The sequence below is a fragment of the Cyprinus carpio genome, chromosome B21 (genome assembly GCF_018340385.1).
Source record: "Cyprinus carpio isolate SPL01 chromosome B21, ASM1834038v1, whole genome shotgun sequence".
Classification (NCBI taxonomy): Eukaryota; Metazoa; Chordata; class Actinopteri; order Cypriniformes; family Cyprinidae; genus Cyprinus; species Cyprinus carpio.
In genome coordinates this window covers 3442494-3493279 of record NC_056617.1, presented here as the reverse complement: position 1 = coordinate 3493279, position 50786 = coordinate 3442494, and the positions used below count along the sequence as shown (strand labels likewise).

General features: G+C 34.1%; 6 protein-coding genes across 7 annotated transcripts in view; 2 read left to right on the top strand and 4 right to left on the bottom strand.

Moving 5' to 3' along the window:
• Positions 1–9403, bottom strand: part of dolpp1 (dolichyldiphosphatase 1) — a 13852-nt gene extending 4449 nt beyond the window's left edge. Inside the window, exons 1-7 of the mRNA XM_042747988.1 lie at positions 9249–9403; positions 6718–6822; positions 6527–6595; positions 4061–4160; positions 3405–3503; positions 3170–3298; positions 2983–3072 (exon numbers count right to left, since the gene is read on the bottom strand). Coding sequence (XP_042603922.1) covers positions 2983–3072; positions 3170–3298; positions 3405–3503; positions 4061–4160; positions 6527–6595; positions 6718–6822; positions 9249–9324 — 668 coding nt within the window. The 5' untranslated portion in view covers positions 9325–9403. The remainder of the gene's footprint in view (positions 1–2982; positions 3073–3169; positions 3299–3404; positions 3504–4060; positions 4161–6526; positions 6596–6717; positions 6823–9248) is intronic.
• Positions 9404–11552: 2149 nt separating this feature from the next.
• Positions 11553–25577, bottom strand: miga2 (mitoguardin 2). The gene is made up of 16 exons (XM_042747631.1): positions 25500–25577; positions 22911–23173; positions 20917–21124; positions 19778–19893; positions 19495–19615; positions 18550–18680; positions 17919–18036; positions 17738–17844; positions 17541–17653; positions 16364–16436; positions 16186–16272; positions 15480–15578; positions 15116–15250; positions 14717–14770; positions 14512–14628; positions 11553–13179 (listed from the first exon to the last, which is right to left on the bottom strand). The coding sequence occupies exons 2-16, from the start codon at positions 23004–23006 to the stop codon at positions 12973–12975; spliced, it is 1782 nt and encodes a 593-aa protein (XP_042603565.1). The 5' UTR covers positions 23007–23173; positions 25500–25577; the 3' UTR covers positions 11553–12972.
• A 720-nt stretch (positions 25578–26297) lies between these two features.
• Positions 26298–31609, top strand: st6galnac6 (ST6 (alpha-N-acetyl-neuraminyl-2,3-beta-galactosyl-1,3)-N-acetylgalactosaminide alpha-2,6-sialyltransferase 6). Its single transcript, XM_042747632.1, is given in 7 exon segments — positions 26298–26454; positions 27161–27222; positions 27932–28129; positions 29147–29422; positions 29424–29560; positions 30658–30765; positions 30925–31609. Coding segments are annotated over 6 exon segments (930 nt in total). The 5' UTR covers positions 26298–26454; positions 27161–27198; the 3' UTR covers positions 31112–31609.
• A 2169-nt stretch (positions 31610–33778) lies between these two features.
• On the bottom strand, positions 33779–40568 carry spout1 (SPOUT domain containing methyltransferase 1). Its single transcript, XM_042748444.1, has 12 exons — positions 40380–40568; positions 40196–40235; positions 39542–39661; positions 38439–38598; positions 38253–38342; positions 37917–37966; positions 36895–37025; positions 36743–36815; positions 36494–36592; positions 36282–36384; positions 35122–35269; positions 33779–34404 (listed from the first exon to the last, which is right to left on the bottom strand). The coding sequence occupies exons 1-12, from the start codon at positions 40434–40436 to the stop codon at positions 34330–34332; spliced, it is 1146 nt and encodes a 381-aa protein (XP_042604378.1). The 5' UTR covers positions 40437–40568; the 3' UTR covers positions 33779–34329.
• Positions 40569–40664: 96 nt separating this feature from the next.
• On the top strand, positions 40665–43941 carry nsa2 (NSA2 ribosome biogenesis homolog (S. cerevisiae)). The gene is made up of 6 exons (XM_019099679.2): positions 40665–40830; positions 41902–42089; positions 42180–42330; positions 42915–43094; positions 43401–43593; positions 43671–43941. Exons 1-6 carry the CDS (start codon positions 40828–40830, stop codon positions 43736–43738), a joined length of 783 nt encoding a protein of 260 aa, XP_018955224.1. The 5' UTR covers positions 40665–40827; the 3' UTR covers positions 43739–43941.
• Positions 43942–44821: 880 nt separating this feature from the next.
• LOC109090400 (torsin-1A-like) lies at positions 44822–49460 on the bottom strand. 2 transcript variants are annotated; one of them, XM_042748445.1, is made up of 5 exons: positions 49219–49460; positions 46882–47147; positions 46614–46789; positions 45536–45663; positions 44822–45427 (listed from the first exon to the last, which is right to left on the bottom strand). In XM_042748445.1, the coding sequence occupies exons 1-5, from the start codon at positions 49388–49390 to the stop codon at positions 45183–45185; spliced, it is 987 nt and encodes a 328-aa protein (XP_042604379.1). In that variant the 5' UTR covers positions 49391–49460; the 3' UTR covers positions 44822–45182. The 2 variants fall into 2 exon arrangements, with proteins under 2 accessions (XP_042604379.1, XP_018959759.1); XM_019104214.2 differs by lacking the exon at positions 49219–49460 and adding an exon at positions 48139–48464.
• Positions 49461–50786: the final 1326 nt, after the last annotated feature.

Sequence of the window (50786 nt, the reverse complement as noted above, 5' to 3'; positions counted from 1 at the left end):
TTTTCTGACATTTTCTGATTCTCAGCGTTATAATGAAATGAAAATAAAGAATTAAAAACTTAGCTTAATGAATAAAATAACTCATAAAAATAAACTTTGAGCATAATGAAAAATGACTCATTTTTCAGGGAGGTGTGTGTGTGAGAGAGAGAGAGAGAGAGAGAGAGAGTGAGAGAGCCCCCTTGCTCCTATAGTCTGAGCATGTGTCTGTGTGTGTGTGAGTGTCAGCATGAAAAAAAAAAAACAAGTGAACGTGACGTGACATACAGCCAAGTATCGTGACCCATACTCAGAAGCTCTAAGTTTATTCATTAAGCTAAGATTTTAATTCTTTATTTTCATTATAATGATTTGAATACAACCATCTGTGTGTGTGTGTGTGCTCTCATTTCACTGAGGAGGTGAAACTCTCTCAACATGAATTTTCTCTCATAAAATTGATATTATTTTACTTATTTTTCGAATTGTCCTTAAAACAATATCTCTTTCTCACAGCCGTGTAGGATGACCAAAACCTCTGCGCGAGCGTGACACCAGATAAGAGCACATGTGGACCCTACAGTCCGATTTAAACAGATGTTGCGTCACATACCGGAGGTCCGGCATCTGTATTACAAACAGGTGACCGTAACAAACAGACGACATAACCACTATCTTATTTCATGATATATCGCAAACGGATGTCATAGCGCAGTGTCTGCGACTTAAACCACCAGGCGTCTTATAGTTTACCTCAGTCAACATATTGACCAGGGTAAAATCTTAAAAGAGATCCCCTCTCAGTCTGCCTGTGTGTGTGTGAGTGTGTGTGTGTGCAGTGTTCGTGTGTGCATGCGTATGTGTGTGTATGCATGTTTGTCTGTGCTTGTGTGTGTGCGTGTGTATGCGTGTGTTTCTGTGTGTGTGTGTGTGTGTTTGTTTGTGCGAGCATGAGTGTGTGTGCTCTTCCGCTCCCTCGACTGCCTCCCATTTTCACTCTGTGAGGTAGACATGTAAAAAAGCTCTCTGTACTCTTGAGATTTAAAAATTTAGCTTCAGCTATTTGCAAACATTTATTCCACGCACCGCTGCAATTGTGTAAAGATGTCATTTGTCAACCTCCCTGAAAATTTTTCATTATGCTCAGTTTTTTTTTTTTTTTATTGATTTATTTATTAAGTTTTTAATTCTTTATTTTCATTTCATTATAACACTGAGAATCAGAAAACAGCCAGAATATGTCTCTCTTTGTGTGTGTGAGAGTGTTACTTTTATTTAATTGTATTTTTAAATTTATTTTCTCTCATTTATTGTCTCCTTTTTTACTTTGGTGGTGTAATTATATTCTGTATTTTACATATAGAGATATATATAGTTATATATTTATATATAATGCTTTGACAATACTGTAACACACATATCATGCCAATAAAGCACCTTGAACTTGAATTTGAGAGAAATATATACACAATATGCTTTGATCTCTTAAAATTGTTTATTCTTTTACTTATTTTGCATATTGTCCTTAAACCATTCTCTCTTTCTCACATCCATGTAGACAGACCAAAACCCCTGTGATGGACGGTGTGCCACCCGATTCCACGCACATGTGGTCCACAGATGTCCGGACGATTTCATTCAAAAACATACTTGAAATCTTCAGTTTTGAACTTTGACACTGCCAGTTTAAACAAAACTCACGTTTCTCTTATTTCATGCCGGAGGTCACATAATCCAGATAAATTACAAAACAGATGGCACAGCACATCTGGCAGACCTGCAAAAACATACTCACATTTACATCAAAATACACCGGTAAGATTTCAAACTCTAAACCAAAAAAAAATCTAGTGACGCCTCTGTCCACGCGCAGTATTTTTTTTGTGTGCTTGTTTTGTTTTGCATTTAAATAATTTCTGCGTTTTATTTCTCTCCTAGTAGCCTATAGTTTATAGTTTCAGTTCGAAGGCTGTGTGTGCGGCTGACAGAGACGCGCTGTTTAATGTGTTCGAGATGTGCTGTTTTCCTTAATGCATAAATTACAATTCATAGGTATATTCTCCATCTGTAAAAGTAAAAAAAAAGCCATGGAAATATTTCCATTTTGCTGTCAGAAGTGCATGAGTTTTGCTTTGCGATTCTCCGCTAAACTCCAGAGAACGAGCGCCGCCGCACACATGCGCACCAAACAGACAGAGCTCAATGAAATACGAGCGCATTAACTCTGACTTTTGCTGAAATATTTGTAGTTGCACAATAAATGTGACATGTCGAATTTTAAACCTACAAGTAAGTGTATTTGTATGACAGCACTAACTGTAAAGTTTAACGGGGTAAACAAAAAAGCCTTTTTACTCAATTAGTATGTGCTTTTTATTATTTTCATTTTTAGTTTAGTAACTTCTACTTTAAAAGGATTATTACTGTTTTTAGATTGCAATGTTGCACTGTTAGAATGTAATGTGATTTTAACCCTTTTTTGCACATAATATATGCCTACATGCTTAAATTCACTTTATTTGTTTAATCCAAAAACAAAATAACGAAAAAAATATACCACATAACACAAAAAATCAAAAAAAAAAAAAAAAAATAATAATTTCTCATAACACCAACAATACAAGAATCCTCCAGTATTTTTTTTTCTTTTTTTAAATAACAAAAAAAAAAACTAAACAGCAAAAATTAACTAAACAGTTACGGTAAACTGTTACAGTAATAAACAGTAAACTGTTTACCCCCACTCCCCATACCCTCAAAAAAAATTGCCAGGTCACCATCTGGAGATCATTAAAAGGTCATGAGGTTAATCCCTAAGGGAGGGGTTAAAGGTCAAAGTCATCAATCAAAACATTTGACATAATGTCCAGACCTAGTTACTACTCTGGTGAGTGACAAAAAGGACATGAAAGTAACATAAACTGACTATAAAAATAGCCCAGAAGACTCATGTGGAGCACCCTCGGGCTGATATGTAGCAGTAGATGCTGTAGGTGAGTTTACCTGGCTTCTGATCTGGTTACTGTGTATTCAAACCACAGGATGTTGGGAATGAGACTTGTATCTCTCACCAGAAAAAACTCTGAGATTGGCCTGAGACGAGAAAGAGAAACACAGATCATTAAAATAGAGCTGTGTGTGTGTAAGTGACTTTGTAAATGAACATCTGTGCATGTGCTTGCTTCATTACCAGGCTGCTATCTTGGGAAAGAGTGGCGTTAGCAACTCTTGGGTGATAAAAAACCAAACCACTCCCATCACCATCCCGGCCACGCCCCCATAAATCACCTGACTCCAGGTGTGGTACAAGAGGTAGACTCTGAGGACAAACATGAGCAATGCATCAGAAATACAGTAAGACTGAACTAATCACAAACACATTAAGAAAAAACCACATTACTTAAAGAAATAAAAACACTCATTACCTGCTGTATGAAATGGACAGAGCCACTGCCAGAAGAATGATGGACAGTATATGCCGCCATAACAGTTCAACACACCTGGCATTGTTTGTCTGATGCATTCTGGAGAAAAAGACAAAAATCAAATATATATTATATATTCCATTCATCAAAGAATCCTGAATCAGTTTCCACAAAAATATTGGGCAGCTCAACTGTTTTCAACACTAATAATAATCACAAATGTTTCTTGAACAGCAAAGCAGTATATTAGAATGATTTCTGAAGATCATGTGACACTGAAGACTGGAGTAATGATAATAATGTAAAGAAACTGGAGTAATGATGCTGAAAATACAGCTTTGATAACAGAAATAAATTACATTTTACAATATACTCCCATAGAAAACAGTTATATATATTTTTTTTAAAATAATTTTGCTGTTTTTACTTTATTTTTGATCAAATAAATACAGCCTTGAGACTTCTTTCTGATCCCAAACTTTTGAATGGCAATGTATTAATATATTAATGTAAATAAAGTTATGTTTTTCAAGTGGCTTTTCCAAGTACACAGTATTAAAACACAACTACGAGCAGCGAGAAGTTCTCCTTTTCTTGTCAATTCTGTTCTTTTAAACTTTAGTACAATGTTACAAATGAAAAAGAGAAAGTCTTACCTTAAATAAAGAAAAAGAAAAAAGTATACAACAAAAAACCAGATGAACTGAGAGTGACTGGAAGGCATCCCGTACTCTGTCGTGACTGAGCTGTGACCTCCTGTTCATGAGACACGACACACAATTCAGTGAGTTCACAAAATATCAGAGATGCGCACAGCGCTGTCAACTAGTCAGGTACTAGTTATGAACTAACTTGTGAAGTTATAAAGGGTTAGAGTCAACCATCCCAACAAACTAAGATCTGCTTTTTTAGTGAGATGCAAATCAGAACAGCTACAAGAAACTCAGTCACGGTCCAGCGTTATTATCATTAAGTAAAAGTTAACACATTAAATAATTCCATTAAATATATATACTTTGAAAAATCATTTTTTATAACTAAGTTGAATATTTTTTTGAAACATGTTTAAATAGTAAAAAAAAAAAAAAAAAAAAAAAAATTTTTTTATATATATTATATACAGTACAGACCAAAAGTTTGGAAAACATTACTATTTTTGATGTTTTTGAAGAAGTTTTCTTCTGCTCATCAAAGCCTGCATTTATTTTGATCAAAAATACAGAAAAAACATGGTAATATTGTGATATATTATTACAACTTAAAATAATTGTTTTTAAATGTATTATACTTTAAATTATCATTTATTTCTGTGAATGCAAAGCTGAATTTTTAGGATCATTATCACATGATCCTTTAGAAATCATTCTAAATATGATGATTCATTATCAAAGTTGGAAACAGTTCTGCTGCTTAATATTTTTTCAGAACATGTGATACTTTTTTAGGATACTTTGATGAATAAAAAGAAAAAAAAAAAAAGAAAAAAAAAAGAAGTTTTTTTAAAAGATGTTTTTAAAATATAAATATTTTGTAATAACAATATACACTACTGGTCAGTAATTTGGGGTCAGTAATTTTTTTTTCTTTCTTTTTTTTTAAATAAAATCAATACTTTTATTCAGCAAGGATGTGTTTAAATTGATAAAAAGTGATAGGAAAGAAAATATATTATTAGAATATATATTATTAGAATTTTTTATTTTTTATTTTGAATAAATGCAGTTCTTTTTAACCTTTTATTCATCAAATATATTAGACAGCAGAACTGTTTCCAACACTCATAATAAATCAGAATATTAGAATGATTTCTAAATGATCATGTGATAGACTGGATGTTACATGTGACACTGAAGGCTGGAGTAATGATGCTGAAAATTCAGCTTTGCATCACAGGAATAAATTATTTTTTAAAAGTATATTCAAATAGAAAACTATTATTTTAAGTTGTAATAATATTTCACAATATTACTGTTTTTTTCTGTATTTTTGATCAAATAAATGCAGGCTTGATGAGCAGAAGAAACTTCTTTCAAAAAACATTAAAAATAGTAATGTTTTCCAAACTTTTGACCTGTACTGTGTGTATATATATATATATATATATATATATATATATATATATATATATATATATATATATATATATATATATAAATAACTTTTTTTTTACACTATTTAGACATGTTGTAAATAAATATTCAACTTAGTTATAAAAAATGATTTTTCAAAGTCTGATTATTCAAGTGAAATTTACTATACACACACATTTAAGTTTTTCTACTACAAAATTACATATTTAAATCAAAGTATTACTAGTCATTTACTTGCAACTGTTTTCACATCATATGTAGTTGCAAAGGCAGCATTTTTATTTTTGTTTAGTTCAACTTGAAGTACTAAAGCATATCTACAACTAAATAAAGTAATAAATAAAATCTTATAAAAACTCTAAACCTTTAAAATTCAAGTAAAAACAGAACAAATAAAAATAAAAATTTCATACAAAATATTGGCAAGAAATATAATAGTATATAAATGATCCTAAAATAGCACCGTTGCAGTCACAACTGTAACCTAGATCATAACCTAGATTGTATTAATGTCTCTGAGCTAAATTAATAAAGTGTTTGAATGTGTCCTCTGAATTGAAGCAAGCGTGTACTGAGTGTGTTATATTCTTGTGTCTTCCGTTAGTTGTTTTTAACAGATTGCAGGTGCTTTTTGTAATCAGACTCCCAAGATATGAACCGCATGCAGCTGATCTCACTAAACCTCACTGAATGGCGCTGCAGCATAAAGCTTAACAATCTGTGCTGGTATCTTGACAGGTTGCAGGTCAAGCCCCAGGGTTAGCTCATGAACTACCCATTGTGTTTTTGAGCACGGTCTTGTATTGCCAGTATTGTGTCTATTGGCTTAAAGTCTGGTCCAGTTTTGCAGACTGTTCTGGCCAAGAACCGCCTACTCAAACCGACGTGTGAATCAATTAAGCACAGTTTGTTTTGTTTCTACATGCGTTTTGTGGCGGGAAAAAAACTCAGACACAGCGGTCTACATAAACTCTGATTCTCTTATAATGGTGTATTTGTTTAAACTAACGACACGCCAAAGTCGTTACTTACCTCCACACGGCCGAGGCTCCTGTAGAATGTGTTTGAGCAGCCAGTTTATGACCAACCCCCAAAAAAAACACCACAAAAAAAAAAAAATTAAACACAAAATGACCACATGGGATGAAAAGCGTGATGAGAACAAGGTAGTATGCGCTTTGGGATTTGACCCTAAACCCTGCTGGTTTGTGACGTCACGTGACTCACCGTATGTAGCTCTCGCTTAAAGACGATCAGAGTGACGAATCCGACGAGGATCGCGATGGGCAACAGGCTCATGCAGGCCAATACCTGCCCCGTCAGATCACCTGGACAAACAAACAGCGTAAGATTCAGCTATTTAGAGTCCTTCTTCTTTGCACACAGAGCCTGTCAAAACAAACAGCTACTCTGCAGCATGCAACTGACTCATTAAACCAAACCTCAGACATATTCACACAAACTTGGATTAAAATGTTTATTTCTGAGATTGCATGACAAATGGATACCATGAATTAAATAGTGCATTCACACCATGTCATAATTACTTTAATTACTAACAACCTGAGACATTCGACTTCCTTAAACTCTGAATTATGCATTAAAATAGTGGAAGCACTATTAAAGCTGGCATGAAAAATTCCCCCCATCTATTTTATAAATGGATGTTATTTATCCATGCATATGTAGTCCTATCTTTTTTTTTTTTAACATTATAATGTTTAATTAAAATCTGATTGGTGAAAACGATGTAAGCAGGACTTATCCAATCATTTCGTCTGCTTAAACTCCTCCCCCACAAGTCCACTATCATCTGCATCCATTTTTCTCGGCCACGCCCACATCTCAGCATCCAATCAACAAACAATGCATGGAAATAAATGCCTACATTTTTTTCTATTTTGATAATCTGTTACACTCGGATGTTATCTGTCACTACTTCTGTTTTTATCACAACTTAAAAGCCAAAATGTGTAATTTGAGTAATCAGTAGAAAAAACACAATACAAAAAGTAAAAATCATTACACAAATGTCTTAATAAATGTATAGTTTATGTAGAAAGACATAAGATTATTATTGTTATTATTTCTGTGCTCTGTTGTTATTTTCAAATATTATGAAAAAAAACCCCTGTTTAATTATATTTTACAGCGGTCAGATGGTACAAGTCGGAAAATTGCTTGGAAAAGTTGTGATTACAAGTTCTACAAGAACACGAATGCTTTTTACAAATATCATAATTGCGATATTTTTTGTTGTGAATGTAAGCACACAGCAAACAGGTCATGTGACAATAAAAGAATCATATTATGGAACTACGTTGTTTTTCACCTCAACTTTTTAATAATAAAGCAAGATAAAAATCCAGAATACGATAATAAATAAAATAAAATAAAATGTTCACTGTTTTTCTGATCAAATAAATTCAGATAAATAAAAAATTTGACTTCTTTATAAAAAAAAAAAAAAAATTTAAAATCTTGCTGATCCAAAATTGTTAAAAGGCATTAAAAAAAAAAAAAAAATTATATATATATATAAAATAATAAAAATAATAATAATAATAATAATAATAATAATATTATATATATATATATATATATATATATATATATATATATATATATATATATATATATAAAAGTTTTACATTTTTGTAGTGATGTTTTACATACTAAAAACACACTTGAGAGCAGTGAGTAGTTTTCAGGGAATTTAAAGTGGTATAAATAAAATGAGAAAAAAAAAATTCCTTAAACAGAGGAAAAAGCATAATAACTAAACACACACAAAAAATTAGGTCCTCCTGTAAATTGCAAATCAGCATCAATTCAAATCATGAGTAAATGGACAATGATCAGAGAAAGTGCATGAATTAGTAATGCTCTACACTAAAGATTAGTCCATGCATGGCAGAGAATTCCAGAAGAACTGTCTCGGATTGTATTTAAAACCTTCCCCTGAGCATAAAGCACCAAAAGTGGGCCGTTTCACAACCAACACAGAACCGTTTCTCACATATGCACATATAAAGCTTGATTGCATGTCAAGCCAACATTGCATTTGCCAAACTGCACATATACAGGCTTGCTTTATCTCGTGCATACATTATGCATGCATGTTTTACCATCTAATGCACGACAATTTAATATGCAGACATATCTAACTATGTGACAGTAGTTTAAACACGGAAGATGATCTTGGTTTTCTTCACACCCCGTAAGCGGTTCTGTGTTTGCCATTAGCGCAGTATATTTTAGACTGGCTTTGACATGTTCCAGGGTTTTGGGGTCAGTTTATATACTCCCAGATCCAGGGAGACCCTCACGAGCGACAGGACCCAGAAAGGGTGTGATGCAACCGGGATTGAACTGGATTAACCCTCAGAGCCACGAGTCTTGCTAGAAACTTACACGAGCAGTTGGGTCGCATGTGCTTGTATTGCATGTGCTCATGAGACTATCGATTCAACCTTCTATTAGATTAATGTTTTAACAATAAACCGTGAATATTCTGAGAAACTGTGTAAGGGTACTAGGGAGCGAACACCATCGCGCATGCGCACTACACAAGCGCACTATTTGGCAGCAGGCGTTCCGTTCCTTGCGGAACGAAGCGCACTATTTGGCAACCCAGCCCTGGCCGTGTCCATTCAGTTGCGCGATGTTCCACAGACGCCGCGGCGCGAATAAACTGTCGTGTGATGATACGAACGGCTTTGCGGGGAAAACAACGATTTAAAAATGCTCTTACCCGCCGGGTACTCTACGTGGGTTAAGGATATCGACCGCCATCGAGGTGGTGCCGAGCACTGCTCTTCCGACGCCATCTTACCCGGACACCGGGCATCGGTCGTCGTCCAATCAGAATGAAACGCCCCGACGATTTCGACCAATCAGATTGAAACGCCCCGACGCGTTCGACCAATGAGATTCGCCAGACGCTGCTTTGACGCGCAGCCATTCACCAAGCGCGTTCTCAAAGGAAAAAAATCTGCACGGGAACAGCCGGCCAATCAGAGGCGTGTGTTTAAGGGGATGGACCAATCAGAGGACGTTTGTCTGGACATATGAAAATTTGATTTATTCAAATAAAAGAAGAAAAATTAAGTGAATGGGGAGATCCACTTCAATTGAATTGATATCATCTACGTGAAGGCAGCCAGCGCCACACACTCACTCTGGTCTATTACATACTTTTTAAAACCTATTATAATTCAAAAATTCAGTAAAAATAAAATAAAATATGTGACCCTGGAAAACAAAACCAATCATAAGTAGCACTGGTGTATTTGTAGCATTAGCCAAAAATACATTGTATGGGTCAAAATGATAGATTTTATGCCAAAAATCATTAGGATATTAAGCAAAGATCATGTTCCATGAAGATATTTAGTAATTTTCCTACCATAAGGAATATAACTACCTACTTATTACAAATATCAATCTATTATGGTTAATTAAAATGTTAATATTGTGAAATGTAAGTGTGAGGGTCCATTAAACCTTTCAGCCATAAAGACTGAATTAAATGTAGCTACTAAAATGTGCCTAGGTTTAAAATTCTTTGGGTCAAAGTTAATATTCAGATGTTTTTTTTCCCCCCTAGTGGCCATTGTACCTTAGAAATTTGATGAGTAAATTATAATAATGACACGTTTTAAAGCCATATAGAAAAAAAAGACTTTATGTTGGCTAGGACAATACAGTTTTCAATAATAAACTAATACAATGATTGAAACGACATTAATCTGTAAGAACATTCAAGAAAAAAACACACACAAAGGCAAGTGAAGAACACAAATACACAAAAACAAGTGAATATTTCAAAGAAATAAAGACTTGATTTGCTTTGCACCACACGATTTATCCTCTTTGGCCATCATTAGACACCCAATTCTAGCTAACACATTTTAGACAAAGCATTGTTTTGTTTTTTAGTGAATTATCTGGGTGCAAAATACAACAGCTGTGGTGTAAAAAAACAAAAAAACAACCTTCTTCAATGAAAACATCTCATGCAATTCCATTCAGACCTCTACATTTGTCTTCAATTTGGTGCTTTGCTTTGAATCAGTTATTACATGAGAAATGGCACATCTATCAGAAACTGTACCATAACTTAATATAAGAATCAGAGCATCTGTTACTGTCCGTCAGCAACTCTTTTAGCACACTGGTGAATCTTTAATAATCACATCAAATATCAATAATCTTCAGATGGACCAATGTGATTCAAAAACGGGACACGGACACAATGAGTGATTGTTTCAGAGCTTTACCAACTAAAAATATAGTTAGGGGATAGCAGCACACGTCAAAACGTTATATCATGACGTCTTCACCCAAACTCATGCAGCATAAACGGCGTGTTGGGAATTTTAATCATTGGAATGATATGAAATTAATCAAATATTTACCTTGTCCACTTATACCTTCAGTCTGGTCTTGTTGCACTAATGCAAGCATGCATATCTACAAGTTCACATTTGAACACTGAAAATACAATTAAATTGTGAAAAAACCCATTTATGATGATGAAATCTGAGGTGCACTGTAATAAACAGGCCAATAAACATACGTTTGGCAAGTTATCACTATACGTTATTATAAAGAATTATACCTTTGCATCCAAGTTGGTGCATTTAATTATGATTTAAATTTAAGCAGGGCAGAGATCTAATAGTGTGTGTGCACTTGTGTATTCAATGCACATTTAATAAAGGCAAAAAATAATATATTGAGGCACAACCAATCATTAATAACCCCTCAAGTATATCATCCTTATACTTCAACTGTCAGTTATAACCAATGTCTTTTCCACCGTTTTAAATGAGAAAAGAAAAAACTCAACCATTCACATTTGGAGCTTGATATTTAAAATACAATTACAGTTAAACAAAAAAATAAAAATCACAAAAAAAAAAATACAAATAAAGAAAACAAAAAAAAAAAAATACAAATACACTAAAAAAAATATAAAAAACAAACCTATTATTTTGATAAAAATAGAGAAAATTAACATCTGTATATTTCTTTTTTTTAAACAAATAAAGTGCAAGACACCCAACACTAGTCAATATGAGGAGGAAAGAAACGCTATAACGATCCTAATACCTAATTTCACAAACGCAAACATGGTCAAGTTTCATAAAGGCTCAGCAATTTTGAGAATTGTTTTAGGCATTTCATGCATATCCATTTTAAAATCATCAAAACTTGCCTATATTATTAGCGCTATTATTAGCTCATTTTGCTTGCAAATATATGTTTTAGCAGGTAAAATTCATGACTACAGGTTCAATCAAAAGGCCTGCAAGATGCTGTTTAGTTGCTTGTTTTAAATTTTTCTCATGGGATGAATACAATTTAAACACCATCAACAGCATCTGTGCCATTGCCATAGAAAAAATATATACTATTATAATATTTTATAGAGTAAATATCTCATAAACAAAAACCAAATCCACTTTAATTGAATCTGAGGTCATTTTCTCCCATAGTCTTCAAGTGTAAAGGAATAATGCATCCGTTTTCAGAAAATCAAATTGGTGTAGAAATGATGGCACAGATGTTGTTGATAGAGTTTAACAACCAGAGCTTAAAGGACTGAAATAAGAAGTTATAGCACATATATGCTCTACAATTACAGTTACTCTACAACTGTGACCTATTTGACTCAATACCACTGCTGCACAATGAACAAATAGAATCGAATAGAAGGTAATCAGCGATTTTAGTCCTGAATATTGATGGAGGACAAAATCTGAAAATATAACACACCAACAGACTACTAAATATTGTTCTGATGAACACTGTGACTGATATATTGTGAGGGTGAGAACGAATGCAACTTACAAGGCAAACCACAAGGACTGCAGAAGCTCTTAAAGGACACAAGTGAGCTCAGCTAATGAACACATCCTGTTTTACTCTTGAATGATGCACTTCCTGTGTGAGCCTCTCATCGAAAACGCTCTCAAACTGCCAAAACGTGCTGAGAGACTTGCACTAAATCTCACGAATCGGTCTCGTTTTTCTCTCTCCGTTGTGTTCAGTGCTACCCAAGATCCAGTGCTAGACTTTACTTGGCCGCTGGCACATACATAAATACTCAACGACACGCATTCACACACAAATAAATCTGCAAACCGTCCCATAAAACAAAGCGTAAGTGGCATCGGTTGATTCGCAAGAGCTGCAGCTCAAATCCAGGCTGCAAGTTTGGCTGAAAGACGGTTTTATGAAGTTATGAAGTCTAAATAGCAGCGATGGATATTCGGTGGAGAACTTGCAGAAGCGGATCAAGAAAAGGCCTCGGTTGACCTCGGATGAGTCAGTAGTGGTGTATCTGTCTAAATAATCAATGTCTTTTAAACGAATGCTCTTTATAGTCACGTTTATTGGTCGACGGTGACGAATAGCCAATCAGACGTAGTGAGACCCTTTCAAAACGAACAGGTCTTGTATTGTGCAGCTCAGTCCTGCTGTCCGCTGGTGGCTTGGCAGGGGCTCTTGGGTAAAGCTCCGTTGGTCTCAGGTAGACTGTCGATGCCCAGGTAACCCACCAGGATGTCCGCCCGTCTGTGGGACAGACTGAGGATGTCCTCAGCCAGAGACGGGACGGATGTGAAACGCACCTTATCGTGATCAAACATGTCCTTCAGATACTGAACAATCTGTTGCTGTGGAGACCAAAGGAGAACGTGATATTAATTCCGGGTTGTTCTGATTATGATAATGCATGGTAAACCTTTACTTGGATATCACTTGATTTGACATCTTTGAGTCTCAATGTGTTTGAATCGACTGGTGTTTTAGTGATTTTTAGTGGATGTATGAAGGCAGGCAAGGATGCACGAAATTGCTCAGAAGTGACAGTAAAGACCTTTATGAGGTTACAAAAGATTTCTACTTCGAATAAATGCTGCTCTTTTAAACGTTCAAATCCTGAAAAATAACATGGATCACAGTTTTGACAAGCAGCGCAAATGTTTTCAACACTGATAATAATGAAATCAAATCAAATTAGCATATTAGAATGATTTCTGAAGATCATGTGACACGGAAGACTGCAGTAATGATGCTGAAAATTCAACTTTGATCACAGGAATAAATTACATTTTACTATATATTCATATAGAAAACACTTATTTTAAATTGTAATATTATTTCCTAATTTTACAGATTTTATTGTATTTTTAATCAAATAAATGCATTCTTGGTGAGACTTCTTTTAACCTTTTGAACATTTCTGATTGTTTTAGCATTTCAAACCAAACCAATATATGATACTTGCATTTTATTATTATTATTTTTTTTACTTTGTATGTCAAAGACATTTTTTTAAGACAAAGTAAAGCAAATTTAATGGAACAAAATATGCCAGGATGGTTTCTAAATGTACAACGTAAATACAGTTTACAACAAACCTCTATTACTTTTTAATTCATTTTACAAAAAAGCTAAATCTGTATTTTTGTCTTGTTTTCCAGTGCAAATGTCTAAAGATTCTTCATCTGAGAAGCAAAATGACTTCAAATAATACATTTATGAGTTTATGATTAAAACTAGAACAAAGATCTCTTCATATCTTCATTTTGCATCTCAAATCAATGCATCTTGAATTAAGGATGTGTAAATATTTGTGTGGGAAAACATTCTTTTTCTGCAGTGAATTCAACATTTAATTTACATGTATTCATTTAGCAGGTGCTTTTATCTAAAGCAATTTACAACTGAGGAATACAACGAGTGATTCATTATAAAGAGACGAATAAACTATTTTTTTTTTTCTGATTCCATGACTTTACAAATTTTCTGCTCCAACCTTTTATAGACCTTAATTTCTGGTTGTGTGAATGTTTAGATCTGCAGAAGCCCTGTATCTGTTCTCTGATCGCAGGCATCAGTGTGTCACAGAGAGCAGATTAGCATCAGATTATGTGCTGATCTGGATTACAGGTGTTTCTGGATTACCGGGAGGGTTAGTGTGGAGAACCCTGGGAACCTCTTACCTTGAATATGGTGCACACCTCACTGAGGTGCTGTCGGGGGCCCAGAAACCCGAAAGCCAAAACTGGACTCACATGTTCAGAGATGGCATAGAAATGGGCAATAAAACCGTCGGGAACCTGAGCGACAAACACAAAACAAGATGTGGGATCTGATTCTAGTCATGGTTTCACAGATATAATGTCATGTTCTGTTTTTCACACTCACCATTAACAATCTCCTTTTGGCTTTTAGCACAGACCAACATGCAGTAGCCAATGCCTTTTACAAACACAGAGACACAGAAACACAAAATAAGAAATACAGAGACAGATCAAGACACTAAGAAAAGTACAATAATCTTTAAAATAAAGGTTCCTCACTGCTTTTTAGTTTCAGCAAATAACCCTTTCTTACAAAGAAGCAGTGTTGACTTTTTAGGCTTCTTCAGATCAGTGTTCTGTTTTTTGGCTTCTTTAAAAGAAATTGAGAATAAAAACTCTTGTGGTGCTTGAGAAATTATTTTATTCTCTTTTTGGTTCTAAATGGAACGTGTTGTATTTTTTCCCCCCAAATGTGTAGATCCAATATGTTTGGATTAGAGTCAGAGCGTTAGCATTTGCGTACCGTCTCTTTGAAACTGTCCGAGAGCCATCGGTTCCTCAGGACCGCGACCACTGAAGACGGAGGACTTTCCAGATCTTCAAACGCATCCATGAGGATAAAGTCCAGCACAATGTCAAAGAAGTTCATACAGACCACCTAAATGCCAAATTGAGAGCCAGGACGTCAAGAAGAATCAGTGTTATTTATATATTATTATAGTATTTATTACTATTTTAAATGAGCAGAATTGTAGAAATGGTTGTACTTTAACTTCAACTTATTTAGTTAACAATAACAACAGTGGAACAGTCAAGAATCAGACTTTAACACACAGAATATCATTAAGTCAAAGGAAACGGATGGTAGACAGATAAACCGGACAAACCCCTCGTCCTTCCAGCTCCATCTTAGTTACGGGCCACGTCTCTTCTCTCTGTGTGTACTGCAGCATGTCTTCATAACTCTCCAGAAACGCCGTCGGACTCTAAACATTCACACACACACACACACACACATGCAAAAGTAGATAATAAATCCAAATAAAATTTCTAGTCATATTGTGCACAATCTGTCAATGCATGTTGTATTATGAAAACATGTTACAAAAATGACAGTCAAAAGTTTGAAATAATTACGATTTTTAATATTTAATAGTTTCTTCTGCTCACCGAGACTGCATTTATTCAATGGAGAAAAAAGACAGTAAAACATTAATACTGTGAAAGACAAAATGAAGTTTTCTTTCTGAATATATTTAAAAATTTAATTTATTACTTTGATGGCAAAGCTGAATTTCCTCAAAATATTTAGCAGCACAAATGTTTTCAACATTGATAAGAATCAGAAAGTTTCTTGAGCAGCAAATCAGCATATCAGAATGATTTCTCATGTGACACTGAAAATTCAGGTTTGAATACAGCAATCAATTACGTTTTACAAAATATTCACATAGAAAACAGTTACATTACATTGTAATAATATTTCACAATATTTCTGTATTTTGTGATCAGTAAATGTTGCCTTGGTGAGCAGAGGAGACTTCTTTCAAAAACATAAACACATTTTAATTATTCCATTCATTTTTGAAGCACCTTGTTGGCTTTGGCCAGGAGTCCCAGTATCATCTGCTTCCCTGTATCCATGAAGAACATCCTGTGCGTCTCATCCAGCAGCAGCACCTACAGAAACGACAAACACACACAGATCTCACCAACAGCCCTGTCCCGTGTGTGTGTGTGTGTGTGTGTGTGTGAGAGAGAGTGTGCTGACCTGGAAGGCCTGGCGAACGCAGTGCAGTTTGGCGAGGAAGTCCTCATCGCTGTAGCACTCCAGAAGTTCGGTTCTGTAACAGAGGCACAAAAATGACACAGAGTGTGTTTTCCCATCAGTCCTCGCTCCCTGAGCTACACCGGAAATCCTCCAGTCCCAGAGGATTTTGTGTGAGGAGAACATCTGTACTGTATGTGCAGTAGTGCACTGGGTCCCGTCTCATTTTACAATCAGTGCTAATGGAGTGAAGTATAAGGTTTAGGAAATTAGTTGGTAATGTATAGGGTTTAGGTCATTTAAGGTCCTATAAAAACTTTACCAATTTAATAATTTATTAATATTTTAATAATATGGGCCCCATTAATTTTCCTGATTCCATATTTAATTACATTTTAATAATTAAAAATTATATCAAAACAACTGAATTAATACACTTTTAACATTTTTTCTTTAATTTATTGACACAATAATAGGGCCTTATCAAATGTGTTTGTTTGTTTGTTTGTTTTTCAGAAATTCTGTGTTTAATTTTTTGGGGATTACGTTTTATTATTAATGGCGTCAATCAACAGAAATGTGTACAATTTCCTTAATTTTTTAGTAAACGGGATTAAATTAAAACTTGGATAAAGATTGTATGGTATTGTGTGATATTCCTTCAAAAATAATAAATAATATATATTTTATACTACTAAATAATAATGAATAAACTGAATGATTCTTATCATTTCAATTTAAAATATGGTAAAAATAGTGTGATTATATATCAATAATAATACACTATAATAATAATAATAATAATAATAATAATAATATAAAATAAAATTATTACTGCTACTACTGCTAAATTATAATATTAAACAAAATCGGAAAAACTGGAAAATTGTAATATTTCACTGTACAATAAAAAAGTATTCACAAAAAATAATATATTAATAATAGTACATTTTACACTGCAACTGTAACTAATATATAATTGCAACTACATACTAATATTCACAGCTGTCTTAAATTTCCAAATGTTAAACAATCAAGTTTTTTATTATTATATAAAATTATGTTAAAAAAAAAAATACTACAAAGTTGTATTGGTAGCAGTGTGTAGTGTGCAGCCTTTATTTCGAGATGCAGTATGCAGTGTTTAGGGTTAAAGCTGTCAGTATGCAGTGTGTAGTACCTCAGTGATCTGCAGGCCACGCCTCCATCCTTTACCAAACTCAGGGCTTCTTCATACAGCGCCGCCGGCTTCAGCGAATGATACGTGTCCTCTAGAGAGAACGCCTCAAACAACTACAGAGAAAAGAGGGAAGTGACATCATACACATGCATGAGAAAACACAGTGTGTGTGTGTGTGTGTGTGTGCGTGTCCTGACCTCAGCAGCAGAGACAAACGAGTCGTCTGAAGTGACTGTTGTGGCATCGTCGTCTTGGATGGGATGGGAACTCCCTAGTGTGGGCAGGATCAGCGTCGCTTCACTCTCTGCACACAAACAGCTGGGTTTAGGAAGCTGAGAACACACAGGTGGCATCAGCATGTGTTTGTGCGTGTCTCACCCAGGTCAGCGAGGAGGCTGTCGGGGGGTATGGTGCTGCCGAAGTCTTCCTGTAGGTGATAGGCTCGGTGCAGCAGAGACTCAAGCTTCTCCGCAAACTGATGATTACGAAGCTCAGGCTGAAAAATCAAATAAAGTGTTTTTATTTTATTTACCCTGGACCACAAAACCAGTCAGAACGGTCATTTCATTTTTTTTAAATTGAGATTTATAACAAATAAGCTTTCCATTGATGTATGGTTTGTTAGGAGGACAATATTTGGCTGAGATACAACTATTTGAAAATCTGGAATCTGAGGGTGCAAAATTTTTTTAAAAATCAAATATTGAGAAAATCGCATTTAAAGTTGTCCAAATGAAGTCCTTAGCAATGCATATTACTAATCAAAAACTAAGTTTTGATATATTTATGGTAGGAAATTCACAAAATATCTTCATGGAACATGATCTTTACTTAATATCCTAATGATTTTTGGCATAAAAGAAAAATCAATAATTTTGACCCACACAATGTATTTTTGTTGGCTATTGCTACAAATATACCTGTGCTATTTATGACTGGTTTTGTGCTCCAGGGTCACATTTAGCAGCTCCTGCCATTCTTCTGATGCTTATGAATAAGAGATATTTACCAAATGGCGCTCCACGAGTTCTGACCCTTGCGGGGCGAGACTGTTTGACCCAGATGCACGGGAATGAGCTCCGTGTCTGATGTTTAAAGCCAGTTCCCACTTGCGCAGGGCTTCCTCAAACAGCTCCATCCCTGCAGGTGCAAGAGACAAAACAAGACCAACATCAGCTGCACACTTTTCTGCACTGATGGAGGCTACATTCAGAAAAGTCTATTTATTGCATACCGTGCTGTATATGGTCAATTTAAAATGTACATTTTTCAATTTTAAAATTTAAGTAGAATTTTTAAATGTAAATGTAAATGTAATATTTTCATATTTTAATTTATTGTTGTTTATGTAATATTCATTTAATATTTAAAAAATACAATTACATTTTAAAATACACTGCTGTTCAAAGGTTCAGGGTCAGTAAGATTTTTCTTTGTTTAATAAGTCTCTTATGCTCACCAAGGCTTCATTTATTTAATCAAAAATACTGTGTATTGCTTAAAAAATATTAAATATTATTACAATTAAAGAAAAACTGATTTCTGTTTGAATATATTGTAAAATGTATTTTATTCCTGTGATCAAAGCTGAATTTTCCAGTCTTCAGCGTCACATGATCCTTCAGAAATCATACTGCTCAAAAAACATCAGATTATTAGCAAAGTTGAAAACAGTTGTGCTGCCAAATATTTTTGTACAAACATGATACAATTTTTTCCAAAGAAAGTTCAAAAGAGCAGCATTTATGTGAGAAAAAAAAACCTTTTACAAGATTATAATTGTCCTTAAGGTCACTTTTGATCAATTTAATGCATCCTTGCTGAATAGAAGTATTAATAATTTCTTTCCAAAAAGTTTACTCTTACCAACCCCAAACCTGTGAATGGTAGTGTAGCATGTGAAAAAGAATGCAGTGTGGATGATACAACAGATCACAACAGTAAACTACATTACCCATGAGATAGAGGTTCTCAGCATTGGCATCCTCTCCGACTCCCACCTCCTCTGCCACTGGCTCCGCCTCCCACAGCATCCCAGTGTTCACTGATTGGTTGGGAGAGGAGGGAACTCGCATCTGAGGCGGATCCAAACAGAATGGATAAAAATGTATGGTTAGGCCTTTTAACAGGAGATTATTGATAAATGAACAGGCAGACAGTGTGTGTGTGTGTGTGTGTTTGTTTGTGTGTTTGTTTGTGTGTGTGTGTGTGTGTGTGTGTGTGTGTGATTCACGCACAGAGGCGACGCTGTGTGAAGAGCTTGAGTGTTTGCTCTGTGCAAGAGACGAGACGCCGCTGAGAGTGTCATTACTGCGGCTGCTGGGACTCATCATCTGACGGCCTGGAACCGGACCTGAAAACACACAAATGAACAAAAGAAAATGATTGTAGAGAGCAATTTAGATTTTTTTAATGAAAGATTTTGATGTGGTATATAGACATATTCTGAAAATAGCCTATAATATTCATTCTATGTTCCTGTGGCTCAGTGGTAGAGCATTGCGTTAGCAGTGCAAAAGGTTGTGGGTTCGATTCCCAGGGAACATGTAGGTTAAAAAACAAATGAAACAAATTGTTAGCCTGAATGCACTGTAAGTCGCTTTGGATAAAAGCGTCTGCTAAATGCTTAAATGTAAATGAATCTAAAATTAACATTGGACAATAAATATATAGACATTTATTTAATATTTATAAAATATGAATTCAAATATTGTAATCTTTTACATTATTTTATAACATTATGGACATTATATAATTACGATACTCTCACATTTGCTCAAAATAAACGGATTAATTTCTTGAAATTTTTCATCAAAACTAATTTATGGCCGTTTCGTTCCAAGAAACCTTAACTAAAACTATAGTTTTATATTATTTCATATTTACAAAATTATCATTTTATATTATGATATTTTGCATTATAATGCAAAAATGATGGACATTAAAAAATTTAAATACTTTCAAACGCACTCAACGTAGCACGATTAATTTCATGAAAACTGTTTTAAGAAACCTTGACTAAAATGATAATTTTATATTACTTTATGTTTATGAAATTTGAATTTGAATTTATAATATTTTTTTTCCCAATATAACATTATGGACATTAAAAAATGTAAATACTCGCACACTGACTCAAATGATTGATTAATTTTTTTAAAAATGGTCACAAAATCTAATTTACAATGATTTTGATGCAAGAAACCTTGACTAAAATTATATTTTTATTTGATTAAAAAATAAATGCATGCAGACATGCGTACATACATATACAGTTGTAGATTATAATATTTTATTTACAATTAAATGAAAATTAAAATACTACATTATTGTATAACACAGCCTCTTTAAAATCTAAATCCGTGATTCCGCTCACCTCTCTTGAGCGAGGCCGGCCGGCTGGTTCGGAGCAGCTGTTCTGGGATGCCCACAGGCTTCTGGGCTTCTTTACTGACTGTCTGCTTCCTCTTCCTGCCCCGTCTCTTCAACTGATGCGCGGTCAGAGCCAGAGCAACGCTGCCCAGAGCCGTGGCGAACAGCACCTTCTTCAGACTCGGACTCAACTTCAGCTGAGAGAATATAGACTGAGACAAAGAAAGACATGACCGAGACATGAGGGATGTCAGAACGGGACAAGAAAGAAAAGGAGAGAACAAAACAGGAATCATTTATTAGCGGTTTTCACTTTGAGTTTACTAATTAAAAAAAAAAAACACTTTATAGGGGAAAGGGAATGAAATAAGAATAATTGTAAAAATAAATATTTTTTGTTAAAACATGTTCAACTAAAACCATTAAAAAATCTGAAATAAAAATAATTGAAATGAAGCAAAAATAAAAAAGAAGAGCCTCAGACACTTAGATCTTCTGAGACATATAATAGACACACAGTGCATTAACATACAGACATCTGCTCCACATCTCACTGAGAGAAAATACAGGAAACGCCTCTCTCACACATGCAACAGTTCCTCCTCATCCCCTTCCTTCCCCTCACTCACCCGCCCTCCATTAGGCTCACTCAGGTCTGGGACCTGGCTTAATGCAAATTCCAATTGTTAGTTCCTGTCTCCATCTCGGGGGATGTTTGTCTTGGTCTGAGGTACTTAAGGAAATGTTGCAAGAGGATCAGGGCGATTCTGTAGCCAGAAAGCCGTAGTGTGGTGTGTGTCTCTGCACTCCATACGATGTATTTTCCTGAAGTCAGGTATGCACCCTTTACTCTTAGATTTATCCTTGAGAATTTGATTTTATTCTGTTTTACTCTGTAATTATTGACTCTAGTAGATTACGCTGTATCCTTGTTACCGCATTTCCTGCGTCAGGTTAGTAATGGACTAAAATTCAGTTGATGGAGCATAGGGCACACCAATTGCATCTTTAGAGATCCGGCTAACACTTGGTATTAGTTCAAGTGTACTTAAATTGTAAGGGCTTATAGGGAATTTCCATTTAGGTCTGGATGTTGTTCGATCAACCTAAATAGGGTGAGCCTAACCTCTGTTTACTGTAATATTACTCTAAGTGTACATGGGTAAACCCTGGTGTTACCATACCAAAACTACTATCAGGGAAAGTCATGTTGGTCGGCTTATATCTATAGTAGTGTGTACAAATCTATACCTCTGTCTAATAACCAAGAGTGACGAGAATGTGACCGTAATATACGCTAACGGCCGAAGCGATGTCTTTGAGCGACATGAGCACCTATTGAAAATCTAAATACAAATATAAATAACAAATATTTCAAATATTATTAAAAAAAATTACCTTTTTAATTAAAATGAAAAGATTAAGTTAAAAGCTTATTCAAAATAATGATATTAAAAACTTAAAATACTTGCACATTCATCAGAGTAACTTGATTTATTTCATGAAAATGGTCACGAAAATTATTATAATCTGAAATGTTGACAAAAAAATTGTGGACACTGAAAAAAAAAGTACCATAAATATAAATAATAAATATTAAATGAAGACTGTTAATTAACTGAATAAGAGATAAGTTGAAGTTGTAAAATTACTAAAACTGAAATAAAAATCAATTAAAGCTAAATATAAAAACAAAACATAAAAATATTCATAGAGTAGTGTAATTGCTACAAATAAAAATTTTGACATTTATTCTTTTTTTTTTTTTGAGGAAAGCATTGTTGATACTAAGGTGTTATGAGAGCTATTAATAGGCCCTTAAAGAGAAACTCTAGCTTTTTTGACAGCTAACACACAACATAAAGTCTAAGACTTGTGACGTATCAGCATTTTTCTACATGTGTATACAGTTGCAGAATGAGAAGAAAGCTTGTTTGTGTGAAAGGAGCAGCTGTGGGGCGTGTGATCACACACACAGAGGTGTGTTGTGCTGTGTACCTGCCCAAAGGTGGAATACAGGAACACAGGTATCTCAGCCACGGTCATGGCTAAGGCCTGCATGATGGACACGCCCTCAGCGCTTCTGATTGACATCTCAGCTCCGCCCCTCCCTCCAGCAGATGCTTTCACATCCGAGTCGCTCCAGACAGATCCTGGAAGAGTTCAGTTCTGTCCTCCGGTCTGCAGAGCAGCAGGACTCATCCACAAACAGAGCTTACAATCCCACGCCACAGCGTTGCCGAGCTCTTCATTATTGTTGCCTTGGAGACAATGTAAACACGGGTTCATATTGTTCTAGTGCTTTAGATTAGACGCTTTGCTTATATAAACACCATATTCAAAACATGAGTCAATATCGGCAATTTAGAGAACACATTTAGTTAGACTCCTCATATTCTGGTATTTACATACAACAATAAAAACTTAAATTGACCTATAAATAGCTGATCATGTTTTTATTGAAAAATTTGATTACATTTGATAATCATTTTGACATTTATATATATATATATATATATAGAGAGAGAGAGAGAGAGAGAGAGAGAGAGAGAGAGAGAGAGAGAGATAAACAGACAGACATATATACACATACACACACCGACAAACATAAAAGGAAGGCATAAAATTATGTTTTTTAGATTATGAAATGTCTAGTTCAGTAATAAGAGTTTTTGAATATATATATATATATATATATATATATATATATATATAATATATATATATATATATATATATAGCTTAATATAGTTATATATATATATATATATTTATATATATATATATATATATATATATATATATATATATATATATATATATATATATATATATATATATATATATATATATATATATATATAAATAAACTAATATTAAGCTTACCATTACCATACAATAAAAACATACTTATTCATAATTATATATTCTATAAATACCTACACAAATATTTTTTGTATAAAATGTATTAAAGTATTATATTTAATTTGCATTACAAGGAAAAAAGAAATTTTATATATATATATATATATATATATATATATATATATATATATATATATATATATATATATATATATATATATATACACATACAGTACAGGCCAAAAGTTTGGAAACATTACTATTTTTAATGTTTTTGAAAGAAGTTTCTTCTGCTCATCAAGCCTGCATTTATTTGATCAAAAATACAGAAAAAAAAAATTAATATTGTGATATATTATTACAATTTAAAATAATTGTTTTTAAATTTATTATACTTTAAATTATCATTTATTTCTGTGATGCAAAGCTGAATTTTTAGGATCATTATCACATGATCCTTTAGAAATCATTCTAATATGATGATTCATTATCAAAGTTGGAAACAGTTCTGCTGCTTAATATTTTTTCAGAACATGTGATACTTTTTTAGGATACTTTGATGAATAAAAAGTAAAAAAAAAAATTAAAAAAAAGAAGGTATGTTTTTAAAATATAAATATTTTGTAATAACAATATACATTACTGGTCAGTAATCTGGGGTCAGTACTTTTTTTTTTCATTCTTTTTTTTTTTAATAAAATCAATACTTTTATTCAGCAAGGATGTGTTAAATTGATAAAAAGTGATAGTAAAGAAAATATATTATTAGAATATATATTATTATATTTTTTTTTTATTTTTGAATAAATGCAGTTCTTTTTAACCTTTTATTCATCAAATATATTAGACAGCAGAACTGTTTCCCAACACTCATAATAAATCAGAATATTAGAATGATTTCTAAATGATCATGTGATAGACTGGATGTTACATGTGACACTGAAGGCTGGAGTAATGATGCTGAAAATTCAGCTTTGCATCACAGGAATAAATTATTTTTTTAAAGTATATTCAAATAGAACTATTATTTTAAGTTGTAATAATATTTCACAATATTACTGTTTTTTTTTTCTGTATTTTTGATCAAATAAATGCAGGCTTGATGAGCAGAAGAAACTTATTTCAAAAAACATCTAAGATATTTAATAATTCTCACAGCAACAACACCACAAAAATAAAAACACATATATTTTTGCATTAAATATATTAAAGAATTACATTTACTTTGAAATGTATTAATTTATTAGAATGACAATTTATTTCAACGAAAATATATATACATACATACATATTTAAGATATTTAAGGTCTGTAAAAATGTCAACTGCAATCAGACTTCAAAACAAACTTATAAATTACAGAAACATCTGCAGAAATATCAGAGCAGCTCTCACACAGCCTTCATCTGTCATCTTACACTCTGACAGCCAGAATCTTTTATATTTTAAAGTAATTCACATCTTAATTATCTGCTGATGTTGTTATTCTTATTGAATTTATCCTCAGTATTAAACAGACTGCCCCTGTGTGTGGCCATGTCCTCAGACACCAGCAGCACATTAGCTTAGCTCAACACACACAAACACCAGGCTCTTTTAAGACAGTTCCCAGTCACATATATATACATTTATATATGCATAAAGCCGGAGCTAAATTCAGACACGTCATAGCAGCTTCAAACGCAATACTAAAAGTGAAATAGTGAAAAACAGCCCACACTCACTTTCTCCTGATTTGGAAGGACATTTTCATTCCGCATTGCACACACTAACCTGTGATTTCCTGGTGGGCGGGGCAGAGGTTTGAGCTACAGCGGAAAAAACCTATAACAGCTTTAGATGGTTCAGCGGTAACCAATCAGAGAATGGGAGGGAAAGACGCAACGCGTTGGTTATCCAATGACATCAACAGTCGCGACGCGATTCTTGCGCCTCCATAAACTGACATCTGACTGCACCGAGTACATTTTAATAATAATAATAATACATTTTTGAAAATATGGATTAATATCATACGATGATATTCAATATAATATGTGTTTTTTTACATTACATTTTTTTAAATTACAAAAAAAAACTAAATCTAACTAGCTTTCTAATCTTTTTGTATTCTATCTGTTTTCTTTTCATTTATTATACAGTTAACAAAAGAAAAAAATACTTCTAACACTAACTTGCTCTATTCTTTTTCTATTCTATGTTTATATATATATATATATATATATATATATATATATATATATATATATATATATATATATATATATATATATAATGATTATTTTACAATTTAAAATAAGTCTATTTGAATATATTGTAAAATGTAATTTATTTCTCTGATGCAAAGCTGAATTTTCAGCATCATTACTCCAATCTTCAGTGTCACGTGATCCTCCAGAAATCATTCTGATTATCAATAATGTTGAAAATGTCGAGTTTCTTTCTCATTGTGTCTGCAGCGTGCGGGAGCGTTTGGATTGGTCGATTCGGTACTGGCGTCATGAGCGTCCTGGCGTGGGCGCGTCGCGTCGTCAGAAATGTGCGGCGCATGCGCACTCGCTTCTCCGGCGGAGCTGATTATGAGGCGGCGGAGGGATTGATGATGATGATATTGAAGATGATAATGAAGATAATGCTGCGCGGATTCAACAACATCCAGAATAAAGTCCCGGCGCGTCGGTAAGAATCGTCGCCTGCTTGTTTATAAGCGCGCAGGTGTCGCGCGCCGCCAGTCGGTTTATTCTGCTTTATCCCGATGATCTCATCAGCTTACACGAGCATCACACACATGTGTTTTCATCTACAGGTGCTTAATGTGTGTGTTAAAAATGCATTTTATTGTAATTCTGTACATATATTTGTTTATTTCGGGTAAATGGCCTTTGTAGTTTTAAAGAGGCCCTGGAGGTATGACTTCTTGTATCAGATTTTAATATATGATGTTATATATATATAATATATATATTTGTTTGCAGTATGCTGTTCAGTGTTCAGAACAAGATATTGGATTTTTCCAACGAATAAATAAATAAATATTAATGCTCTGCTCATGTCTTTGCTTTATAACCTTATTTCTATTTAAAGTAACTGGTGTCAGGTTTCAGTGTCCTGGGTGTCTGTCTCCTGTCAGAGTAAATATTATTTTCTTGTGTGATTGACAGCCGTTTGCATGGACAAGCTGTTGTTGTTGTTGTTGTTTTAATTCGCATTTGATTCATATTTCTATAAAGCATGGCTGGTGTAAATCTGACAGCATGGGAAATGTGTTATTAAAATACCTCTGCATGTGATTTCTGAATGTAAGTTTGAACAGAATTGGTATGTAATTTACACACAGGTGTCAGTGTTTTTTGGCACAGAACACTTATTCGGTTTCTCTCTCTAGGCATGAGCACTGAACCCTGATAGAAGAGAAGCAGGAGAATGAGACAGCGGTTTGTTGATAAAGTGAGTAGAAAAACCCTTCATAAATATGTTTTAAAATTATTTACACTACCGGTCCAGAGTTTGGATTCATTAGAATTTTTAAATGCTTTTGAAAGAAGTTTCTTACAAATGCTGCCATCACAGGAATACATTCAGGGTTACATTTCAAAATATATATCAAAATAGAAAACTGTTGTTTTGAGAAATTGTAAAATTTCACAATATTACTGTTTTTACTGTACTTTTTAGCAAATAAATGCACCCTTGGTGAGCAAAAAATACATTAAAAATCAATTTTTAAAAATTATAACACACACACACACACACACACACACATATATATATATATATATATATATATATATATATATATATATATATATATAATATGCATATTAGGCTGATTTTCCACTTTCCATAAACACTGTTAGATGCATTTATTATGCCGTAAATCTTTGGGCAAATAAAGTATTCAGCATTCAGTAATCAATATAAAATACCAGCGGCATTTTTGCAGTTCAATGAACATTTAAATTAATATAATATTTAAATATTATTTAAGTACACTCTAATAAAACATATAGCAAATACAGATATTGCTCATGTAAAAAGTTTAAAGTGTCGTTTGTATGTGAAACGATCGATGCTAATCTGGTTTGCAGTGATTTCCTCCAGTGTTTATGTATGAAGTGGCTCTCAGTCGTTGATGAGCTCATCTGTGTTTCCTCAGCAATGGCAGCAGGGGCAGCGGATGGTGATTTATGGGGGGGTCTTCCTCATCATGACCCTCCTCATCCTCTACAGCTCCAGCAGCTCAGCTGATCTTTACAGCCCCTTTAAAGTCAGCGAGTTTCACTACGCCGTCAAACACACCAACCTCAAGAAATGGGCCGGGAAGGAGGGATACGTTCCTGTTTACGGCAACAAGGTGATGCCACAACATTTACAAATTATATTTCTAACCCATCCAGTAAAAAAAACCAAAGAATTATGTATATATATATATATTAATGGTGTCAAACAATTAATCGCATCCAAAATAGAAGTTCTTTGTTTACATAATATATGTGTACTGTGTATATTTATTGTGTATATATAAATACACATACATGCATGTATATATTTAAGAAAAATATCTTATGTTTATATATATTTATATATATATATATATATATATATATATATATATATATATATATGCATGTAAGTACATGTAAATATTTTCAATATATGTATACTGTATATGTGTGTATTTATATATACATAATAAATGTACACAGTACACACACATATATTAGGTAAACAAAACCTTTATTTTGGATGCGATTAATCACAATTAATCGTTTGACAGCATTAATATATACATATATATATATACATATATATATTTAGAGAGAGAGAGAAATGCTGTAAATATCACAGCAAAAGCTCCATCTTAAAATACATCATGGGTGAATGCAAAATTTTTATTAATATACATATGTTTACTTTGAAAATAAATTAAAAATCTATATAAAACGTAAAATAAATAAACAAAAACATTTGTCCTAAAAAATGTATTAAGAAATTATGTAAATTAAAAATATAATAAAATTTTTATTTAAATAAAAATATTTTATATAATCTATATTAGCATTATAATTTTTGACCATTTTCTGTATATTTTGAAATACATTTAAAAATACATCTGAGATATTATTTGCTGAATGGAAAGAAATGCTTGAAGTCTTCATTAAATTATGGATTAATAGATAATTAATCAAAAAATTAATGATAATAATAATTTTTTTTTTAGAATTTCAATAATTAAATTAGAAAATAATATATAATAAATATATATATATATATATATATATATATATATATATATATATATTTGCTATATGGAAAAACGCAGTAGAAACCGCACAGAGTGTGTCATCCGCTTGCTGAATTGTTGTCTCAGAGCATGAAGCTGCACTGCAGTCAGTGTGCATTAGTGACCAGCTCCAGTCACGTGTTGGGGACTCACTCCGGAGACGAGATCGACCGCACAGAGTGTGTCATCCGCATGAACGACGCTCCAACCTCCGGCTACGAATCAGACGTGGGGAACCGGACCAGCGTGCGCGTCGTGGCTCATTCCAGCGTGTTCCGGGTGGTTCGCAAACCCGCCGAGTTCCTCAATCGCTCAGAGAGCCCCGCCATCATATTCTGGGGCCCGTCGACGAAGATGGGGCGCGACGCGAAGACAATCTACCTACCGCCCCATACACCACAGAATCACCATTACATAAACCAACCCTTCCTTCTTCTTCATCTCTCCCAGCAAAATGCAGAAGTTCGACACGCTCTTTCAGAAAGAGACCGGACGAGACAGGTAAACACCGCCACTTCCTTTTGGGTACTTTCGGTTTACATGTTTATTCACATTTTTATTCATTTACATTTTTTTTAATTGTAACAATAATATATTTTTTCAATGTTATTTTGATTGTAACTATAATATTCATTTTAATATTCAAATGCATCCCACATATTTGTTATACTTCTAACATGAATGTACACTGTTTACAGGTAAGCTACCTTTTAATTTAGGGCACCATGAAATCGCTGAAATTTTTCCCAATTCTTTGTTTTCCCTTTTTTTTCTGGATTCTGTGTTTTTGGTTTAATACGGAGTTATCTTCAAAAGTAGTGTGTAATGAAATTAATTTACAAAACAATTGAACGATTTATAAACAATTGAATCGATCTTTTAAAATGTAATAATATAAAAATTAAATTGCAACAAAACACTGCATTTTTATATTTTATTGTACACATTAAAAACAGAACTTGTATACTACAAGTTTACTATTATAGTTTTTGCTAATATTTAAATTAGATTTTATTTTTAAATTCTCTGTTAAATGTTTAGAATTGTAAATTTTGTATTAGTTTGAAATGAAATAAGTTAATCTTTTTAATATTTAATATTTAATTTTGTTAATGTATTTTATTGTGTTGTGTTTTGTTTTTAATTGTATCTTTATTTAATTTTATTATATTTAATAATAAAACCTACTACAGCATGGTATATATATATATATATATATATATATATATATATATATATATATATATATATATATATAGGTTGTATAATGTATTAAAATAATAAGTAATAAAAAGTAATAATTTTTTCAATAAATATCAATATCGATTTATAGACTAGTTCTAAAACAATAAAATACAACTTTGTTGTATTTTTATATATACAATAGAAATAAAAAATATATATGGAGAAATTATGTAAGCTTACATATATAAATAAATATAATTAATCAAAATAAATAATAAAATAATTACAGTTTAAAAGTAATTATAATAATTAAATGTGTAAATATATTTTAACATTTACAAACATCCCTAAATTGTTCTTTATGGTATTGTTTGAAATGGCTGTATTTTTCAGTGTTTGTTCTCGTTTCACAGAAAAAAGTCTCAGTCCTGGTTGAGCACCGGATGGTTTACCATGGTCATTGCCATAGAGATGTGTGACAACATAAAGGTTTATGGGATGGTGCCGCCAAACCATTGTGGGTAAGATGAAATAATCTGAACTTCAAAAGGTGCAGTTTCTCTCTAATGTTGATTGGGCAACAGTTAATTTCATCATGTCGTTATAAAGAATTATTTTTTATTATTTAAGTCTAAGAATGTATCACCAGAATATAGTCCCTGAGATATAGTTTCCTGTAGGAAGCGTCCTCTGCCCAAACGGATGCCCTATCACTATTACAAACCCAGAGGTCCAGACGAGTGTGTGATGTACCTCCAGAACGAGAGGGGGCGCCGCGGATCACACCACCGCTTCATCACTGAGAAACAGGTGTTTGCGCGCTGGGCCAAGCAGTACAACATCAGCTACAGCCACCCCACGTGGTGAGAAACACATCTAACATGCCTGGTGGCTTTCTGTACCTCTGTGACCTCCTGATCCAAAATGCCTACCATTTCAAAATTGCCTGCTCAGAAACGTATCCAGAACGGCTGCTGGTTTCTCTTTATTCTGGATTAGTGGCTGAGCCAAAATGGAGGCCATGCAGGGATCCAGGAACAAGCCAAGGGTGGACAATCTTAGTTTTCCTTAGGAAAATGAACAGATGATGGAACGTTTATTGTCTTAAGCATGACAGTTTCAAATACATCTTACGTACTACTGCAGTGAAGTTTTCCGAAGTCTTCTCTCACACAGTTTTTCAGAGAACGAAGGCCTTTTGGATGGAGAATGAAAGAGAAATCCTTTATGTCAGTTGCCAAATGGAAGATTAATTCACATCTTGTGGTACAATCAACACATCTGAATGTTAGTCATGTGAAACTACCAGAGAATAGCAACTTTACAAGATTAAGAGTATGTTCTATTGTGTAAATAAGAACTATGTAAATTATTCCAAAAAAAAAAATTTTTTTTTTTACAAGTTTATATGGTTTTAAAATGCCCTAAACAACACAATATTACAATAAAAACCACATTTTTAAATGACCAGGTAAATGGTCATTTTAAATCACATCATTTTCAGATAAATAGCACATTTTCTGTGCTTTTTGGGAAGCTGTTGGAATGGAGAGCTATTTATGCCTTTATATCATTATCAGTAAGTCATATGAAACCTGACCAAATGTCAGTCACAGTTCTAGAATATTCTATAATTCCATTTAATATGGCTCTAGAGCTTCACTGAATAATCCACTGTAAGACATGTCCGGGTCATTTTTCATCACCAAATTAGAAGAGAAATAAAGAAAACCAGGCCTATATAGAACCATTAACGCGTTTTAAAGTATTTAAACACATTTCACAGCCAATTTTCATTACTGAAATGAAAATTAATTTAAATTGTATGATACATGTACATTATGTAAAGTATACATTATAGTAATATTTGATGCACTATATGCTTATTTAAAATAAAATCAGTATAATTTTTGTTATTTGAAATAAAGCTTAAATAAAATAAAATAAAAAAATCTGATTAAAAACGTTTTAAATGTTGCTGAAATAAGTTTAAGTTGAATTCCATTCGAAAGTAAACGTTTGAAATTTTTAATGCTACCTTTTTAAAAATGACAAAAACTGAAATTAAATTCTAATAAAATACACAACTAAATAAATAAAATTAAAACAAAAACTGAAAATATAAAAATAAAAGCCAATTAAAATATTACCTAAATAAGTATTAAAAATAATTTCTTCCTATTCTTTTGATTATGGGGTGAAATATGACCGGGATTTATCATAGAACCCAAGAAGTAAACAAAATGTACTATTATTCATAATCAACACCAAAAATCACTAACATACTGTGTCGCCGTTTAAAATGTGTCAAGGCCTTTCAATTTATCATGACCTTTTTACCAAGTAGTTGTAATGTTATTGATCAGTTGTACAACTTGAAATTCTCTGGCTACAGCTGTTAGTGGATAACACACATTTATATCACGCTATGACTCGCTTCCGTTTCCAAATGAGTATTTCTTATGACTGTTGTAAATGCTCTGCTGTTTCCGGCACTGTGCTTTCATTGGAGAACTCAAGCTGTCTTTGGTAAAGAGTAGTGGTAGTCTGGTTAACTTATGTGCTGCTTTGAACGTCATGCCTTTGATTTGTACAAAACCCATAAATAACGGCTGATAAATAATAACTGCTCGGATTCATTTGCATTAGAGAAATAGTTCACCCAGAAATTCAAATGTTCTGAACATTTACTCCCCCTCAAGCCTTCCAAGATGTGGATGAGTTTGTTTCTTCATCAGATTTGGAGAAATGTAGCATTGCATCACTTGCTCAGCAATGAATCCTCTGCAGTGAATGGGTGCCGCCAGAATGAGAGTCCAAACAGCTGATAAAAACATCACAATAATCCACACCACTCCAGTCCATCAGTTAATGTCTTGAGAAGCCAAAAGATGCATGTTTGTAAGAAAATAATCCATCAAGATGTTTTTAAATCGAAACCATTGCTTCTAGCTAAAGCCTGAGTCCATGATCCATCCTGTGTTGTCCTCTCAGATCCACCAGTATAATTGTTTAGAAGTGTTTTGGCTTGTAAACGGTGCTTGATCTTTGCAGATTTCGTTCCAGATTCAGACAATATGAAGTTTCGATGAGAAAAGCAACATTATATGCATTGAGGACTCATATCTTAGCAGAAGCAAAGGTTTGAAGTTAAAACATCTTAATGATGGATTTGTTTCTTACAAACACACAGCTTTTTGCTTCACCAGACATTAACTGATGGACTGGAGCTGTGTTGATTACTTGTGGATTATTGTGATGTTTTTATCAGCTGTTTGGACTCTCATTCTGACGGCACCCATTCACTGCAGAGGATCCATTGATGAGCAGGTGATGCAATGCTACATTTCTCCAAATCTGATGAAGAGACAAACTCATCTACATCTTGCATGGCCTGAGGGTGGGCACATTTTCAGCATATTTTCATTTTTGGGTGAACTATGCCTTAAAGTTGAATGTGCATCGCCAAATGATGCTCATATCGCCTCTAATCATCAAGTGTCAAAAATCAACAAGCATGAGAAGAACTCATAGTTTTGAATGACATATTTCATTGTAAACATCGCATGCATTACATTTCACATTTTCAAGTCCTGCTCGATAATAATCTCAGTTATCACCCATAATATCAAAACCTTCAGAGAATGTGTTTTTTCTTCACTCATTTCGTTATTTAAAATCAACCATCTGCCCGAGCACAAGAGCAGAGGGATTGTGGGTAATAACCATCTGGGGCATTTGTATGTAGATGCTTTTATTCTGGAAGGCTTGCAGGCTGAAATCAGTATTATTTTGATGATAATTATAACTCATGACTGCAGTGATTTGACAGTATGAGCTGACTGTTTTGCTCGTTTCTCATTATGAATGTTCTTTACATGCCTGTCTGAAAAAATAAAAGAAACGTATACGTTTGAAAACAGACTCGAGTTTCATGATTTGTTTGTTTGTAGTTATAAACACAATATGCATGACAGTTCAGTGATACAAACTTATATTTCAATACAAAATGATTCACAATAATGTACATTGATAAGGTCTTGACAGGTGTACTTCCTGTGGTTCTGCAAATGTGCTTCCTGTGGTCATCCTTTGGATTGGTCAGGAAATACAGCTGCGATTTTCTGCCTGAGTCCTGATAAACTGATTAATATAGCCTCCTGTATGAAAGAGAAAAACATTTACTTCAGTTCAACTGAACAGAACGATAACTATAGCATTACTGTCCACATCAACACATGATAACGTCTCGTTTATTACAAGCATATGCCGCAGTTTTTATCATCTGCCACTTTAAATGATTATCAGATGGATTCTGACTGACTCTATATTTTTATCGTTCATCAGCTGGAAAAAAATAAAAGTGAAATTTTTCCTCTGTTGTTATAGTAAAATGCACAATATATGCACATAAGTGAAATACACATCATAGTAATATTTGTTGCAGTGACTGTTAGTGCTGATTATATATTATGATTTTAATAAATGTATTATGCTGTACAATCATTAATTGAAATTGCTGAAAAAAATACTAAGGGAAAAAACAAAATTAAAAATTTAACATTAAAAAAAAAAAAAACTAAATAAAAAAAAAAAAAAAAACAATCAAAATGAAATAAAAAAATTAAAAAAAAAACAGAAATAAGAAGCCCAATAGAAATATTTTTTTAAATTTACAAAACTGACACATTACTAAAACTATATATTTTTTTTACTTTATAGTTATAGTAATTTCTTTGGAGTGAATAGGCCTTTAAACCAGAAAGAAAACATTAACTTTGCCTAAAAATATGTAATTTTCATTATTACAAGGTTTTGTTAAAAAGAAAACATTTGTCCCTATGCACGGCTTTATATAAATGCATATTCTGTCTGACCTCGGTGCGGATGGTGCGACTGCCCTGCCCTGGACAGGTGTTGAGGTAAAGGTCAAAGAGCACGCTGGGATCAGTGACGTTCAGGTTCTCATCGGCATCAACACTCACTTCTAAACCCTGAAGACCTCCGAACACCACCAGCATGTGCCTGATAGAAAACAACACTGAGCTTTATCTCTCACAGCATATTTAAAGGAATAGTTCACCTAAAAATAAAAACATTCTCATCCTCAGGCCATGCAAGATGTAGATGAGTTTGTTTCTTCATCAGATTTGGAGAAATGTAGCATTGCATCACTTGCTCAGCTATGGATGCTCTGCAGTGAATGGGTGCCATCAGAATCCAATATTCCAAACAAAACCATTGCTTCTGGCTAAAATACATAATCAATCCAAACCACCCCATTACAACAAATAGAAGCCAAAAGGGTCCGTGTAACGCTTCACAATTCAATTTTCAGACCATGTGATGCAAATGCAAAAATGAAACCAAACATTCATTTCTTCATTTTTTTTTTCGGTCACTTCATAAATTAATAATTGCCATTTTCTCTCCGTTTTTCAGTTCACTAAATCGTGACTTAAGAAATGATAATTTGAATAAAAATCTAAACAAGTTTCTATTTTTCCATTGTTTTTTTATCATACATTTTGCGCTGTGGGCTGTACCATTAGCACTGGAGGACACACCTTATTAATAATAAACATATAGGATAGTGCTACTATTTACAGAAAAGCAGAATAGCCGAGAACATGGAAGCAAGTTGTGCTAAATTGCACGTTAGTGTCAGAATATGAATGCAATGCGCCAAGTTTCACGTGAAGCAATTCCCTCCCATAGAAAACTATGCCATACACACACATAACCACTGGAGATGTAGGATAAAGATTTATTCATAAACATCAGCCGTGTAAATCCGTCTACATATATCTCCATGTAATGTTTGAACTATAAAAGCTATTTGATTATAAATGTTTATAAATATTTGAATATAGTTTTTTTCAGCAAGCTACAACATTATAACAAATTATGTAACTCATCTACATCTTGGATGGCCTGAGGGTGAGCACATTTTCTGTGATCGGTGATCTATAGCTTCAACTAAATACATTCATCAGCACTAAAGTAAGACATGGACAAAACCTTGTGCAAAACTCACTTGAATGGAGGAAGTGTGACGTGATCTGCGTTCTTTCCTCTCTCTGATGTACCGATGGTCAGATCATATCCATCTTTATATGGACACTCTGAGAACACAGCACCTACACACACACACACACACATACAGAGAGACATTTTTTAGTTGTACTAGCTGATGGAGAGTAAAGGATGAAACGAGGGGAAACTGAATGAATAATGGGCAGAACTCACTGAGACAGGAAGCCAGACGGACGCTGTAGCCCCAGTACAGCCCTCCCTCCGTCCTCGGGATGTGAGGAGCCACAACAACACCTTTATACAACTTACCCTCTGAAACACACACAGGGTTCAGATATACGTCTGGACAACAGGTCTGAAAACAGTTTTAGCTTTACAGTGTAATACATCTCTGAAAACCAGTGTTGTTACTGTTAACTAAAGCAAAACAATAAATGATAATACTGCATGCAGTGTGTGTACCTTTGTTTTGGCTGTTGTTGAGCTGTACAGTCACTCGCAGACCAGCTTTTAGCAGTTTATCGATCTGAACTTCCTGTCGACAGAATAGACAGCCTGAGGTCATGTCCTGTTCAATAAAAGATCACGTAGTTTGTGCGTCTTCAAACACACACCTTCCTCATCCCGCAGTTGACTAAGGACCCTTTCCCCGTTTTGCTCGGGTGATTGAGCACCACCCCCTCTCGAAACTCCACCTCCTCATCGATGCGCATGTGATGTGGGCTGTCCAGAGGATTCAACAGACCTAAAGGAATAGTTGACCCAAAAATGAAATGTTGCTGAAAATGTCCTCACCCTCAGGTCATCCAAAAAGTAGATGAGTTTGTTTCTTCATCAGATTTGGAGAAATGTAGCATTGCATGACTTTCTCAGCAATGGATCCTCCGCAGTGAATGGGTGCCGTCAGAATGAGAGTCCAAACAGCTGATAAAAACATCACAATAATCCACACCACTCCAGTACATCAATTAACACCCTGAGAAGAGAAAAGCTGCATGTTTGTAAGAAACAAATCCATCATTAAGACACTTTTAACTTCAAACTGTTGCTTCTGGCCAAAATACGAGTCTATAATCCATAATAATGCTTCCTTCAGTACAAAAGTCATCTTATCTGAATCAGGAGAGACATATCAAGCACCTTTCACAAGCAAAAACACTGTCCAAAACAGATATGTGTGGATTCTGATGCGAGAGACAACAGGAGATGGACTTTTTCACAGGAGGAAACATTATTATGGATTATGGCCTCGTATTTTGGCCAGAATTGACATTTGAAAGTTAAAATTGCCTTGAAATTATGGATTTGTTTCTTACAAACACACAGTTTTTGGCTCCACAAGATGTTAACTGATAGACTGGAGTGGTGTGGATTATTGTGATGTTTTTATCAGCTGTTTGGACTCTCATTCTGACGGCACCCATTCACTGCAGAGCATCCATTGATGAGCAGGTGATACAATGCTACATTTCTCCAAATCTGATGAAGAAACAAACTCATCTACATCTGGGATCGCCTGAGGATGAGGACATTTTCCAGAAATTTTCCTTTTTGTGTGAACTATACCCTTTAAACACAGATTTAAACTGATAATGCAAACTCTAAAATAAAATCAATATTAGATTCTCATACTCACCAGCAAACTGCAGGTCTCGATGCTTCGGGAAGAAAGATTTCCGGAGATACCTGCACACATCACAGATGCAATGCTAAATCCGTTGTCTAGAGCAGTGCTTCCAAAACCTGTCCTGGAGGCCCCCCTGCCCTGCACTTTTTGTATGTCTCTCTTATCTAACACACCTGATTCCACTCATCGACTCATTAGTAGAGACTGCAAGAACTAAACCTGGGTGTGATCTGATTAGGGAGACATATAAAATGTGCAGGGCAGGGGGGCCTCCAGGACAGGTTTGGGAAGCACTGCTCTAGAGGCACACTGATATGACTGAAATGTGACTGGAACAGCACTCACTGTGGACACTCCAGGTATTGCAAGATGCGTGCGAGCTGGACACAGCCCTGGCCTTTCTTACCAACGCCTCTGAACTCTCCCTCAACGCTCCTGACATATAAAGATAATGTTCTGAAGTGAGTTCCTGACCATTTCAATAGCCAGCAGATGATAATAAGTGACAAAAACTATAAAGTATCAACTTACTTGACGTCCTCCCTCAGCTCATCGAATATGACCACCTCATCCACACAGAACACACCGCAGGCCCGGGCGATCTGACCCGCCAGGTACGTACGCAGCTCTGGTGACTGAGCATTCTCCATCACTGACCCGGGCAGAGCCACACTCAACGTGTACGAACGACCTGACAAGACAAGACAAGACAAGACGAATAAGGAGGCTATAGTACTGCACCAGTGTTATTTTAGTGTCTTTGATATATTATTATAGACGTGTTATAGTTGTCATTTTGTTGTTGTTGTTTTAAATATGCATATTATATATTTGTATTAATCTTTATTTAATTTTAGTTTTTTGGTGTGTGTGTGTATCAATATTATTTAATATTACATTTGGTATATTTTGACTAAATGAAAATGAGAAATGTTGGCTTGGCAGATGAAATAAAATAATTGTTTTCATATTTTATTTCAGTTTTTGTGTTGGTAACTATAATCTATATCCCGTATAGTACAGTATAGTATATTACAGACTGGGGTCTTTGGAAAAACAGTATAAAAAAATAAAAAAATAAAAATAATAATAATAATAATTATAATTATATATATATATATATATATATATATATATATATATATCTATATATATATTATAATTATAATTATATATATATATATATATATATATATATATCTATATAAAAAAAACAATTAAAAATATATTTTATCTATATATATATATATAGATTTTTTTTTTTATCATATATATATATATATTATATATATATATATAATAATATATATATATATATAATATATATATATGATTAAAAAGCATTACAATGATTTAATCACATACAAACATAACCACGCAATACTATAGTGAGAAGAAAAAAACCTAAGAATGTAACATTTATATACTATTATTTTGAAATACATGAAACTATAGTTGGCTTTTAAATTTAATCACACAATCCCTCACACAAGGATGATCATATTTGGGAGTTTATGGTTTCTAAAAGATTGAAAACCCCTAGTACAGTACAGTAGGATGTACACAGTCTAGTACACTCAGGGCATGGCAGTATGTGAATATAACAAAGCTGTGATCTCTGCAGTGCTGCTCACCTTTACTTTCCCTCTGTTCCTGCTGAACCTGCTGCTCAGTTTCCTCCTCTTTCTTCTGCTTCTGTTTCTCCAGCTGTTGGATGAGTTTGCTCTCTTTGCGTTGTCTCTTCTCTTCTTTCTCTGGGGATGAAAATGCAGACAGCAGCAATGAATTCAATATTACAATATTATATTGATATACAAATTTCTGAAGCATCTAAATGATCAAAACTTTGCTGAAAAAACAGTCGCACACGTTCACCTTGTGTGTTCCTGCTGTGAACTCTTCACTGATTTTTATGATAAGGTAAACATGAGAATAACTTTGATATTTTTAGTAGTATTTCAAGATGAACACTTATTCGACTGAGGTTGATAATCCATCTTTTTTTAAAAATCAGTCTTTTGAGGAATGTTTATCTCTCAGTCATCACTGTACTGCATTGCATTATTTGTTTTGATCATAAAATAAGCATTTAAATAACACAAGACATAACAGTAAGACATATTATTGGGAAATAGAGAGTAACAGCTGATAGCTATATGCGATTTATGTAACTCATACAGTAATTCTTTGATTTACATCACATGCGATCAGAATTTAATCTTAAATGTAGAACATTTTTTACGCTTTAACAACATTTTAACACATTTAACATTTTAACTTTCACTTACTTTGTTCTTTCCATTCCCTCCAGTTTTTTCTCTCTTCGCCCTGCAAAAAGAATTATTATAAACACGTGATATTACACCGGCATAAACAGAGCTTTTACCCGTTTTAGGCCGTGAATGCGACACAAAACCGCCTGATAATGTAGATTACATATAGTATTATGAAAAACACAAAATAAGTTCAAACCTTTTTGTCTGAAAGATTATTTGTTTTATTTTTCTTCACTGGAGGTTCATCAGCCATGCTGTTCTATGCGTGTTACGCCTACAGTGATCCCCGAGAGAACAAACACTCGAAATATCTGGTTCCTAACGTTTTTCGCAAACACTGAATTAACGTTACTTAGCCCAACATACATTAATTCCCACATTAACAAACAAGTGCTTCTTATATATTTATTTTCAGACTATATATTAATAATTAATACTCAATACAGGCGGGGTTTTGCGGACATTGTGGTGGATGAGCGTGTTGTTACGGACGGATTTCACAGACGCGCTTCCTCTTTAAAACAGGCTCCGAGTAAAGAACATCGTGAACTCGAGCCTCAAATAAAAGCATCAAAATATCACCGCTGAATACCCAACAGCGGATTAAACAACACTTAACAGCTTTATAAACTCCTCGACACATCATGGTAAGAAGAAAACACAGCTAGTGTCGTGTCAAAGTCTTTATTTAGTGCGAGTCTGCGTGACATGTGGCCGCGTCTGTTTATGTTTCGCCGGAGTAATATTTGCGTTATATATTCTATACATAACTATACTGTAAACACTACAGAACAATCTGTGGTGTTTCTTACATATATATGTAATATATATATAAACTGAACATTTCACATTTCCATTCTACATAAATAAATATAATAATAATGTGTGTGTGCACGCGCGCGCGCGTGTGTGTATAACTTTGTAATATTATTTATTTATATTGTATCTACAATATTTCATATTACAGAAACGCAACAGTATAGTTATATATGTACTATGTCTTTATTATAATGTACAATATAATAATAATTTAAATTCACGTGTATAAATATTTTTATTATCCGGTTTAATTAACATTTTAGTTAGTTGTTTTGACATTTTTAACAGTTTGTGCTTATGTAAATATGTCTACATAGTTTTTATTCATTTATATTTTTAGTTATTTTAGCACATCAGGTGAAACCAAATAAAAATGAGACATGTTGCTTTGGCAAATAACTTAAAATAAGTTTGTGTATATTTTAGTTTAGTTAACAATAATTTTATTTCAAGTAACAAATGTTTTAATTTTTTTTAATGATTTAAGTTAGTTATGATTTTAGTTTAGTTAACTATAATGACTAAAACAATTTTTATTATACTATATAATGCATTAGTTAAATTATGCAAGATCTATGACTCATTACTGTGAATGTGGTTTCATTCAGTGTTGTTATAACAAACCCCAGTGAGTCACATTCGCATGTTATCTTTATATGTTTATACGACTGTTTGTTTGCACTTTGTTTTGTGATGCGACACTTGTTGCATACAGTCATAATTCCCATGACTACCTCTGTATTCAGTATAGCTGAAGGAAAGATAATCCCTGAGTTCAGTTCTGATCATACTGGTGTGGTTTTATATTTGGGTAAATGTATTCCAACTGACTGTAATTTGAGAATATATTACAGAATATTGAGTTACTAGTTTTAAGATGAGCCTGTGTGTGTGTACAGCCGCAGAACGAGCACATCGAGTTACACCGCAAGCGTCATGGCTACCGTCTGGACCACCACGAGAGGAAGAGGAAGAAGGAGAGCCGTGAGGTGCACGAGCGATCGCACAAAGCCAGAAAGATGATCGGCCTCAAAGCCAAACTCTACCACAAACAGAGACACGCCGAGAAGATCCAGATGAAGAAGACGTGAGCAGCGGCACTCACAGTCAGCTTTACTCTCGTTAGAATATACACAGCAGTGATCAAGGAGGTGTTTGTGTGTTTGTTTGTGTTCAGCATTAAGATGCACGAGCAGAGGAAGAGCAAACAGAAGGATGATGACAAGACACCAGAAGGGGCGGTGCCAGCTTACCTGCTGGACAGAGAGGGCCAATCACGCGCCAAAGTCCTGTCCAACATGATCAAACAGAAGCGGAAAGAGAAAGCTGTAAGCACAGATTTATGCGGTCACACTAAACATTTCAAACCTTATTAGTAACGATTTCTGAAGGATCATGTGACGCTGAAAATTCAGCTTTGATCACGGCAATAAATTACAGACTTGTATAAATTCACATAGAAAACGGTTCTTTTAAACTGTAATGATATTTCACAATGTTACGGTTTTTACTTTATCTTTGATCAAGTAAATGAGTAAAAGAGACTTCTTTCATTAAAAACATTACAATTTTTATTATTATCTTTTACTGGTAGTGTACAGTAAAATGTTGGTTCTGTTGTATCCAAGCAAGAAAACTTCACATTTGGAGCGAATATATGAAACCATTAAGGAAAAGCTAGAAGTTTTTATTTATATTTTAATGTTTAAACATAACATTTGACCAATCCAGTCAGTTATTAATGGATTAAATCAAATCCCAGTCTTCCTTTTTGTCTTTTTCTCATGAAGTATCCTGTCTCGTTTGGTAGTGACACATTACTGAAGTCAAACCGTTGCAAATGCCAATGTAATGTTGCCTTTTTCTGTCCATGCTAACTTAAGTGTGAGGTGTGTTTTACGTGTTTCTTTAGGGAAAGTGGGAGGTTCCTCTACCGAAGGTCCGAGCCCAGGGTGAAACTGAGGTTCTGAAGGTCATCCGCACAGGAAAGAGACAGAAAAAGGCCTGGAAGAGGATGGTGACCAAAGTCTGCTTCGTAGGAGACGGATTCACACGCAAACCGCCCAAATATGAGCGCTTCATCAGACCTATGGTAAAACGTCACACATGCACTCTCAGGTTGGGCAAAATAGATCAAAATAATACCTTGAGTGAGAAAACCCAAGAAGTGCAATAATATTATAAAAAAAAAAAAAAAAAAAATCATTTTAAGATCTGCATTTTCATTTACATTTTTAATTTAAAGGCTTTTATTTTTGATTATATAATTTATCTAATTTTTTTCTTTGTTTTAATGATTTCTTTTTTTCCCATTGCATTCTTTATATATATAAAAAATTCTTTAATTAGAAAATGCATATATTTGTATTAATGGAGTTGTGATTTTTAATGTCTACAGGGTCTGAGGTTTAAGAAGGCACACGTCACTCATCCTGAGCTGAAAGCCACGTTCTGTTTGCCCATCCTGGGTGTAAAGAAGAACCCCTCCTCCTCCCTCTACACCACTCTAGGGGTCATCACCAAGGGAACGGTCATCGAGGTCAACGTCAGTGAGCTCGGATTGGTCACGCAGGGCGGAAAGGTCATCTGGGGTGAGTGTCTCTTCACTTTCTGTCAGTGCAGTCCTTGTGTTTCGCAGGATAAAAACAGATATGATCTTGTGTTTCAGGTAAATACGCCCAAGTGACGAATAACCCAGAAAACGATGGTTGCATCAATGCTGTGTTGCTTGTGTAACAGAAACCCGATAGATAGAACTGTGCCTCCAAATGCAGCCGGGAACAACGCTTACTGTTGTCATCAGAATCATCTTGGAAATCACTAAACAAGATGATTTAAAGACAGCTGATGGAGTTTTGTCTTCACATCTGGACCCAAAGCTCACAAGTGGATCAGAAATCAGAAGTGCTGTTTATTTTCAAATAAAACGATCAACTGTTTCTCTTGGGTTTATTATTTTTCATGAATGGCTCTGTTTTAGGAGAGTACTGTGATGGCGTCACAGAAATATCACTGTGTTTACACCGTGTCCTGGGACATTCACACCTATCATTAAGATAATGCAAATGCCATAAAAAAAAGTAATCATTTACAGAGTCATTATTTTTAAGTGAGATTTAAAATAGGCATATGTCTGTTACAATGTTTACTATTCAATGTGTGATAAATGCACCACTTAATGGAAAGTCTTCAAATCTATGATAAATTATGATTTTTGTAATTACACATTGTGAAAATTAATTAGGCACATTGTTTTTTTTAGTAAATCTGCAAATATCAGGGAATTTAAAAATTGTGATTTCTGGACACCTGAAGCTGTAAAGACATTTTTATATTCTGTTTATTTCTAGGATTTTGGTATCTTATGTACATCTTTCTCAGCAATGTCTTCTCATTTTAAAACTCCTCATCCAGTTAATCATGGACCACTGGGAAACTCAGTCAAAAAGAGACAGAAATTAACTTGTCAATGTGAACATGCATAAAGACTGAGTGTTTATATCATACAGCTTTATCAAAATCAATACGCAGATTAAATCCTTCAAGCATTTTGCCATTTTATCTTGGTGCAACTGAAAAATAAATTATGTTTAAATCAAGTTTTTTTTTCTGTTAAGATAAACAGGCACTTTGATTTTACTCAACAAAACCATCAATCAGAATCAGTGGTGCTTATCGACAACACAAATATGAATCCTGACAGTGACTGATTGGAAACACAAATGATCTTTAGATTTCATTGGTCATCTTCCGGATCTTCATCCTCAACTTAAAAAAAAAAGGCAGAAATGAATGCATCTGGAACATTTTAAGATAAAGGCAAATTAACTTTTCCCATCATCATTAATACAGATCATTATAAAATCGCTGACAGCCAGTGTTTTTACGAGCTCCACAATGTGCAAAAGTCATTTAATTAAAACGCTTCCTCTGCAACTCCATCTTGAACAGAAACGGCCTTGAGAACAAGGACTCCAGCCGCTGAGCCGACATTAATAAAACAGTCTCCATTAGTGTATAAAACACCTGTGATTGAGTAAAAACATCCCCGTCTTTAGAGAGCGTGACATCGCATAATTCAGTCTGAGGAGCAATTCTGCGATTCCTCTGTGGGGAAAAAAAGGACACAGAAGAAAACCAGTTTGCTGTCGTTGAGTCTTTGTTTTTTTTCTGCTCTCGATCAAACATAGAAGTCCAGTCTGGCGGGAATGACCTTGCAGCCCTGCATGGAGAAGACACGCTCCTCTTTAGGGAAGTAGTTCAGGTCGCGGGCCATGGCTTCAACCACTTCTTTGTCTGGGGCGTGACCCTTGGAGACCATCTCAGCCAAACCACACTGAATGACGTGCTTGTACTCCAGAGGAAGAAATGGCACAAAGTAATCCACCAGGTTCTTATCGATTAAACTAGTGTGCCAGAAACCACCTGCGGAAAGAGAGAAGAATGATAATGCAAATGTCTGGAGATCTTCTTTACACTACAGTGAAACTAATAAAATAACTTCAGCGAATGGGAAAGAGACGCGAGACGTACTGTTTTTGTTGTTGAAGACGGAGAGTGAAAGTGCCGTCTCCAGATCCTTCAGCTGGATCTCCTCTCGTTCTCTACCATCCTTCCAGAAATCCAGAGCCACCTCAACGATCTTCTCACCTCCAGCATTGCTGTAAGAACAAAAACAAGTAAGTTACAGAGGCTGTTCGGATATATATGCCACCTTTGGTGAACATGGAGCCACACAGAGATATCTCTGGGAGTGATCCACATAGGGCCTTAAAAATGAAGATTCCAAAAGAAAAGTTTCTTAGGAACCAGAACCTAAAAAATACTGATATAATTTTCTTCCTTTTGAGTGTGCAAACATTTTTGACAGCACGTCCCACATTGTTTTGATAAAGGGAAACAAGATACGTCTACAGTTTTAACATTATTTGTTCTTTGCAAATTCCTCTTTAAAATAGAAAAAGTATAAACTGAAAGCAAAGTTTGTTTTTGGTCGATGAAAAGGATACAATATAACAATTTACTCTTGGAGCCATATTGAATTCCCACGATCTCTGGAAATTAACAACAGGGCCTTAAAAATGGACATACTAAAAGAAACGTTTATTGAGAATCCAAATCTAAAATGATATTACAAGATCTTTAATGCTTCTTGAGTTACAAGCACACAAACTTCGGGGGGGGGGAAAAATCAAAAAGTGAGATTTTTCTATTTTTGAACTGCCACCTCTGGTATACAATGCAACAAAAACTGATTAATGCAACATATTTTACTAAAAGATATACCAATCTATGAGTAAAAGTAACATAATAATACTGGCATCTTTCTAAAGTCATGTAAATTGCTCTGAATCTGAGGTGAAAATTGTCATTCTGATCCTCCTCTACAAAACAGTGTTTTACTCAATGAAAGACATTTCACATTTTGTCTCTCATCACTATTCGTGTCTTTCTTCAGGAACAATAGTAACAAAATCAAACATTTTAACTGGAGAAGTCTCAGGAATTTGGTTGATTTGAGAGCACCCAGCCTGACAGCAGCTATCAAGCACACTACACAATGACGACTAGTGACCGACTGCATTAACTACAGAATTCTGACGACACTGACCTGAGGAAGATGAAGATGGCCTTTCTGTACGAGACTCCGTTCAGGTTGTCATAGAAGTCCAGGTAAGGTTTAATACTGTCGATCAGTCCGGGATGCATTTTATCCATTTCATCAAAGATGAACATCGAACGTGGGCAGATAGAAACATTCCCTCGTACCCACTCCTGTAATTGGGTCTAAACACATGCAAACATACTTTTCGTTCAGATATGATTATAAAATATTAAATTTAATCACCAAACTGGATGCTCTGTGTTGGTGCAGTTACCTTGTATTTGTCGACGTGAGCCTCGTGAGGAAAGTGTGCTGTCGCTGTAAACAGATGAACGAAGTTGCTCGTCATCCCTTTCTGGTAGATATTTTCCGCTATAAGCTGGCTCACGAAGTTCTTCCCGGTCCCGGTCCAGCCGTGGAGAGACAGAACCAGAGGTTTCTTTGGGTTTTCGTTGTTCATGAAGCCTGTGACTGCTTTCAGGACGACCTGAGCCGCGACGTGCTGCCCGTACAGCTTCGTGCTGAGGTCATGCTTCAGTCCTGATGAGAGGACAGGTTTACAGCAAACAAATGATTTATACGTACATCTGCATTTCAAATGAATCAGTTCTGTATTGGACAAGAAAACATGTTTAATTGTTTACAATGGAGATATTATAGTTAAAAGGAAAAGCATTAAATACATTTTGATTGCTTGAAACATTAGGTAGTCCAGACTAAAGTCAAATAATAATATTATATTACACTTTTAATACAGTAGTCAACAGCTGAAGTGGGTCGAAAAAGTTCAAAGTTGTCCTAAGACAAGAACGCAATTTGGTTTTAGGTTTTAGGACAACTTTGATGAAAGGTTTTGATCCACTTCAGATGTCCACTACTGTATAATACATTACAAAAAAGAATCAATAATCAGTTTAATGACAACAAAAATGTAAATAAACATTTTTAAAAATCAATATTTAAACAATTAAAGATAAAATTACAATTTATAATGGAATGCTAAACTAATAAATATTTTATTAAAAAAAAAAGAAAGAAATAAAATACATTAACTTACTTCAGCCAAGGCGATTTCTCATTTTTCATTTAGTTTAACTAAAACTAAAATAAAATTAACAAAAAGAAAAACTAAAACTATAAACATTACAAAAAAGTACAACAAAATTACTAGAATTTAACTTGAATGAAAATATAAAGGTAAAAACTCATTCAGTATTAATCAAGACTATAGTATTATCTGTTATGCAAAAATAACATTTACAAAGAAAAAAATCAACAACACACATAAAGCTGTATTGTTTGACACAGGTTCACAATCTGATCAAATCAAATCGATTCTGAATGAACAAATCATTGAGATAATAAGACAAGTTTCTTTGTTTACAATGATATGATTTGAAAATAAACAATCTGACTGCAACAAATGTGTACTAAAAGTGGATCTTTGGTGCTTTCGACGGAGATAATGCACAGAACATCACCCATATCATCACAAGATGAGCTGTAACACACATACTGATCAAATGTTCACCTGTTGCATTAAAGTTGAGCCAGTTTTCGTCGCATGTTTCATAAAAATAGTGATAGAGTTTCTTGCCCAGCACTGCAGCTCCGGTCCCCAGCAGCAGCGAGGTGGACACGGGCTCGATGGCCTCCACGATCAGCCCTGAGATCAGGAGGCAGTGCAGTACTGTTGTCCATGTGCGAGGCGGCCGAACTTTCATTTTACTAAATAAACCATCGATATTTTTAATCGGAAACTGAAAGGAAAAAAAACCAACAACGAAAGATCCAACTCACAGCCCCGCCACTTCCTACTCGGGAAGAGTGACGTCGTTGGCGTGCGACGCAGGACGCACGCGCGCAGCGTCCGGTTCAATAGTGCATGTTGATACCGTAGATACATTTGGTCAATGGGCCAAGCATTGCCAAAATCAAAAATCAGTTGTATATATATATATATATATATATATATATATATATATATATATATATATATATATTTATTAAATATTAAAAATGTCGCTTTAAATAAAACTACTTGCAGATTAAAGACATGAAAATAAAAAAAAAAACAATAATAATGCTTGCGTTATAAAACATGTTGACATTATTAGACGAGTTATGATTTTTGTCTGATTTATATATTATCATATAGCCTGTAATTTAAGCTATTGATTAATATTAATTACATTAAAATTAATTGCGAACAAGTAACGTTACAACTCAATAAGCAGCACCAGTACAAGAATTAGCGCTGTAATACATAGCATAAATGCATTCACACCAGAGATGAGGTCAAATGCATATATCAGACTATGTATTATATGTGACAGGCTATTAAGTGTCAGGGACATTAAAATTATTAACACCATCAATACAAGAGGTTGATTAATATTAATAAATCCTGACTGCCTGTTTTTAGCCTATGATATTTAAATGCTGGCACCAGCATGGAATTAGTTAATTTTAATAAAGATAAATGTAGATTTAATTCACTGTAATATAAGGAAAATTGGGATTTATAGGATACGACACAGCACTGAAACCATAATCATATCCATTCTTGCGTTCTAATACAACACATGAAGACAAAACAGCTCTTGCAAACCTGTTTTGTGGTATGAGATCCACTCCGGTCTGCAGCACTCCTGGAAGTAACAGAGCAGGTTCTGATACCGGGCCAGGAATCCGGTGAGAGCCGCGATGCTGGTGCTGATCGGCTCTGTCGCCGCCGTGATCGACAGACTCCACCAAACACAGCCAACGAACAGCAGCCGCATTCTGCTGCCTGACACCGAGGAGCGAAACCTCTTCAGCAGTTTCCGTAAACCGAATCAAACACGAGCTGCGAGGAGTTCCACGCCATGACGTCACGCGGTGAAATGCTCTTGTGGTTTCAAGTTTTTTTTTTTTACTTCAAAAAGACATTTTTCTGTACACCTACACATTGTCTCTTAATTGGTAAACAAAGTGAAGGAAGTAACCTTAAATTTTAAATACTACATAGTAGGCTAAATAATTCTTAAATTCTTGTTAAATTTAAAAAGTATAAGATTTGAACTGTTCTTTTTGTAATATGGTGACTTTATTTATTTTGGCATTGCTCTCATGCGAAAACATTTTTGAAAGATTTTTTCTAGATTTATAATTGATAACATTGACCACACTTTTTCTTTGTGCTTAAAGAACATTTTATTTGGTTTTACTAATATCCCCTTAAATAAAAAGAAAGCGTAGGCTACTACATTATCACTGTAATTTTAATTTTTGCTAAATTTCATATTCCTAAGTACAGTAAAACCAATCCTTTAATTTTGCTTCTTGAAAAAGAAATTAAAATTTAAAAGATAATTATTTATTTACATAATAAGAAAGCAATTAAGACTGTCTGCATTTGTGAGTCCATTTGTGTGTTTACATGTTTAACCCATGCCCTGGCTGTATGTGTATTTTGTACACAAATGTAGTATTTTATATATATTTTGTTTGTGTTTTATGTATTCATGTGTATTATTGTAGTCCTAACTGTAATTTGATTGTTTATTGAAGTTTAATAAAAGTTTTAAGAAGTTTCATTTAACTAAAAACCCAATAGGAAGACATTTGAATTAGCCTATTTGATTATTATTAATTAAATTATTAATTAAAGTACTTGAATTTTTCCTGAAATTGTTAAGACTATCAATTCTGGCTTCAGAGATATTTTAATGCGGAAGGGTTCTCTTCTCTCCCTATTTGTTAATCAAAGGTACAAAGGGAGTATGCTTGCTACATAAAATATTTTTGATCTTCAAGTATAAATTTGCTCATTTTCAGTGTCTTGTAACTTCAAAACTGTTTTTTGTCTTCTGTTAGAAATAAGTCATTTTCTTCCTTCTTCCACTAACTATTATTATGTTCTGCCTATAGGCTATCTGATGATTCTTGTTACTTCCATCAGAGGAATATAATCCATCGATGAAAGCAATCCCAGTTTGTTTAGTTCAACTAATTAAAAGTCATCAAATGTTTAGTGAGGGGAATACAGGCCCCGCCTGTGGCATAGGCGACACTGGCAGTTGCCTAGGGCACAAAATGACTGAGGGGCACCACAGGAAAGTTCTTTCTTGTGCATCTTGCGCCCTCTTGTGACCATTGTGCGCTCCTATACTCATATATTAAAGGGATACTCTACCC

Bases quoted from the DNA above. Each gene is read 5' to 3' on its own strand.
- miga2 (XM_042747631.1), bottom strand. From the start codon at position 23,006: ATGTCAATCAGAAGCGCTGAGGGCGTGTCCATCATGCAGGCCTTAGCC. The intron at 21,125-22,910 runs GTACACAGCACA...TCTTTGTCTCAG, and splicing joins TGTATTCCACCTTTGGGCAG to TCTATATTCTCTCAGCTGAA. The intron at 15,579-16,185 runs GTGCTTCAAAAA...GTGAATGTTTAG, and splicing joins TCCTGGCCAAAGCCAACAAG to AGTCCGACGGCGTTTCTGGA.
- spout1 (XM_042748444.1), bottom strand. From the start codon at position 40,436: ATGGCTGATGAACCTCCAGTGAAGAAAAATAAAACAAATAATCTTTCA. The intron at 38,343-38,438 runs GTAAGTTGATAC...TTTATATGTCAG, and splicing joins GAGCTGAGGGAGGACGTCAA to GAGCGTTGAGGGAGAGTTCA. The intron at 37,967-38,252 runs GTGAGTGCTGTT...TGATGTGTGCAG, and splicing joins CAATACCTGGAGTGTCCACA to GTATCTCCGGAAATCTTTCT.
- nsa2 (XM_019099679.2), top strand. The intron at 42,090-42,179 runs GTGAGCAGCGGC...GTTTGTGTTCAG, and splicing joins AAGATCCAGATGAAGAAGAC to CATTAAGATGCACGAGCAGA. The intron at 42,331-42,914 runs GTAAGCACAGAT...GTGTTTCTTTAG, and splicing joins AGAAGCGGAAAGAGAAAGCT to GGAAAGTGGGAGGTTCCTCT.
- LOC109090400 (XM_019104214.2), bottom strand. From the start codon at position 48,331: ATGAAAGTTCGGCCGCCTCGCACATGGACAACAGTACTGCACTGCCTC. The intron at 46,790-46,881 runs GTAACTGCACCA...GCATGTGTTTAG, and splicing joins CTCACGTCGACAAATACAAG to ACCCAATTACAGGAGTGGGT. The intron at 45,428-45,535 runs GTACGTCTCGCG...CTCTTTCCGCAG, and splicing joins CGTCTTCAACAACAAAAACA to GTGGTTTCTGGCACACTAGT.